The 72,089-nt window shown below is 39.7% G+C and overlaps 2 long non-coding RNA genes across 2 annotated transcripts; both read right to left on the bottom strand.

Annotated features, from left to right (window-relative positions):
• Positions 1 to 20,056: 20,056 nt before the first annotated feature.
• Positions 20,057 to 40,194, bottom strand: LOC308590080. Its single transcript, XR_014009685.1, has 3 exons — positions 40,091 to 40,194; positions 29,023 to 29,052; positions 20,057 to 20,185 (listed from the first exon to the last, which is right to left on the bottom strand). It is a non-coding gene; the product is annotated as an uncharacterized lncRNA (long non-coding RNA).
• Positions 40,195 to 44,734: 4,540 nt separating this feature from the next.
• Positions 44,735 to 46,719, bottom strand: LOC308589751. Its single transcript, XR_014009469.1, has 2 exons — positions 46,632 to 46,719; positions 44,735 to 45,003 (listed from the first exon to the last, which is right to left on the bottom strand). It is a non-coding gene; the product is annotated as an uncharacterized lncRNA (long non-coding RNA).
• Between the last annotated feature and the right edge of the window lie 25,370 nt (positions 46,720 to 72,089).

The raw sequence follows: 72,089 nt of genomic DNA, 5'->3' as shown, positions 1-72,089 counted from the left end.
TCTTCACAAATCACACAGGATTCAGTCCCTGTGCCAAAAAGGCTAGAAATGAAAACCTTGGTTTGGGTTTTGTTTTGTTCCCTACTTCTTTTGAACTTAATCTAAGGTTCCTGCTGTTCTTTTGGAAACTTCATCATACTGCCATTGATATGGGCCTTGACCTAAATGTACATAGCTGCTTGTCACTTTTTGATGATATAAAGCACAGCTGTCACAATCTTTTATCCCCTGTTGCTGTAGACCTGTTGGTGTTTACAAAAGACCATACTAAAAAAATGTATTAACTCTCTTTACTTTCCAGTTTTTCTTATCAGTGTTGTCCCGCACTAGACTCCCATTTTCCAGCCTTCCCCCCCCCTCTTTAAACAAACTTTCTTTTCAAAGAAAGCAGGACAGATGCAAGGAACTTTCATCTGTACAGTCAACGTGTGCCAAATTAGGGTGAAGTCCTTTGCATACTTACCTGAGAGCAAGTTTATTTGGTTCAGGTGTTCATATTTCCCAGGATTAGGATTTGATTTGCAGTTGAATTAAAACCAGTCTTTGCCAGGACATAACTTATTTGAGTCCTTTTTCTAAATGGTCACATGACTATTGAAACTGCATAGTTGTGACATATGTGAAGCAATTGAAACCAAATATTCTCCAGGATGAAATGAGTCTTGAACAGGTTCGCCCTTGGGTGCAGCCAGAGCTACGCCAATTGAAGTCTCTCAAACCAGCAGCCAGCTCACAATTTATGGTGGTATAGTTACTGTTTTCCCAGATTTGGGGGCATGCTGCCACACAACATCATCATCATTCAGCTAGTATTCCAGAATAATGTATTAAGAAAAGGAAAAAAAACCTGCCTTTTCTTCTACCCCAAAATTCTGACCTTTGTGAAAAATCTGGACTGGATCTTCAGTATATTCATTTGTGCATTATGTGTGCAAGCATTGCCTCCCCTTCTGTGTGCTTGGTGTGGATATTGGTGGATGAGAAATTGTTTCACACCTCTTTCCACTCACCAGCATGAGCTGCCAGTTTGCAAACTCAGTTCAGAGATGTGGCAGATAGAGGCAGTGGGACTGAGACAAAGTACTGCCCCTGAGAGCAAGCATTAGCGGCAGACAAACTTCCATCACAATAACTAGGCAGACATGTTGCTTCCACGAGTATAAAATTCTGGGATGCTACAATATTCTCCTCCCCCACCCTTCCCACAGTGTCACATGTGCAGCTGACTCAGAAGTAAGACTTGCTGTCTTCATATCATTAAAAACATTAGGCAGTGAGTGATGAGACTGCCTTGAACACCAGTTTTTGAGACCCATAGAAGGGTAGCAAGTTGTTAATTATTTATTATTGTGTATGTGTGTGTGTGTGTGTGTGTGTGTGTGTGTGTATATATATATATATATATATATATATATATATATATATTTTGAAGGCACAGGTGGGCTTGTCTGATTGTCTGCCTCAAGTGCTGAAATTACCTGAGTGGCCTTGGGTACTATACTGATCTAAGATAGCTTCAACTTTTAACACAACTTTGGGGACAGGAAACATGGCTACATTATAGCCAAGCAAAGCAAAATTAACGAGTAAAAAGAATCATAGGTTTATTTTCTATCCACTCCTATATGTCAGATCTTTATTGTAAGCACATTTTATGCCCCTAATCTGCTAATATAAGCAGTGTGATAGACAGGGGTACAATATTACCTGTTTTCATTTAGCAAATATAATTTATTTAGTGAAGGCACACAACTGGAATAGGAAGGAGACACATATCACCTATATCCATACCAATCACTCAATTCATTTCACATCCAGGGTATCACAGCCCATGCATTCAAATTTCAAACATGCATACTATACTCGTGTGACACTTCAGTTGCAATGATGCCTTCTCAGGTTAACTTGCCAACTGTGTCCAATTTGCAAGTAAAATATGCCTTGCTCCTTAATAATATTTGGTAGCAAGTCGTCATTTCCCATTCATTTAATAATGTATGCCCAGAACCTTCCAAATGTCTTCGTCCGTATACTTTCCTATCACCTTTATGTATTAGTAGTACCACTTGTTTGTTAAAGTGATTTGTGACTGCAGGAGCCTCACTGTCTTGACAGAAGATACATTTTCAGGATGCAAGTCAAAGCCGTCCAAAATCCTATTGGTACACAAGCCAGAATACAGATGAAGCAGCATTTGGGGAATCTTGATATACCAAAGAGGATTTTAAACAATATCTATAATTTATGAATGGGATAATAAGGAATGTGTTACCATAGAGATGGCAGTTAAGTAGGCTCAGTTACTGTAATACTAATTAAGACTGATAGTTTAAACTCCAAACCCTTTTTTGTTTAAAAAACAACAACAGGAAAGCTGTAGTCTTTCTTTTTTTTATCCACTGTTCCATCACCCACCCAACCCCTGAAACAATTATTGTGGATAAACTTGAGAGATAATTCAGGCCAATGGAGTAAAGCAGCGTTAGTTTGGAGACTCTACAATTTCAACAGACCAAGGGACAGCCACCTATGTGATGGGTGCATGATCTAAAACCAATAGCAGGGCTTATGTGGATGTAAGAAGCAAACAGCAGAGAATGTCAGAGCCCTCACACCTCCTTCCCATAGCCTAGCACCTCACCTATCCAGCTTTGGGAAAGCAGCGCAAAGGCAGGCATCAAATGTTGTTGAGGCTTGCCAAAAGGCCTCAAGGACTGCATGTGGACCTTGTGCCACATGTCGGACCACTCTGTTTTAAACAATGCAACTGGCGGTTTTACTGGTGCACAAATGCAATTGAACTTCCCTGATGCACCTCCTGTACCAACCAAATCTGCTCCAAAAAATTCCACTTGCATGGCACTGGGTATTATCTGTAGAAGAGACAGGGAAATGGGAAGCTGCCTTATATGGAGTCATATGTGACTTGTGGTTTTAGCAGTACAGTGAAACCTCTGGTTGTGAACAGGATCCGTACCGGAGGCCCGTTCGCAACATGAAAAGAGTGCAATCTGAAGCACCATATCTGTGCAGGTGTGTGGCGCAATTTGGCCTTCTGCGCATGCACGAAGCGCGATTTAGTGCTTCCGCGCATGCGCAAGCAGCGAAACCCAGAAGTAACCCTTTCCAGTACTTCCGGGTCACCGCGGGACGTAACCTGAAAGAACGTAACATGAAGCAAACGTAACATGAGGTATGACTGTAGTAGTAACAAATATAAGGAATCATCATCAACAACAGCAATATTTACTAGCAGCAGCTCTCTGTGGTTTCAGATATTCCCAGTCAAACCTGGAGAAACCAAAATGAACCTGGGGCATTGTGCATGCAAAGCAGATGCTCTACCACTGAACTATGGCTCTTTCCCAAAAGAACAGTATTTCTTTAGAAGAAAGTCCCTTTATACCATTATCAACTTTTGAAGAAAAAACATATGCACACCCACATGCACCTTTTTTCTATCCCTTCTCAGAATGGATAATAAACTTTACAAAAGATGCTAAAACTTGTCATTTGAATAATAGCTGAAGAGGCAATTCAGGTGTTCTGTGGAACAGTGTTTTGTAAGAAAAGAAAAATAATGAATGAATACAGCTCAAAAGATTTTGTCCTTAAAAATGTAATTCAGAAGTATAAGATGGCATTCTTTGTGTATGTATGAGTGTATCTATGATACTCATATAAATTGGTTCTGTCTTGAGTCTTGCAAAGGTTACATTCGTCAAACAAGATACACACTTTCCCAGCTTTTGTATATTTGAAAGGCTGAAAGCTACCAACCCAAAGAGCACGAGATACTGGTATCATTAAACTCAAGCTTTGTATTTAATAAATAAATGATAGTCTCATCCTTTTTTGTTTGGTTGATGTTCAGTTGCTGCAGTGTGAGGATACAGACAAGGTGCTTGGAGAAGTTTGGCTTGCCACCTGTTTAATTGCCTACTTTGCACACTGATAATTGTTTCTAACCGTTGGCTGGGCAGAAACATCTCCTCAAGTGGATGATAGCAGTTGAACTCTAGGTCCATATCCATTTCTTGTACATTTGTTCTCAGTACATTCCAGTTCATAAACTTTTCTCCATTTCTTTCTTTCTGTGGCTGCCTGTAGCTGTTACAGCAACAGGAAAGCTGCTATCAGCATCTGCCTATTGAAAATCACCATTTCCTTATCTCATATGCTGTGTTATTCTTGGACTTCCTGCAACCAACACACACACACACCTGTTTCCACCTTCCTGGGGTGGGGGGCTGCCAAAATAAGCAGCTGCCTAAAGAGAAAGGTAAAATTCCATCCTTTCCCCAAATAAGCAATGAGTGGATAAGAACAGGATAGTGAAAACAGCCCACTAGCTTAAAAGATGTTTTCTTCTTCTTCTCTGTACTAGGTGACCACGCTGCTTTCTTTAAATCCCAGAACAGGAATACCTTTTTCTCACTCCTTACTTTTGGACTTCCATCTGAGCACCTAGGTGGTTCATATAAAAGTGGTACTTTTATTTATTTATTTATTTATTTGCATTCTGCACATTTTTCACAACATGTGCCAACTTCCCTGTGCCATGTGTGAAGCAGCAGCCATTCATTGTATCAGACACCTTGCGAAGACTTTTATCTTTTGGCACAGGCTTTCCTGAACCCATCAGGTTGGGCTCTATTTTAGGTGTTTGAATCTTCTGCTGCCGGGTAGGAATCTTCTTTTCTTTTCTTTTTTAAACTGCTGTCTTAATGGTCTTAGATTGCATTTTTTAAAGTGTTTTAGGAATGCATTGTTCATTTTTTAGACAGCATGCTACTTAGGGATTTTTGAAATATTAAGTAATATATAAATGCATTCAAATAAATAAATAAAAACACTACACAGTGAAGTCGTATTATGTGTGCATTTAATTTAATGCCAATTCAGCTATATGTATGTGGAAACAAAAAAAAAAACTCTCCACAGCAGGACGTCTGCCACTTTTGCTTTCCTTGTTTCTCCTTCCCACTCCTAGCAGCCTATCCACCAGTTTGAGGATCTGCTTCAGGCTTTTCCTTCTGCCTGTCTTTGTCTCATTCATTCATTCATTCATTCATTCATTCATTCATTCATTCATAAATAAATAAATATGCCAGCACTGCCGATGGTGGTTGCACTCTTGAGGGGGGAGGGGCACACTCCCGAGGGGGGAACGGTGTGGAGGGTGTCCTCCCATGCGCCACAGTTCAGGGTAGGAGAGGGGCGGGGAAGCTGCTACTCACTCACTCATTCTTCTCCTGCTCCCCGCAGCCGGGTCAGACATGACTCAGCAACAGAGCTACTGCTGCTGGGTGCGCCTCACCACGGCTGAGGGCTGTTCTCTGCTGCCGCCAGGAGCGAGGTGCTCCACCCACTCACCTGCCATTTTGTCACCCCCCCCCAGTCATGACACCCAGGGCAGTCTGCACCCACCACACACCCCTTCCTGTGCCTCTGTCTCAGTGTCAGTGTCTGGGCTGAACGGTGGGGGTGGAGATGCTCCTTCAAGTATACTGGGCCGAGGCCGTTTAGGGCTTTAAAGTTCAGCACCAACACCTTGACTTGTGCTCGGAAACGTCTCCCTCCCAGTTTCTTGTTTTTTATCCCCCTCCCACTTACCAACCAGAAGTCAGTGCCTACCATGGCCCTATCAACCAGAAGAGAAGGCTCACAAACAAGCAATGCCTCATAGATAGAAGAGGAAGAATGAGTTTGAAGATTTTGACTATATATTATGTTCACCTTACATGAAGACTTAAGAATCTAACCCCGCATAAGATGTGATTCCACTGTATTTTTTAAAAAATGATATGGATTGCAAAAAAAGTAAAGATTCTTAAAGGAAAAGTTGCACTCAAGGCTTGCAAGAATTCGTAGTCTCACCCATAAACAAATTTTCCTTTTCCAACCATGCAGGGTGGGTGGGAGGAAGGAGTGGCAATATTCCTGAAAGTACATACTGTGAGCTTCAAAGTGCTCCACACAGATTCTCTGTTTATGACACAGAAGCATCTAACTTTCAAGAAATAGGTTTAATTGCAGAGATCTTCAAACAAATTGAAGAATAACCAGAAGCTAAGTGAAAGATTCATTTAATAATCTCAATGAGAACAATCAGAAAGCACTGAAGGGCTTTAACAAGGACTAATGAGGGCACCTGAGGGAAATGTCTGGCTCTGGTTAGCAATGTTATTAATTTTTGTGGGGAAGAGAGAGAGTTCAAAGTCCATGCTCATTACAGTGTTAAGGTAGAACTTAGTCAATATACTATGGCAAAATTAGCCTCTAATGCAGACTTTGGGTTCTTTCCAATGGCAGCTTTGTCTGAGAGAAAAGTGCTTTCACCAGTCAAAGCTTGAGATTTGTGCCAATTCTCCTGCTTACTGTAGACTTCTGCTTCCTCTCCCCTTCTGTTTGATAGGGTTCCCCAGCCCCCAGGACCAGCTTTGAGTTGGGGATAGGTAATTTCAGTTAAAAATAGTAGACTCCAACTTGTGCAAGCAGAAGAGCTTTCATATTATACTGTGGACATATTGCTTATGATCAACAAAAACATTATTGGATGTCTTTGATTGTTACTATACTGTACCTTGCACTGATTGACAGTCTGTTTAAGATTACTTTTCACATACATACTAGTTTGCATTTCCCCAAGATGAATCTCAATTTGATATTTTCTGCCTACCATTCCAATTTCACTGGGTCCCATTTATATAATTTTTTCACCCTTTTTGTGTTCTCCTTGCCTTCTAATTTATCATCTGCAAATTTCATTAACATGCTTTTCACTCCCACTTGCGGATTGTTAATAAAGATGTTACATAAAATGAATCTCTTCAGGATCCTCGTAGACATTTCCCACCACTTCAAAATCAGTAGTTTATCACCCTTTTATTTTAGACTTCCCCTAGTGAACATATCCAAATGACCGCAAATAGCATTGAACAGACAATATATAATAGGATTTTTTAAAAAGTAAACATAATCTAACACCTCAATGCTTTTTTTGTACAGGCCAAGTAAATTCCAGTCTATATATCAAATTTGCTTGTTCATGTATTCATCAGTAAGGAGTTGGAAACAAGTAAATTTTTAACCTACATACTGTGAAGTTGACAGCATGCTCCACAAGATCATTTTCATTACAGGCATCGTATCCTAGATCTCCTTTTGCTCCATGTAGTGTCCCACATCCTGTTCCCAGGGCAGGATGGCAGGTCAAGAGAGACTTCCAAGAATGTCCCACCCTCTGAGCTGCAACAAAGCTTACCAGCAGGCTTTGCTGTAAACACCAAGGAAAGGTGCGCTCTGCAATATTTCCTACAAACAACCAAGTCAATGGTTATTTTTCCCCCTTTCCTATTTGGAAAGCTGCTGTGACATTTTCCTTTGGGAGAACAGTCCTCATTCAGCCTTCTGAACCAGAGATGGCAGAATGGCACCCCCCACTGCTAAAGCACCGTTTTGTTTTGCACTCCTTGGATTCTTCTTTTGACACTGTTTTCTTTCCGGAGGTGCGGGGTGTTGAATTTTTCACTGGGTTAAAGCACTTCCTTCCCTAGCAATTTTCTTGCAGCTACTTAGGGCACTTTCAGATGACACTTTATTGCTATACTCTGTGATAAATACAAGACAATAAACACGGTTATCTGTAAACGATTGCTTCTTGATAACTACTTGACTGATGCTGGTCAGATGCTCTAAGAAAATATGTAGCAAATGCCCAGGGACATTCAATTCTCTATCAAGCAACAATTGGGTAAATGAAGTCATACCCCCTGGAATTATCATTGTATGTGTATCTTCTGCTTCTATTCTGTGATCACTCTATAGAGTATTACGCATTTTCTTTTAGGTTTTCAGTATTAGGAACTTTATGTCCAGATTTACATACAGCAACTCATCTCCCCCCCCCCCCAATACAGTATCCGAGGAAGTGATTAATTAGCTATTCATCCAGTGGGAGAAAAAAGGACTCCCAAAATATTGCAATTTTCCCTCTGTGTCTCACCTCTTCAATGTCCACTCTAGCCACAAATGGAGCCTAATGGATTTCATTCAGCTCAGTTTTCTGCTTTTCCAATATGAATGCACCCCCACCCCAACTTTTAAAAAATTCTGTTGTTTATATCCTAATACTTTAAACCAGGGTCATAACCTTTCAAACCTGAAGCCTACGCCAATGATTAGATCTGGAATGACTGCCGATGCACACTTAAAAGAAGAAAAGAAAAAAGCTCACTGCCTCTCATGCCTGCAAATATATGGCAAAAGAGTCTGGATGTGTTTAATTCTTGGTGGAGTTCCCTATTAATACTTGAATTATTAAAATATACAATTCCTCTGCAGAACAAGATTTGAGCTTTAATATCAGGAAAGGTTAACGCTGTTGATGGAACTGTAGGGAAAAGCTGGTGAGTCAAACTCACTGTATCAGCACAGATAAGATCAAATTACCTGTGGGTATCTGGTACCTTGATGTTGCAATTGTTAAGAAAGCTAGAAAGTTTTATTAGGTAGCATTTTTAATTGGACTGGTGCAGGATTGCGAAAAGGTTGACAAGTCATATTTAAGAGTAAAAAAACCCCTCAGCCACTGAGTTTACTGTAAACAAGGGATGGTGTCAGAATTCACTAGAAGCATCATATTGGCCCGTAGTCCATTTGTCTGCTTTCTGCAGATTTCCCCAATACCAGGTGTGTGTGTGTGTGTGTGTGTGTGTGTGTGTGTGTGTGATGTTTCTTGGGTGTATATGGAGATAGCTCATTTTAGAAACTGAAAAATAAAGTTAAGAAGAATTTTTAAAAAGATCTTTAATGTTTATTAGCTGGGTACTGCTAAAATGTGCATTCACTTTAACTTCTGTTTCATTGATTCACTGTTGAGAATGATCCAGATGGGATTTGTCAACCAGAGCATACCACTGAAAATCCACGCAGTTGCCCTTCTTGTCTGAGTGATCTGCAACCAGACTGATCATGACTTCTTCCTTTGGCATTTTGAGCTTCAGTTTGCCTGCACCAGAACCATCACCAGACGTGGTTGGAAGGTAATGTGGCTAGTTCAGCTGCACTGGGTGCTGGCGCCACAAGGAAGCATCACAGCAAATATAGCAAATAGAGGACAAAAGGCTAGTGGCACCATATTTTAGCATCACACAGGGAGCTGCTGAAATTTGAGCTGCTGGCCCCAAGCAGCAGCCTGTATTTAACCCTGCTCAAGCCCTGAGGGAGATTCACCTTGATCACTTCACTACAGAGAACCCATAATTATCAAGCATATCCAAGGACATTCCTTAGGAGAAGTTTGTGAGTATGACTTCCAAACCTGTTTATGGATCTTCAGGGTGAACACAGAAGTTAATCACAGCATAAAGGCAATGAATAAGATACAGAAGTTCACAAGAAATGATTTGAAAGAGTTTTAGATACTTTCTCTCCCTGCTCATCAGAGTTAAAAGGCAAAATGATGTTCTACACCTGGCAAGCACAGAAGCCCTTGTGAAGTGTTTCTTTCCAAAGTTATCATCAAAATTAGGCTCATTTGCTCTCACTTCAAAGCAGCACCTGCCCCCCCCTCAAAAAAACAGTGTAACATAAGGTTTGGCTTAATATATTTTTTTGTATCAGCACTGGAAATATGCAATCACATGATCTTAGCAGAGCACATCTGAGTTGGAAATTGAAAGTGTTTCTCATGGTTGTGGGACTAAAACAATTCATCTACTGTGAGCCACCCACACCTTTCTTTGCTTTCTAAACATGATTGGTCATGTCCAATAAATTTGTGTCAGTCCATCTACATTAGACACATTCCATTGTCCCTCACTTACACTTGCTATGAAGGTTGCAGAACTTCGATCACTTGCTGTTTATGAGATAAAATAAAAAAAATCCTTCCTGTAGCACCTTAAAGACCAACTAAGTTAGTTCTTGGTATAAGCTTTCGTGTGCATGCATACTTCTTCAGATACACATATCTGAAGAAGTGTGCATGCACACGAAAGCTTATACCAAGAACTAACTTAGTTGGTCTTTAAGGTGCTACAGGAAGGAATTTTTTTATTTTGACTATGGCAGACCAACACGGCTACCCATCTGTAACTGTTTATGAGATAGCATGGCATGAGCTGGACTGTTTGTTCCTGTTTAGGGTGCAATAAGACACAGGCAGCAGAACCCACTGAAATAAATAGTGACAGATTGATGTATTGATTGTTTCAATGTTGTGAGAAATAAAAAATAGATTAGTGTCTTGTCTTGAGCTTTTCATGTATGATTCTTGCATTTTTCTCTAGTCAGAAATTTCAAATAACATCAATGTTTCCTTTAACATGATGCCCATTATATTTAATTATCTGTTTCATAGATTTAAGATCTTGTACAATGACACATTTAAGCCTGATTTCTTGCATATACCAAACACTTAAATGTATTGCGTGTTTTGGGCATGCTGCACTATGGGTGCCATTGTTCTGTTATACCTGCTGCACAAACATCTGGACGATGGAGCATAGACTTATATGAAAAAGAAAATAAAAACTGTCAGAAAGGATTGGGGTTTTTTGTTTAAAAGAATGTATCACATTTATTAATCATTTTGAAACAGTGCTTCCAATTTTAACAAATAATCAGAACAGAATCTGCATCTGTGCTTGCACTAAATCCCACTGACATTAGGGAGCCAGGTAAATAAGTACAATAGTAGCACTTTTTGTTCTACCTCCGATATTATTATGATAATGATGCAATTATTCTAGTTATCTTGTTTGTAGTGCTTAATTTACGTGATAATCAATTTCAGTGGGACACCCTTCCGCTGACTATCTGCATTGATTACAGGGTCTTCATACATTGGTAACAGAAAACTTCTACAGTGGTACCTCGGGTTAAGTATTTAATTCGTTCCGGAGGTCTGTTCTTAACCTGAAACTGTTCCTAACCTGAAGCACCACTTTAGCTAATGGGGCCTCCCGCTGCCGCTGCGCCACCAGAGCACGATTTCTGTTCTCATCCTGAAGCAAAGTTCTTAATCCGAGGTACTATTTCTGGGTTAGCAGAGTCTGTAACCTGAAGCGTATGTAACCTGAAGCATATGTAACCCAAGGTACCACATGCCACTGTATTTCGATGGCATGTATTGTTTCATTTCAGTATGGGCTTATGGACCATACTCTTTAATCTGCAGTGCAGACTGATTTTTCATCTGCCTTGCTATGCTCCTCAGTGACATTCAGAATACTGTAGCTAGTTCTTCTTTCTGCATATGGTAAATGATGAATAAATGCAGTACATTTTCACTAGGGTTGCTCCCTATCCCGTATGTGTGTTGCGCCCCTTACACTCATTCCCGTTGTCTGTCCCAAAGTGTACTAGACCTTGTACTTACATGAGATTTAAGATCCCTGCCCAAGATACTTCATTTAATTAATTGCAGCAATGATTATTATTATTATCTCTCAGAGTCTACAATTAGAATTTCTATCTTATCAAGCTACTTGAGCAGCCTTATATTCAAGTATGCTGGGCTGGAATCCTCATTTCCCCTGTGCTTGCTGAAAAAAGTATAGACTCGATTCATGGGAACTGAATAGAAGTTTCCATTGCATCCAAAGGACTTTGGATGAATGGACAGGTGTTTTGTATACTTTAGCTAGTGCTCTCTCTCTCTCTCTCTCTCTCTCTCTCTCTCTCTCTCTCTCATGCTTTGCAACCTTTATCTAATTCATGTTTCCAAAAATCCCACAAGACTGATACTATTCATTTTACAGAAAGGGAACTGAGCACATAAAACTTAAAAGTTATTGTGAGCAGATGCTGGCTGAGGCATTTGGCAAGGGAGGACACAGCATGCAATTTATAAGGGGAGGGCAGCTGTGGAAGGGGGAGACTGAGGCTCAATGTAACTCAGAGCAACTGACTTTGAATGCAAAAGGTAAGAAGACATTGTAACATAACATATCCTGATATTAACCTTGAAGAGGGGACTGATTGCATGATAAGTGGGAAATCTACTGATAAGAGAAGTGAACTGAATAACAGAATTGTGAGGGGTTCCGTAACAAGGACCATGTAAACGACTTTAAACAGCCATGGCTTCCCCCACTGAATCCTGGGAAATGTAGTTTGTGAAGAGTGCTTAGAGTTGTTAGGAGACCCCTAGTTCCCTCACAGAACTACAACTTCCAGAGTGGTTTAAGAATCATTCCATCTTCCCAGGGATCTATGAAGATTGTAGATTTGTGAGGGAAATAGGGGTCTCCCAAGAACCTGAAGCTCCCTTAACAAACCACAGTTCCCAGGACTCTCTGGGGGAAGCACTGACTGTGAAAGTAGTATGAGAATGGTTTAAATGTCTGGTGTGGAAGTGGCCTAGAAAGGAGGAGACAAACACAAAAGATTGATACATGGGTTAGTGGCCTGTGGTAAGAAGTCTTGAATTTTCTCCTGGAGGAATAAAGGATTCAGCAGAGCGTATTTGTGAATGATAGAGAATTATGGGACTCTAAGGGTACGTTGAGCCTAAATAATACGTTTATACTGAGGGAAGGCAGTGAGTAAGCTCACTAGTCTTTTTCTTCTTTAATCAATGACAATCTTTCTTTCTCCACTACTTTTAATAAACAGACATTCATTTTGACCCAGTAGACCTGTTTTTAGGGCTAGAGATTGAATCTGAAAGATTTTATGTAATAAAAGGGAGTGCCCCATGTCATTTGCAGAATGTATTTGCCTCACTACCTGGCAGCCATAATCACTGCCATAATGTGCTTCTACATCAAGAGCATGACTTCTACATCAAGAGCATGGCTTTTAAAAGTTAATTCATGTCTCCTGAGAAATTATTTCTACAAGACCATTCAATATCATATGTTGACTGTAAGCTTATCTAATTACAGATTTCTGAATGTCAATATTCAGAACATTTTATAATATATTTGAACAATGTAAGCTTAAAGGTTAAAACGCCCCAGCATAAATCCTGTGGATGTGTGTGTGTGTGTCCAAATATTATATTTAATTTTTTGTTTAAAAATAAGAAACAGTGGGTGGCTTTCAGTGCAATCAAAGTACTTTGTCAGTTATTCATCTGTACCAGAGGATGGAAATTATGCTACATGTTGGATACTTTTGTGCTTTTTAATGATGTGCCTTTCTTTCTATCAGTCATAAGAAAGTCAGAAAATGATACTCAGCAGCTTTTAAAGTGGTCCATAAGGATCAGAACTTGTAGACATTTGGCACAGGGATATAATAAGCAATAAAACAGAGTATTTTTTTTAAAGATATATTGTCATTGCTGGTCTCTGTGCTTGCAGCTTGGTACAACATAATGCATTTTACATTCATATCTGCATTAAGAATTATTTCTGTTCAGTTTCCCAGAATACTATGTTAATGGTATTAATATTATTCCTTACTTCCTTTCCCACCTTAGAGATCCTTAGCCTAAAAGGCTCTTGTTCTGGAATTTGAAATCAGTTTCATTGAAATTAACAGGCCACACTGCCAAATAGTTAAACTTCTTAGGACAAACACACACACATACACCCTACATCCTCTGCTTTTTGGCATCGGATTCAGCTTGGTGCAATTTGGGGAGCTATGTCTTCTGCATCACTTCAGCTCAGCTATAATGCTCAGGAAATATTGTCAGAACCAAACAATGATCTATAGTCAACATTGCAAGTGGTGTTGTTAATACCAGCTAAGGAATTAGTCAAGAAAAAAAATGTTGCCATGAGCCAAATATTGCTGTTACCCAAAGTCAGAGGTATCACTGGTACTTTTTGTGCACCTAAGTCTCCTGTGAAACACCAGGCAGATGTGACCTAATGATTTGGTGTGACTTTTCCAACTGCCAAACAAGGTAAACATTGCCTGGCTACTCACAACTAATCATGTCCAATTTCATCTCAAATGAGACCTTTACAGATTTGATTCTCAAAATGTGATGTGTTCTCTAGACGGTATTAAGATAATTGACACTACTATTTAATTAATAACTGGCAGTTTTGCTGCACAAATGTGCTTGTTTCTAAATAGCTCTCCAAATGTTTTCATGAAACCCATTTTGAGAGAAAACTACATGAAATTTCTTCTATTCCAGTTCTGGATGAGCCTATTATTCATAGTTACGGCAAGAGTAAAATCTAACACACCCCCCCCCCTTAAAAAGGATAGTGCTTATTTCAATACTTCTAACTAATTTTAGAAAGGGGTAGGCTTAGCGTGCTATATTTTCGATGCTATCAGCAATTTTAAACATTGCACATCATCAAACCTGTGTTTGTCACAAAATTGGATAGGGTGTTGTCAGGGCTGCCTCAGGTCTCAGCTCACAAAAGACCAACGCCAGGTTCTTCTTATATACAAGGATGTTTATTGCAGTTCATTATTGCTTTCACAACCGAGGTGCGCAGCCCCGCGTCTCTTAGCCTAGACGTTTTAAGTCCCCTCTGAATCGGTCCCGCCCCTACACCAGCTTAAGAGGCTTGTGCTAGTCCACCTCTTCCTGTCTTTCCTTTTCCGCAGGGTCTTTCTGCCCCCCTGGGTCCCTTCTCTCCTGCTCTCTCCTGAAGCGGATTCCTCAGATGCCTGTTCCCCCCACCTTCGTGCTTTGGGGCCAGGCTCCTCCTCCGGGCTCTCTCCATTTCCGCGCGCCTCCACATTTGAACTTGGCGCGCGTTCGCTACCCCTGACCTTCCTCTTGACACTTACACTACTCCCTGTACTACTCTCCGCCTCTTCCGGCAGGACGTTCTGCCCCGATCTCCTTCCCCTGTCTCCTTCCTGCTCTGCTCCGTGTGTCACACTGGGAACTCCACTCTCTTCACTTCGTTCCTGCTGGGAAGCCGGCCCCGATCTCCCACTCCCACTCGGGGTTTCCCTGCTGCTTCCCTGTCCCTGGCATGTCCCCCCTGTGAACCCCCTTGGCCTGACTAGGGGCGCCCCCTTCTGGGAATCCTCCGATTCACTTGAGAGACTCATGGAAGACCTCAAGTCATTGTCCTCCTCTTCCTCACAGTCCTGGGATTCTTCCCCATCGCTCTCCGTCTCCCCCCTCACCTGTGCCTCTGTCCCTGAACCCCTGACAGGTGTCTTAGCCAATCCCAACTCCCTGTTGAGTGTACCTGTATGATGTATGTATTTGAAACCATATGAATTTTATATTCACAATTTACATTTTTTTAGGTGCACTTGATAACATCTTAGGCATATACCCCCCAAAAAAAACACACCTTGCATTCTAGTAGAACACACATTTCACATGCAGAATTTTCCAGATTTAATTCCTGCCATCTCTAATTTGCAATGTCTGTTTCCAGGTGATGGAAAAGAACTCTCCCTGACCCCCCTGGAGTGTTACTGCCAGCCAAAATATAGCTAGAATCTAGCCATCAGGTGGACAAAGTTTGACTTTCCTATGTTCCCTTAGAGGGTTTTTTCTGCAGTAGCTATTGCTGAATAGCTACATTGATCACATGAAAGGCATGGACATACAAATTGACTCTGGACCCTTTGAGCCTAACTGAAGGCAAGTGTTAGACGTTACATAAAAGTATTTTGCAAGATTGAAACTGTTCTTTCCAAAGCATTTAAGGAAGCAATACGACTTGTACGTTGATGAGACAAAAGATGCTGTCCTTGGACAGTTCCTAGTGTTTAGCTATAGCATAAGGCAGCCCAAAACTGCCTTTATGTTTTGTCATTCCATTGTTGTGACAGCTATGCCGCTTCTTGTTAAAGGCAGCAATTTAAAAGAAGAGTGTTAGAGTAGGAAAGATTGCCATGTGTGGCCCAAACACACTTGGCAATTGAGGATATTGGTCACTGTCTCCTGCTAATTTCATTTCACTACATCACAACAAGCTGTGTACCTCCACTATTCCATCTCATCATATATAACCAAACAAATGCTATTCCTGCACTTCTGTCAGAATTACATAGACATCCCCCCCCCCATAATTTCATATGGTTTTGATTTGTTACATTTCCACATGCAAGTTTTCTTCCACGGAAATGGAATAATATGCTGCACAAGCATTTTTTCTTTAAAATATTGCTGTCTTTAATTAATCTTTAATTGCATGCAACAAATGTGCCAAATCCAGATGATAGCATTCAACTTTGCAACTCAATATAAAGAAGGGAAACATTCATTGTAGAGCCTAAATTTAGAACCAGTCACAGGTAACAGCTTGTTCTGCTGTGCTAGAATCAAGATCAGAGCACAGCGGTCATCCCTTCTTACTCTATGACTTGGGAACTGTGAAGGGCCATTAATAATCCCATATTCACAATGGTCAGGTTTTGGCCCTATCATTTGTTAATGTTGCATACAAAGAAGATGTGGCAATGGACACTTTGATAGACTCAAGACCTTAGGACAGTGAAAAGAAAGTAGTTCTTCATTCAGCACATACTGAAACTATGGAACTTGTTCCAACAGGATGAAGTGATGGCTCCAACAGGATGCACTTGGGTGGCTTTAGAAGAGGCTTAGAAAAATTCATGGAAGACAACAGTTACCAGCGATGATGGCTATGTTCCACCTCCACTGTCAGAGGCAGTATGCCTCTGGATACCAATTACTGAGAATCTCTGTAGTGCTCATGTCCTGCTTGTCAACTTCCCACATGGTGAGATCAGGATGCTAGACTAGCTGGGTCTTTGGCCCAGTTCAGCAGACTCCTCTTACATTCTTATCAGACTAAGGCTGAGTTTGCACAGCCACTCTGGCTGATTCAGTAAGATACTGTATCTGTGCACCTTCTAACTGCGACATGTGAAAAATTGGGATGCGTGTCTTCTGGGGTCACATCTCGCGTAAGTCGCATGACCCGTGCCCAAAGATTGTGGTGCCCAAAGATGGGCTTTCCTTTGGGCAATGCTCTCTTGCAGTCATGGCACCACATCACTGCCCGCCCTTGCTTCATGAAGTGACACTGCTATTGGGAAGGTGGCTCTGCGACTATCTCCCACAGCACTGCTGCAAATAAGGGAGTCCAGGTAAACCTAATGGAGATATTATTAATTATGGTGCAAAATGAATGCTTATTAGCGAATACCTTCACTTTGCTGTGCAATATTTAGTGGGTAGGATTACATCATAAACCGTCCATGTTCAGTCACATTTAATAAATAATTCCCAACCATGAAGCCGTTGGCTGAACCTGGGCAAATTGTTGTCGTTCTCTAGCTCTTTGTGCAAACATGAAATAAAGACATGGCATCATCACTCAGATTCTTTGGGGAAGAACATGAACTGAAACATAAATTTTGTTATTATAAATAGATTCCCTCCTCGTTTCTCTTTAAATGTCAAGTGTAATTGTGTTTCTAGGATGCAGAAGATTTTATATATCTTATGCTGGAGATGAAAGCATTCTTGGAAGTCACACTACAAGGCACAGTACTTGCCTGATTTACAGTTATGACAATTCTCTGAGCACCTGTTTATAGGTATTCTCAGCACGGGATGTGGGGGCGGGAAACAAAACAAAAGACCAAAATTTGCCACCCACATAAAGAATTAATATTCTCCTAAAAGTCATAATCAGGTTAAAGACAAAAATACCTCACCTGAATTCACAGACCTGTAGTTCTGTATGTCACATTAATACATAGTTATTTTGGCTGACTATATTTTAATACATTTTACCCTAGCTTTTCACAGGAGGCCAAAAGAGTAATGTGTTTATGTCTTTCCTTCTAAATCATTAATTTTGTTGCACTGTATGGTGACATTTTATTGGGAAATTCGTTTTTTGCCCCTCCGGTAAGGATATATTGTTTGAGAATTCAGATAACTTGAATGCTTTTCCTGGTAGTAACACATGTTTGCCTCCCTAAAGGCATAGTTTATATTTCTTAGATTTGTTTTCCCTAAACCATACATCTACTACATTACTTTCAGTGTCATTTATAAATGGCTTTAAATGCTCACGTTCAGTTCTATTTAATGTGTCATTTTGGGTTTGATTAGCTATAGATTACTAAACAGCTGTCTCACTTTCATTACCTAGGGGTGGGGTGGTCTGTCTCTTGCTGGAGGTCTTTAAGCCATCTGTTGGAGATGTTCTAGTTCTGAATTGCCTACATAGAGCAGAGATGTGGATGGGATAGCTTTCAAGTAAGGTCCACTCCAACTCTAGGACCATCTACACTATACAGTGGTACCTCAGGTTAAGTACTTAATTCGTTCTGGAGGTCTGTTCTTAACCTGAAACTATTCTTAACCTGAAGCACCACTTTAGCTAATGGGGCCTCCTGCTGCTGCCACACTGCCAGTGCATGATTTCTGTTCTCATCCTGAAGCAAAGTTCTTAACCTGGAGCACTATTTCTAGGTTAGCAGAGTCTGTAACCTGAAGCATATGTAACCTGAAGCGTATGTAACCTGAGGTACCACTGTACATGGAAATCAGTATTATGCTACTTTAACAGTCACAGCTTCCCCAATGAACCCTGGGAGCTGTAGTTTGCTAAGCGTGCTGAGATACCAATCACTTCCTCTTTATAGGGAATTCTAGGAATTGTGGCTCTGTGAAGGGAACAGGAGTCTCCTTTCAGCACATTGAAGTCCCAAACATTTTGTCGGGGAAACAAAACACCTAACTTAAGATTGCATTTTGTACCTACTGACTCCATGGGACATGTTTTTTGATCTGATAACTACAAGATTTCCTGTAGCGTGTGGTGTCATGGGGATGGAGGGCAGAGCTGATGAGTTGCCCTCTCATCACCAGCATCACTGCAGATTATTAAGATGGCGCATGGCAGCAAGGCTGGGGCTGTGTGGGCACACTAGCAGTAGCACCAGGTTGGCGCTGCTGATTGTCCACACAGCCCTGCCCTCGCTGCTTCCTGGCCTCATCCCGGTAACCTGCAGCAAAGCAAGAGACAAGAGGTTGGCTCTGCCCCAGCACACCAGCCTCTACTGAGAATTGTGTTGTAAAGCTCTCGCATTGAAAACCATGGAACCTAACCTTGGCCTGGATGATGACTGAAAGTGAGACTATTAAACTGGTGACAGACAGACAATTATTTCTATGTATTCTTCATTCTGTGGCATGATTGCTGACAGCAGCAAGACCCTGTCAGCACATGTTGACTGTGCTCAGAGAAATGCAGTGTTTGCCAATTTGCTGCAGGGTGTAGCAAGTTCAAGGTGAAAAACTTGGAACCATTTTACCTACGAGATCACCTTAACCCATATGTACCCACTTGACCACTTCAATCTGCAGAACAATATTCATTTCACATTTGTAAGAAATTGGTGGTTTTGGTGTGACAGCACCCACACTTTGGAACTCCATGCCTATTGACATCAGGCAGATATGTAAAATGATGACATATGTTTTACCCAGGACTTAAGCTTGTTTAATTAAAATTACTTTTGAATATTTTAGAAGTTTCCAACTTTTTTTTTACTGATAATTTCATCAGTTTATTCTTTTTGTAAACTCCTTTGAGGTTGGTACTCCCTCCCGTGCCCCACCACAACCAATACAGATATACATTTTGTGAAATAAATAAATACAATTATTTAATGTTGCCTTCTCATCCAGTCATATCATACTCGTAAGGCAGAAATCTTTGCCCATTGGAGCTTTGATCATGAATCTGCCACTCTTAATCTGGCATCTGCCTTGGGGTTTGAGAAAGGCATGATGGAGGATTTGCCTCCCATCTATTCTTGTTTAACTGAGCTTCACTGCCAAGCAACAAACAATCTGAGAATTGCATACAATTAAGTTTCTACAAATAAGGAAAGGGCAGTTTGTTTCCCCCCCTAGGGGATGCATTTGCCTTACTTGTGGAATGTGGAATGTGCCTGATATAGTAGGTGATTAAAAAGCATTTATTTACATAGCAGCAAAAGTATCAATAACATCCAGAAAGAAGAGGCCTATAATGAGAGAAATCTTATTGTATTGACATCCTTTGACTTTATGCAAATGTGTGTGTGTGGGAATGAGCAAATCTTTTGCATTATTATTTACTAGACACCAAATCCCTCCATGCTCCAATTTCTCATGAAGTTAAATGAAACTAATGAAGCTTACAATGACAAAGTACAGTGAGATTCAGGCAGTGAACTTGTAGCCATAGCTTTACGGGCAATCTGAAAGTCATATCCCCTAAATATATCTGTAGGCTGCAGCATGTTCCGGACAGAGTTCCTGGTAAAAGAGATAGAGAAAAAAGAACAGATCACAAGCTGTGATGAGGGTTGTTTTCATCCGTCTACAGTTACAGTTATTTCCTTTCATAAATACATCCTGTTTAAGCTACACTTTGGCTCCATAATGCATGAGAGTGAAAGGCACAGAATAAACTTGGTATGGAAATAGCCCAGATGTCCCCATTTCATTTCCATGACAATATGCAGCAGCATTTGAATTTATTTATTCACCCTGCCTCTGCATGCAAGCCCTCGCAATGCAGCTTTTCTGAGCACAATAAAAACCTTAAAAGCAAAACAGTTGAACGTACACAATGAAGTTTTCAGTCACGTATAAGGGGATGGCAATTGACAATAAAGTTTGGTTTGCTAAGTGTTCAGGGACTGCTTAAAGGGCACAAAACAGGTGAGCAAGGAGACTTCTCAGGAGAGAATGACAGGTGTAGGGCCACCAGTGAAAAGACTCTGTCCCTGATCTCTAGAATGATTAATCTGAGTGACGGGTCAGACAGTGTGTTTATATGGGGGGGGGGTGAACATCATCATTTCAGAAGTCATAAAACTTTCATACAAAGGCATTTTTAACAATATTTTCATACCTGTATCTTAATCAAAATAATTTTAACAATTATTTTCTCTCTCTTTTTTTTTTGCCAAACCAGGACAATAAGTGCAAGGGTCTGCTAGGCTGTTCTAAGGGTCAATGGGGGAGCTATTTGCCAGTAATTTCTTTGTAAAGCAAGAAAATGAATAGCCAAGCAGTCACGTATTCAAACCAATGGTGCTTAGGGAATACAGTGGTACCTCAGGTTAAGAACTTAATTCATTCTGGAGGTCCGTTCTTAACTGAAACTGTTCTTAACCTGAGGTTAACTTTAGCTAATGAGGGCTCCCGCTGCCGCAGCACCGCCGCCATGCAATTTCTGTTCTCGTCCTGAAGCAAAGTTCTTAACCCAAGGTACTATTTCTGGGTTAACGGAATCTGTAACCTGAAGCGTCTGTAACCTGAAGCGTATGTAACCCAAGGTACCACTGTAATGCAACCAAACTGGATAAAAGCGACTGCTGTTGAGGACAACAGAGGGAAGTACAAACATCCTCTGTCTTGCCCTTCGTTGGAATCTATCTTAAGCTGAGTCAGACTGTTGTTCCAACTAGTAGACACTTACTAGCAATGGCATTCATAAAAGAACATGCCCCAGCTATGTCTGGAGATGTCAGAAACCTTTTGCACCCAACTTTACACAGCACATGCAATAAAGTAGTACAAAATAGCATCCCTTATTTGACAGTCCCCATGTTGCCTTGCACTCATTGGCCAAAATATTTTAACTCTGGAGTATTGCAGTTCAGTATTGTGTTTTTTATGTTGCACACCACCTTTTATATTTTCGGCAAAAGTACATTTTCTAAATATTTAAATAAATGAATAAAAACTATATTTTTACATACTCCCACTAGTCAATGGTGTTAGGCTGTGACCCTAAGGAAATCCACTTTGAAGTTAGCTCCACTGAAACCAATAGACTCCCAAGTTAATGTGTGGTGTACATACAGTATTAAAAGAATTCTTACTGAGACCTCAGCATCTGAATATGACACAAAGTTTTGTAGATCCCATTACAGATCAAATACACCATGCATACTTATACAAAATGCTTTTTTAAGCTGTTGTATAAGGGTATGATTATTCTGTAACAATTCAAGTGAAGTCTGTTGTAATGGAACCAGTTATACTTAATTACCACTTACATCCCCATCCAATATATATTACCAAATGCTTAACAAAAACGGGATATTTTTGGATAGCTTTAGAGAATGAGAGAATTTAAAGAGCTAGGATAATACCATCAAATTGTAATGGAAATATAATCTATCATGTCGAGAATGCAATATAGGATTTGCTTATATTTTGTACAGATGCATTGAAACTCAGATAAAAGATAAGAAAATCAGGAATAAAACTGACATTTGTCAAGCTGAAATGCTGATTTTTACATCTGATTTAGATGGTCGTCTTTGATACAGACCCAAATACACATCTGATGAAATTGAAAGAATAATGTGTGGTAAGTGTTCAAAACACTATCATTAAAATGCTATTTTTTAAACAAGTGTCACATAATGTTCATGTGCATATGTATGGATGTGCTATTTCCATGTGGCAATCCCTGCATACTGCAACATCCCTGCTCACTCACATTAGGTAACTGCCTTTCCTGTATTATTTTGGTGCCTACTTTTGCTGTTGTTGAGGTAAATGTACCCAAACGTGTAAAGTTGATGGGTGGCTTAATCTGTAATTTTAGTTGAGCATGTAATTTTAGCTTAGAATGTATCCTTTTAGCTGTTGATTTCAATCATACTGCAGTTTTATAAACGTGTTTTCAACACCAATTTTTTATTGAGAATATTAATGTATGTTTGATCATCTTTGTAAGCCACTTAGTGGTTTTATTTACACTTAAGCATTATACTAATTTTGTTTTGTCTTCTTGTTGTTGTTATTTTTAAAAAGGCCAATAAGATTTTCTTAAACATAGATCTCCAAAAAGAGTTGCGAACTTGTTCATAAACCGTACAGCACTAAGTGAAACACACCATTACTGAATGTAAAGTGATCATTTCTAGTAGGGTTTTCTTTTTCATGCAGCTTCTTTGAAACTGGCTATTTGCCAGTCATATGCAAGTGCAATGTGGCTAGTTGAACTTCATGAACTTCAGCACCTCATTGATCGGCAGAGCACTATTATAAGATTGGAGCTTCCTTATTAAATCCTGTTTTGACTGAGCACTGCCCCCCCCCACTCTGCCAAAGCCCATTACATTACTATTCTGCTTTTACTTGAGGCAATGTAACGTAACTTAACAGTTAAACTGCAGAAATGTGTTATGATTTTATTATGGTATATTTGATTTTGTTAAAAAGATACATGCCTCGCCTGAAGAAATGAAAGAATGTCTATTAAAAAAAGCTAATTATGAATATTTTTCAAATGTGTCTATGCAGTTCATAGAACTGCCCAGAGGCAGAGCTAATCTCTACTTTGTGCATTGTGATATGATGCTTCTCAACTATTCTCGCTTGGGTTCCCACTCCCCTCCCCAAATAACACAGATTGTTTCTACAGGTGTGATAGGTGCATATGCTGGACTTTCACATGTCATATAGCTCTTATTTCATGGAAGTGCACTTTTCAACAAATGTGATTTCATAGTGCTGTTTGTTACTGATAATAGTTGGAGGCAGGCTTTTGTACTGTAGCATGACATTGGGACATGTTCAGTGCTACAGTTAGTTAGCCATGCTCTCCACAGTTCCCCTTTCCACCCAGGGGTCTGTCCTCTCAGCAAAACAAGCTGCAAATGTGCTCTGCCAGACAGTACTGAGGTACCTGGTTGCAGAATGGGCCTAAAATAGAACAACCCCACAGGAGCTGTTAAACTTCATAAAAGTTTGCAAGGTTAAAGAATACAAAATAGCAATTGTTGTACTGCTTTCAGGGCTGGCTAAAAAGTGTGTGTGTGTGTGTGTGTGTGTGTGTGTGTGTGTGTGTGTGTTTCAGCATGTAGTGGAATGATGGGAGCTGCAGTCCAGCAACCCCTGGAGGGCTGCAGGTTCATCACCCCTTAAATAAGTGAATTTAATATGCTGAAGGGCAATATATAAATGCTTTAAAAACACAAGCCAATTTTAGCGTCTATATGTACAATCTGCAAATGGTGCTTACACCATTCCTTCCTTATCTAGCACTGCACAGAAATGGATACCAGGCACCCACAAGTGCAAACTTAATTGCCATTGTCAAAATAAATTGAAAAATTGTCCAGTAGCACCTTAGAGAACAACTAATTTTGTTCTGGGTATAAGCTTTTGTGTGCATGCACACTTCTTCAGAAAGCTTATATCCAGAACAAGCTTAGTTGGTCTCTAAGGTGCTACTGGACAATTTTTAATTTTTTTTTATTTATTTTGACTGTGTCAAACCAACGCGGCTACCTACCTGTATCTTGCCATTGTCAGTTAACGCTGAACCTAAAGTTGAAAAAATGGCGACATTCTGCTTGGAGAATGACTTCTCTCTAGCAGTGTAAATGCAAAATTTTATCCCGAACAACAGGAAAATATATATGCAGCTGTACGTAAAGGAAAATAAAAGTAACCACAGGCTTTGTTCCAACCAGTAATACTGGAAACAATGTTTAACTCTTATCATCATTAGCCATTGCTGCACTATAGTCCTGTCCTTAACTTGACAAGGAGACTGTGGACCACATTGAGGCAAGACAGCCACACAAGCTACAAGTTATTGACATTCTGTGGTGTAAGAAACAGCAGCTTGTAGCTACAGTTACTGCAGCATTCTGGATCTGGCAAGGAAGGAGTGTCTGGCTCTGCGTGTATTTGAGGCAAATGTTTTCACACTCCCTTTCTCTTACTGCAGACAACATAATGTTGCATCAGATAGAACAGCCTCAAGACTCCTAGGATTTTAAACAGGAGCGGGAGAGTAGAACCTGCTAGATTCACCAGCGGCATGCAGTTTTCTTGCCTCTCATGCTAGCTAGTCCATGTTACACTGCTGTCTATTTACAATGTGGCTGAAATATGAAGACTATGGAAATACATCTGAATTATGTAATAGTCGCTGTTCAAATTGCCATTCATAATGTGACATTAAAATTGATTTTGTCTAAAATGGCTATGGGTTGTTTAAAGCAAAACAACAGAAAGCCTTTTTAAAATGCCATATGAATGATCACAAATTCAAATTAAAAAAGCTTAGGATTCACAATGAAAAAGCAAATGTATTTATTTTAATGTGGGAATGTGTTTATTTCAATGTCTGCACCATTGCACTTTCAAATAAACTAAATTCAATTTGTCTGGATGTAAGATCTCAGATTGAAATAAATGCTACATTGAATGTATTTAATGGAAATTCTCTGAGATTCCATGTACATACAGTGTGTAGCATTCCTATTGATGCTTACCATTCACAGCAAGCATATTTAATGCAGAAAATCTGATATTCCAATTTTAACAATCAAAAGTCTCACAAATATAATATCAATTGCAACAAATATTGCTGTTTAGTCAGGGTTGTAAGTATGCTATGATATGGTGGGAGCACTCAGAAATGCTTACAACTGGCAGCAGTTTAACTGTGTTGTTGTTTTCTAAGGTGTGTTTCTAGCTCTCATTGTCATGATGATATATGACTGAAAGTGTGCGGGCGTAGCTTAGCAAAGTCGCAAAATCCAAAAAAACTGTTGTACAATATTTCAGTAGTCAGATAGTTAGCTTCCAGCTCCTAGACCCTCTCAGGACTAGCATTAATAATAATAACAGGCCTTTTCTGTGATGGCTCCCTGTTTGTGGGCTACTTTCCCCAAGGAAGCTTGCCTGGTGCCTTAATTACATATCTCTGTTGGGGGGGTATTGTTTCGTTTGTTACTATGTTTTGCATCTCCCTGTAATTCTCAGATGAAGGGAAATATATATTTTTTAAAATAACAAGAACAATCTTTAAAAATTGTAAACAATAGCAAGCAAGTTCCATGAAATAAGAGAAATTGTGTAGATTTGCTTAGCTTTTGTAATGTATTCATGTCAAAAAAATGTAAATTTTTGTAGGATCTGGCTTGCCTTGGAACAGCATTGTTGTTATTTTAAGTGTAGAGATCTCCAGATGACCAAGTCTATTTGTATGGTAGGTAATTTTGAATGGCTGTGGTGACAATCATATACAAGTGCTTTTTTTTTCATTAGGGAAAGTATATAAAGTTTCAAGCTGGCTCTTATTAACCATTGGCAATGAAGTATATCGTCACTGAGGGGGGAAATGTTATGCTTCTTTTGAAAAATACCAGGGCTTCCAGTCAGGTGTAAACAATCATAATTTTTTACATACAAAAGTCATTGGACTTTATCCAATGCTAGTCCTACTCAAAGTAGACCCACTAAAATTAATGAAGCTAAGTTAGTCATGTTACTTCATTTTGATGGGTCTGCTCTGAGTTGGACTGGCATTGGATACAGTGCATCAAATCTTTCTTTTGGGTATGCGTCTTTCCTTTGGAATAATAAAACAATTCTGCAATAGAAAGGCAGCCTAAAGTGGTTCTACTCAGAAAGCTATGATAGGTTTGTCAGCAAATGCATGATCCCCTCTGAACCATATAAACAGGATATGTTTGTAACGAAGCTAGATTTTATCCAAATACTGACATGGGAATTGCAAAATGCAACCTTTTAGAAAGAAATGATGAACAAAATCTTAATTCAAAGAGCTGAGAGGGCTTTAACTGCCTGTGGAATTCATTCTTTCTTTAGAACATCAAGTTTAAAGGTTTGTTCACACTTACCTCTTAATTCCATTGTTTTCAAAGTAAAATCAACTGCACTATTCAGAGATAAGGGGAAAGTTCTTTTCCCATGGCAAGACCATGATATCTTAATTTCATTCCCTCACCTTGTCCCCAAAGCTCAGTTCTTGAATAAAATGTCATTCAACAATTGATTGAAACAGGCCTCATTTTCCCTGTTAGTTGTTTCCTGCCTGCTACATCTCCTTCTCTTCTTACACATTCCCCTTCATTTTTAAATCTAAGTCAGGGCTTCCCTCAATGTTGTGGATGCTGATGACTGTCAGTATATATAACTCATTCTTCTATCACATAAGGTATGTGGCATGTGATGGAAACCAATTAGGATCAATGTCAACAAACAGTTTTCCTACGACTGACATGGAAAAACCATGACAGAATAATAACATACATTAGACAGCAATCTCTGAAGAGAAACACATCTCCAGGCAGCCATTTTTGTATGCTACAGTGTCTTAATATGGTGGCTGGCCTTCTCTCAACTGAGCACACATTAAAGCTTCCAGGAGACACGTCTGTCTGTCTATCTAATTACACCTGATATTGAGAGCAGCTCAGCTTAACATGTGTTGTGATCTGAATGTGAAAGAGTGACAGGAAAACAAAACAAAACTGAAATGGGCTCATGTCTTGTGTGAAATCTGTACAGTAAAGGTTCGCTTTTCACTTACACTGCCTGGGTATTTTACAGCTTTGCCAGTGCTTATAATGTTCAGATCCTCCAAGTATCCCTATTTTCCAGGGACAATCTCAAATTCACAGTCCTGATTTGATCCTGGAATGTCCTGCTTTTCCTTAGGACGTCCCTATTTTCATTGGAGAAAAGTTGGAGGGCATGGAGATATGCAACTCCTGAGCCAAGGAGATAAGTAACTATACAACCTTTAGAAGACATCTGAAGACATCTGTATAGGGAAGGTATTTATTGTTTAATGTTTTATTATGTTTTTCTGTATGTTGGAATCCACCCAGAGTGGCTGGGGCAACCCAGTCAGATGAATGGAGCATCATCATCATCATAATAATAATAATAATAATAATAATAATAATGGAAATCCCTATTTTGATCGGAGAAATGTTGGAGGGTATGAATGTTCAGAGACACCTTCAACAAATAAATATATAACATTCCAATCTTTGGGTTTCATTCAAGATGCTCCTCACAATGTTCTTCATGCTAGTATCACTGTGGACAATTCGTATTTTGTAAAGATGATCTAAACTTGGAATTCTAAAGAACAGCTTTAGCTGTGTCAAAGGCCATATTGTAGGTTATCCTAGCAGCACTTTTGACATCTTTTTTTACAAAAACCATTGTGTAAACTCTTCTCAGTTTTAAAACTGCCTGTGCCAGGAAACACTGCTGTTCCAGAACATACAGAACTAGCTGCATGGTTCTTTGAATCACAAGCCATATGCTTTTGCCCTTAAGTCCATTCAGGGAAAATAAATTCTACAGTATCTAACCTGATGTCATTTTAGTTGTATTGGTGCTCTCTGATTCACATATTTCCAGTCTTCCTAATTTCATTTTATAGCAACAATGTGTGCCATCCTCGTCTTTCTTTCTTTCTTTCTTTCTTTCTTTCTTTCTTTCTTTCTTTCTTTCTTTCTTTCTTTCTTCTCTATCTCCTCTCCCCCTTTCCTTAATTTGTTCTAAAATCCATTCTTATCCATCTCTTCTACTCATGACTATGACTGTATTAATTTAAAACTAAACCGTTTAGGGCAATTTCTGTTGTTTACTTTCTTTCTACTCTAAATTAATTCTGTCTCTAAATCTGCAGCTGTCCAGAAAGAGAAGCTCCTGGATGATACATGTAAAAATGCTGCTTAGATTCCTCAAAAAGATAATTTTGATGACAACCTGATTAAGCCAGTATAAATCACTTTGTCTACTGAACGCTGCCAGCTTAAGCTATACTAGTGCATACCTTTCCCCGCTGCTTCGCCATTATTTTCAATTAACTTAGAGAATGGACTTTTATCTCTAGGTGTATGCCTGCCTGTTTGCAGCATCTCAACCCCAATTGCCTTCTCTGTGCCAATTATTCTTTCCCATTAGCTATTAGCATTATCATAATTACTGAAAAACCCACCTGTTCTGTGAAGGTGAATCACTGCAGCTATAAATACCTCATCCCACTCTTTGCTCATATGGCACTTTCTCCTCAGTATGCTATTGCTTCTGGCCTTTGGACTGCAATTTCTTTATATAATTGTTGTTCAGCACCATCTTGCTCTTAGGTTAATGTCATGATACACCTATGAACACAGCATACATTTTCAAAAACATATACTTGATTGAAACGTTCTTGCCCTAACTTTTAGGCAGCTAGGAAGGTGTGCCACTTTCCAGTAAAAGACTCTTGATCAAGCCACCCCCCCCCCCGCCAAGTATTCTGTCTGGAACATGATTATGTGATGGTGGTGATTATTTCTTACCTTCATCTCAGCCAAAAGTGCCAGGGTGGGCTACAAGAAAGGATGGGGAAGAAATTTGATTCAAATTGTGCATAAAGGTGAACCTACACTTTCTGAAAGAGTATGCAAAAAAGTCACCTTTTGAAATTCACCCTTGTCCTATTTTGCACTACCATGCTCCAGCCAAGTAATGTGTACATAATGCATATGCTAGGGTAAAGTGTGCACATAAGTGCATATACTAGTGAAAATACCATACAATAAGTAATGCATTATATTAGGGGAAATTGTTTCGCAAAAATGTGTGTATTTGACAAAATTGCGTACAAACATACGTATATTAGGAGAAATTTGCACACACAAAATCTGCTGAATTTTCATGCATATTTTTTTTAAAAAAATGCAAACTGATGTGGAAATGTGGAGCTTGAAAAAACGAGAAAGGGAGAGAAATAAAAATTGGCAGAATTTAGCATCTTGAGTTACAATGATGGGGGGAAATCAATATTCAACATCAATATTCAGAAAAAATTAACAATCAGAACTACAGGAGGGTTCATTAAAATAAAGGTGTCATACTTACAGGCCAGCGTAAAGTGCTTTGTCTTTGGTATATAATGGAAACTATACAATGAAAGTGTCAGATACACCTCTGTGGGAGGCTGAAGGGGTTGTTGCAGATGAAACACCAGAGACTACATGTGAATCATCTCACATTCCCTCAAACGCAATGCTTTACAAGGGATTCATTTCACACTTTTAGCTGCCAATCATGAAGGGTACAGTAAGCAAGCAAAGAGAAATGAAGCGTAGGAAGCAGGCCCAGGGCTGCTCATCTGATCAGCATTAATAAGATGCTTGAAGCCACTTGGCATACAAACATACCAGCATTCTTTATTTTAACCAAAGGTTGCCCATTGATCTCAGAAAGTTGCATCCATGATTTCCCCAATGTTCTTTTTAAAAAAGCAGCTGTGTGGACCAGCAGCAGCTGAGGAAATAGCAGCCATAAGGTCTGGCATATGGACAGACTACTTGGTTGCAAGAGTAATACAGACCTCACTGTTCAGCAGAGGTCCTGTTGAAGCCCCAAGTGAATTGAAGACGCTAATCAAGCTTTGTTGGGTTTTTGGATTTGTTTGACATGAGTAAGGGAACATTAAGAAGACTATCATGCAGAGTACAAAAATTCCTTCCTGTAGCACCTTAAAGACCAACTAAGTTAGTTCTTGGTATAAGCTTTCGTGTGCATGCACACTTCTTCAGATACACTGAAACAGAAGTTGCCAGATCCTTCTATATAGTGAGAAGGTGGGGAGGGGTATTACTCAGAAGGGTGGTGGGAATTGGAGATTGGCAGATAGCTGAGATGAGCCTGTTGACGACTCTTAACGACTGTAATAGGTCTTACAGGAAAAGGCAAGGGGTGAGAAGGTGAGAAATGGCTTAGTCATATATAATGAGATAAGAATCCAATGTCTCTGTTCAGACCAGGTCTCTCCATTGTTTTAAGTTTGGTAGTGAGTTGCAATTCAGCAGCTTCTCTTTCCAGTCTATTTCTGAAATTCCTTTGTAGTAAAACAGCTACTTTGAGATCTTGTATAGAATGTCCTGGGAGATTGAAGTGTTCTCCTACTGGTTTCTCTGTTTTGTGATTCTTGATGTCAGACCTTTCATTGCCTACAGACAGCCACCCAATCTTAAACAACTCCTAACCCACAATAATACTACAACCAGACTTAACACGGACACTGGCACCAGAGCCTGCAATAAACCCAGATGCCAACTTTGCTGCCACATACACCCGGACAACACCATTACTGGCCCCAACAACATCACACATACCATCTCGGGACTATTTAATTGCTCATCGTCTAACATTGTGTATGCCATCAAATGCCAACAGTGTCCTTCAGCTATCTATATTGGACAAACAGGCCAAACCTTACGCCAAAGAATAAACGGACATAAATCTGACATCAAGAATCACAAAACAGAGAAACCAGTAGGAGAACACTTCAATCTCCCAGGACATTCTATTCAAGATCTCAAAGTAGCTGTTTTACTACAAAGGAATTTCAGAAATAGACTGGAAAGAGAAGCTGCTGAATTGCAACTCATTACCAAACTTAAAACAATGGAGAGACCTGGTCTGAACAGAGACATTGGATTCTTATCTCATTATACATGACTAAGCCATTTCTCACCTTCTCACCCCTTGCCTTTTCCTGTAAGACCTATTACAGTCGTTAAGAGTCGTCAACAGGCTCATCTCAGCTATCTGCCAATCTCCAATTCCCACCACCCTTCTGAGTAATACCCCTCCCCACCTTCTCACTATATAGAAGGATCTGCAACTTCTGTTTCAGTGTATCTGAAGAAGTGTGCATGCACACGAAAGCTTATACCAAGAACTAACTTAGTTGGTCTTTAAGGTGCTACAGGAAGGAATTTTTTTATTTTGACTATGGCAGACCAACACGGCTACCTATCTGTATGCAGAATACAATTAGAGGAGAGCCTACGGGTTGTTACTGAAGGCACCTGAATGTCAATCTCAGACCAACATTTTGAGGACCCTAAACTAGACTCTGTTTTTTAAAACATGCAATTGATTGAGACAGTTAGCCTTGTGCTGTATGGAATTTATTCTTTTATACATTTTTTCACATATATTTGTTAAAGTATGGAACTGGAAGACAAATCTTTATGATGCACTGTATGAACTTGTGTAATTATATCCCAAGCTAGAAAGAACTTTCAAAAAGATAGGGTTGCTTAAAGCATGATTATAGCACACCCTATAAGTGTTAGCAAGGTGTAGAAAAATGCAATTGTGACCATGCTTTGGTAATAAAAATTCTAGCAGTGTGCTATTGCCTAAAAGAGATTTTTCATTACCTGCAATATTGACCCCTTTGATATTGATGAAAATATAGCTGCTGTCTACCGTACAAGCAGTACTTCATCCTTAGTAATAAATAACAAGAACATTCAAGTATAAAATATAGTAATGTACATGCAGATCAGCTTAAAGAACTAGATACACTTGGAAAGCTATTGGTAGTCACAGATTTTAATAAACGTTGAGTTAAGGTGATATTAGTGGAAAATTTATAGTTACGTTCCACCATATTCATCCGTCCACATCAGATGTAAGAAGACCAAGAAGTAAATCACCTGAGTTAAATAAGATTATTGCTAAAATATAATGGGCAGGCACTAAGGTCAGCCAACTGTATAACCAAGAAGCAAAGCTTACAAACTAGTCCTAGCTGAAAAAATGCAACAGAAATGGTGATTTATAGTGCAAATAATTTTGAGGGGGGAAATAGCATGAAATCTCATTTTAGGCTACATATCTCAGAGTAGAATAGTACTGGAGAGCTATGCTCAAGCAAGAAACATAAAGTACCTACAAAGCTCTCAAAGATGTCTTCTGCAAAGAATGAAAACAACAATTACACCCAGCACTCAATGTTTAGATGTCTGTAAACCATTTGCTAAGGTAGTGCACATTGGTGATAAGAGTAGACATTTTGTTGTACTGAATACCAGCTCTATCAAGTAAGAGAATGAATTGTCCTGTAAGATTACATACCATGTAGAATTGCTTTAATATAATGTAACATTCCAGTTAAAAGCAATGTTATCAGGTCCCCTGGAATAAATACCTCTGAGAATAGTGTATATAGTTGAGTAGAACACACAGTGGATTTCAGCTGAGGAATAATTTGCTCACATCCCAATGCCAGCGCAAATTGCAGATCACTTATAATTTGTATGGCTCAAAGACCACATTGGGACGATGAAAGAGTGATAGCCTACGTCAGCTGCAACAAAGAGCTAGGGATCGAATATAGCAGTAGATGGATGCTTCCTTTCTTGGACAAACTGCATAAAACCTTCCATCCTTGATGCAGGCAAATTCCTATCCTGAAGACATCTTTTTCTTAATGTTTGGCAGTGCCACAGTCTGCTGCCTTCCAAACCAATGGGTAAGGGAAGAATTAGGAGAGTGTGGGACAAATTCTTGCACATCTGCTGTAATAATGTGAACATAGGGGGATTTGAAAGATGAGTAGGTGGCCTCGTGGCCACTGATTATCCCTTTCAATTGCTCCCCAGGGCTAGTCCTGAAAGTGCTTTAATTTCACCAGATTTGGATCTATATTTGTAAGACCTTTTAAAAGAGAGATTATAGAGCCCTTTGAACAATTTTCTGTGGAAATCTGGCTCATGCCTGGCATAATATTTGAACCCTATATGGGTGGCGTCTTTCCCACAGAATCAGCATTGATGTATTGATCTGGTGTGAGAAACTCACACAATCAAAACAGCCTTTTGACTGGATCATTAAAACTGGATCACTCAGCTATGCCAGAAATGCTCGCAGTGGGGCAGGGGGAGATAAAATATCTCACTGAAGGTAGGTGATGTGTAAAGGGTCCTGGTGTCATACCCAGATGACCCAGAGTAGTCAGATCCAGTAGATATGATAGATGCAAACGCCATAATAACTCTTCAGTTCAGCCGCCTCTAATCTATATCTGAAGTAGTGATGAGAACAGAACCTGATTTCTCTGAAGAGCATGGGCACAAGGTGAAATAGCACCAAAGATTTCAACATTGTCATTATTTCAAGCAAAATGGCTCAAAGTGACTGGAGTGATTATAGAAATATCTCTTAACTGTCAGCTACAGGCAAACTATTGGCAGGCACTCTTCACTGCTGAATGCTAAACTTAAGAGTCACTCTGCATCTATTGACACTGGAGCTTTAATTATGACACAGAGCTATTGGCATCTTCTCTGCCGCTTGACAACTACAGAAAATGTCCAGGCAAGAAAATCAAAAACAAAATAGACACAGCTTCATAGTCTTCATCAGCCTGACAGAAGCATTTAGAATCATAGATGTGAAAGAGTCTTCGGGTTTCTCTAATCCATCTGAGGCAGGATTGCTGCATCTAAACTTGGAATGAGACAGAATGACTTTCGTAGCTTTGCATTTATCTTCCCAATGGCCCCAAAACATAACCTTATTCTGACACTTGTTGTAAACATTTAAACATTGTTCTCTTGTACTATTCAGTTTTGTATTGCACTGTTCTCTTGTATTGCTTACATTGCACTATTGGGAGACATCTGTACCTATTAATACTTGCTACTGCAAATGACTATCTTGGGTCCTGTCGAAATAGGGAGGGACCTTGTCACATAATCCTATGGGATATGCCCAGAGAAGGAGCATAATGTTCTCCCTGGTTATTGACTCCACTGTAGACGCACATGTACTTACTAGAACAGGGGTGGATCTACACACAGACGGGGAAACCACTATACAGTGGTACCTCAGGTTAAGTACTTAATGCATTCCGGAGGTCCGTACTTAACCTGAAACTGTTCTTAACCTGAAGCACCACTTTAGCTAATGGGGCCTCCTGCTGCTGCTGCGCCTCTGGAGCACAATTTCTGTTCTCACCCTGAAGCAAAGTTCTTAACCTGAAGCACTATTTCTGGGTTAGCGGAGTCTGTAACCTGAAGCGTATGTAACCTGAACCGTATGTAACCCAAGGTACAACTATAAATAAGTCAAAAATTAAATCATTATAACAAAAGGGGGGAGCTATGGAAAATCACTTAGAATTTTTATTTTGCACCAGCAGCATCTGGTGTTGCATGTTTATAACGCATTCAAAACACAGTTTTTTGACTCATGTAGCTGAGTCCCAGGAGTCACCATCCTTTTTAGGCCTATGGGCACATTTGACCATGCGGGTGGAGAGGGAGAACTCAGTGGATTCAGGGTCATCAAGTTACTCCTCCAGCCCAGAGCCATGTTGATGACTCCTGAGATGTTCAAGTATTGATCTAGGGCAGGTTTGCTACTCTTCAATAACCAGTCCCGCTTTCTTGGCACTCCTCACTCCTCTTTCATTGCCACACTCATTTGACTTCTCTCTCATTTTATATTTGCACCTGTACTACTTTCACCCCCAAAAAGAGACAAGACACATAATCTTGCTGCTTTAATGAGCAAGAATGTTATTTTAATATAAGTAATAGACAATGGGCTTACTTAATAGCTTACTTAATAAGTACAGAACTCCTTATCTCCAGAGCAAGTGCCATATCAGACTGACATAAAGGAGATTTCCTTCTCCTGTGTCAATCCTTTTTGGGCAAGCTGCCTTGAGACAATGGCTAGTATTTCAGCTATTCATAGTCCCTGGTGGCAGTAGCAGTGAGGTTTCCCGCAGGCTTCACTGCTTTTTGTGGGTTAGCCTGGCAAACCCTAAGTAGATGTCCTGTCCCTTTATCTTCAGTTACAATACTTGGGACTTTTTAGTTGTGTAGGGGTGGGGGAATAAGGGTGCATATGATAGAGAACTATGCATGGTGTGAAGGAGGGTGATAGAGATAAGTCCCCCCCTTTCTCATAATAAAAGAATTTGGGCCCATGCAATGAATCAGAAAGTTGGATTATTCAGGACAGGGTAAAGGAGGTACTTTTATACAGAGAGCATTGTTAAACTGTGAAATTCACTTCCACAAACTGTAGTGATGAAAACTAATCCTTAAAAGAGTATTCAGCAAATTCCCCACTCCTGGTTTACATGGGAGATTGATAGATATATCTCCCCCTAACCTAGCTATATAGATTTCTCTTGTTTTGAGGATTTTTAACAACAAATATATGCCTATATCTATAGATACAGACAGGTAAGTAGACAGAGATAAAGACTTTGAACCACACCCTTTCAAATCATCTTTTGCCTGTCCTATTGGGCAGAGTGTTGTACCTGAGCAGCCATGGTGCCCCTCCTAACCCCGTGATCTCATAACAATAGAATCCTGCTAATTTGAATCTACTTAACTGCTTCTTCATGCACTACACAGAGCAATCAATGTCTGGCAACTAAGACTGCTTATATACTGTACATGCAGGAGTTTCTTCTGTGTCACATGGCATGATGTAAAAGGGTTAATTGATCAATTTCTGTAATGCCACACCATCTGATATGCAATAATAAGGGCTTAGTGTGAACTAGGTCATAAGTAGCATAAGTCTGATGGTTTTGGTCTATCATCCACAGGACACAGAAATGAACATATCACAAAAGCACCATATAATTTAGAATAATCAGCAGTCTCTGCCCAGTAGACGTCCTAGAATTTCTGCAATTTTCCCCTGGAGGAAAGCATCAGGGGAGGGGGAGGAGCAGTATAAATTTTAGAAAAGCTGTTCATGGTGTCAGGACTATTTTACAAACTTGCATTCTGGGAAATTGTGTATTAGCCCTTTCATGAATGTGCATAGCTTACCTAACAGCTAGAAACATTGACAGCTCAACATCTCTTTCATCATTCACAGCTCAGGGAAATAGAGTTGAAATTAAGTGCTGTTAAGTATTATGCTGTGAGAGTTTGAGGTTTGGTGGATCCAGATATTGGTACACCAGTCACTTTCCTCATATACAGTGAATTGCAGTCCAAAAAAGTGCCTAAGAAGTGATTAGGTGATTTGTGAACTGGGCTCTTGACATATTCAAAATTACTAAGGTGAATTACTTCTTGAATTGGGATATAATTATATCACCAGTCTACTCTGCAGAAACAATGTAGACCTCAAACAGGAACAATTGCAATGGAGTATTGCATTTTTCTCTGTGCCCCATACTCTAATTAGCACATTCTAATTTAAAGCTTAACAAGAAAGCCACACAAAGTATATAGTTTATAGCTTTATATTGTTAAGCTGGGTGGTTCACAGTGAGACAGAACCCCGTATTTTATTTGATTCAGTTTGTTGCTTCCTTCCCCCCCGCATCAGATAATTAAATAATCCAAACAAGATGAAATGAGTTGCTTAATTTCTTTAGGAATTAGAAGTCATTTAGGTTTGAGAAATTGCTTTTCAAAGCATCTGGATGTTTCTCTGTAAAAGACCAGATGAGCTGGTTTGTCCTCTAATTTCTTTCATCTTCAAAACTTTAAATCAAATCAATATTTTATTGCATTATTTCTCAATGGGAGAAGCATTTTTTCCCCTTTCAAAAGACTGCATCTAAGCCTACAATCCAAACCCTTTCTGGTTGAGGGGTGGGCAATGTAGAGGGGCCACCACCACAGATGTAGCCCTACTTCTCACACCAGCTGAGCAACAGTTTGGGGATAGGCAACTTACTGTGACAGCTTGGAGCTGACACATGATGGGACTCAGATTGGGCCTGATGTTGTCACCTGAGAGCAGTGATCTGCTGTGGATCTGGTGGATTCTGTGGTAGCCCTCCCCACTCTCAAAACTGGTTCCTCCAGTCCACATGTTTGGAGGCTGAGTGTTCTGGGTGTAGAGACACTTCTACCCAGTCCAACCCTCCCAGCCTGGTATAAAGGAGATTTGGATTTCAGCCTTCAATGTTTCATATTCTCTTCTCAACTTGTATTCCTTGGGCTACAATTAGCTGGATATATTAGCAAGGTGTGGTGGTGCTGTGGGTTAAACCACAGAGCCTAGGACTTGCTGATCAGAAGGTCGGCGGTTCAAATCCCCACGACAGGGTGACCTCCCGTTGCTCCATCCCTGCTCCTGCCAACCTAGCAGTTCAAAAGCATGTTAAAGTGCAAGTAGATAAATAGGTACCACTCTGACGGGAAGGTAAACGGCATTTCCGTGCACTGCTCTGGTTCGCCAGAAGGGGCTTAGTCATGCTGGCCACATGACCCGGAAGCTGTACGCCGGCTCCCTTGGCAAATAAAGTGAGATGAGCGCCTCAACCCCAGAGTCGGCCACAACTGGACCTAATGGTCAGGGGTCCCTTTACCTTTTATTATGAAGATAGGACTATGGTTTCTGAACTTCACTTGCTTCAAGAAAAAGAGGAGAGGGAGCCTGTGGCCATTCCAATGTTGTTGGACTTCAACTCCCAAAGGCCCAGTGGCCAGATTTTGTAAGACTTGTAGCCCAGCATCAAGGTTGATAGAGGTTGCCCACAACTGCAATAAACCATAGTTTAAACTAGCTGCTTTTTCTGATCTTGAAATGTTTGCTTCCTGTCTCCTGTTTGGATGCATGCTGGACAGAGAGGGGGAAGCGATGGGCACTTGCGCCAGAGTCTTCAGCAGGCTATGGTCTTACAGACTCAATCCCCACACTTTTCTAAAGTACCCAGGTTATCACACTGAATTGTCTAACAATCATCACACACTCGACTATAGTGGAGCATAGCAATGGGAAAACACACATTGTTGTACTTACACTTGGGCTGTAAATATAATGGGGAAGGGACATGCTAGAAAATGCAAGCCAGATAACTAGTGTACTGACAGACCACATAGAAGGTTGGCACTGCGATCCCATTCAAAATCAGGAATGATAATTATAATAGTAATAATGCATATTCTTTATCTAGTTGCAGTCCTTACAACAGCCCTGTGTGGTGAGTCAGTATTATTGTACCCTATACTGCAGATGGGGGTACTTAGGTAGAGAGATACTTTCTAACACTCCCTGGAAAGTTCATAGCTGCGACAGCAATTTAAGTTGGGACTTTCTGGTTAGTAGAATCGTGACAATGATCTCATCTGAAATGGGTGAAAACTGAATGAACTAATGCTGGCAGTTCCAGAGAAAATGGCTTGTGTAGAAGCAATCTACATGTCAAATTGTATATTGATTTGTTTTTATTTGTTGCAAATAGTTGAGATGTTCGGTCCAGAGTCATGATAAAGGAAATGATAATTTTAGTGTGCCAGGGGAGTGGGGGCAGGTAACATGCCATTTTTGTCTTTTCTCCCCTCTCTTGGGAAAAAGCAAATTCATCAGAACTGAATGCAGTAAAGATGCTGTCCAATGACTCTTTGATGAGACAGGTCTAAAATCATCAAAGGCTGCCCTCTTATTTTTATCAAAAAAGTACAAGCCAGGCCTATAGAGACCACTGAGTAGGGTAGACGATAAGAGTAATTAGCCTCTATGATAGATACATCTTCCTCCTCTGATGATCAAAGACTGCTGAAATTGCTAAATCATATGCAATGCTTCAGTGATATGAGTAAAATAAAGTAGAATTATAATCTCCACAATCGCATTACTTAGGATGTTAACTCTATTTTAAATACATTTGAATTTTATTTTGGTTGCTTCTTCTTTCTTTTTTGAAGATATTAGGCCTCTAGTGATATAATTATTAATATTTTCCAAATGATATTCTTCAGGTAGGTTAATAATTAATTGACAAATGACTGGGGAAGGAGGCTGCATAAAGGAGGAGATGAGTCTTCTAGTTTCTTTGTTTCTTCACTCAGAGATACCTATATAATTTTTCAGCTATTATGGTCATATGGCTATGGGTTATTGTCAATACTGGAGTACATCCTGGAAGGGTTAAGAATGGTGCTGCCCAGTAATGATGTCACTGCTTCTCTATCAGGTACATTTCATAGTGACCAATAATAGTGGGGGTTCTTGTTCTCAGGTCTACCTTAGCTCTGGCATGTCGGCTATCTGGCGCCAATTAGTTTTCAAATTAGCTTGCAGTGCAATATGGTGGGGGGAGGCGATCTGTTTTCAGACCAAGGGCCAGGGCTAGTGACATAATTAGGCCAACTAGGCAGCCATCTAGAGTGCAGTGAAGACCTCAGAGAGGCACAGTACTGACCTTTGAGGTGCACAGCATTATACGATTACTCTTTGCTTTATCTTAAAATCTGCTGAGAATATTGAACTTTTATTTTATATGCTAGACAACGGGCTACACCAATAACATTCATACAAAATAAAAATGGGGAATGGGAAATGAATGGTATTAGTAAAGAAGGAAAAATACCAAAGTCACAGCTCAGGAGCTTTTCGACTGAAGCTCTCATTTGCACTAATATTAGGTTTAATTTTTAAAAAAACATATCCACTCAGGTATTGTCTCACTAGACTGACCAGCATGAAATGATTTGAAATGATAATAGAAGCATAATTTTAATTACTTATTACAATGTTGCTTTCCCCAAAAAATCAATTCAAAGTGACTTACAAAAACAAAGGTTAAAATAGATATAGACCAAGAATAAAACAACTTAAAATACTCACAATAATGTGCAGCAAATCCAACCCAACTAGTATCATTATCAGCTTAAAATTTCCCATTCCTGATATAATTTGAAAATATCCAACCCAGGAGCGACTTCACTTCACTTTCAGCTACCTTATAATAATAGCAACGCATTATTATTTTAACAACAACTTTGGAGGGCGGTAGAAATACAATATGCTCTATAAGGGAATAATCCTTGTTGCCAAGGAAACTAAGTGGAATACATGATTAATATATAAGCACTTTAAAGACTGGCATGGCAGATGGAGAAATAAAGTTGAAGATTTTCCCCCCATTGTTATGCACCATATAAAAAACATAATTGTTAATTGTTGACCTATTAAATGCTACAAGTGTGTGATACATTTCCTGCCAATTATCAAGTCACTTCTTATAATGTATATCTAATATTACAATTATAATACTTTCGTTTAAGGGTAAGGACAGTTGAGATTTCTGTTATAGGGTGTGGTACCTGGCCTCAAAACTGTTCACATCTGCTATACTAAACATAGGGGTCAGATTGAACAAATAAGTCCTGTTAGTGGAAATCCATACAATAATTTCTGCTAGTGCAACAACACTTTCCTCTTGTCCTTCCCCCATGCACCTCTGTGCCACCACAATTGGTTTGGAATAGGTCAGAAGAATCTCCAGAACAGCATGCCAAAAAAAGGAAAGGAGGGATTTTCCATCTGCCAAGCAGTAATGGAACGATTACCATAGTACTACACCAAATACCTTCCATAGGAATTCAACTTAATCATGTTCATTAATTTAATAGGCTTGCTCTTAGTGCAAAGTAGTTAAATGCCATGCATATGATCCATTATCCCCATTCATGCCTTCAGAGGCTGCCTGAATTCAAGTGGAAAGAATAGATTACCCTTGGAGATGGAGGTTAAGAAAGGATGTTAACATTCTAGATCCTAGTTAGTCACTCCACAGAGGTTAAGCTCTAACATCATTATGGACCAAAGAAAAGAGTTGTCACTTTCAGAGGGGAAACTCACTGCATTCCAGTTGTGAAGAAGACTATGTAAACCCATGCCACCTTTCTCTAGCTGCCAATAGTAACTGAGTTTTTCCTCAGAGAAAGCGATATTCATAACATTTCCTGCAGCTCCTAGAGTATTTTGCCTTCCTCAGGTGCAGTGGAGGGCACTGTCCCATAGCCAGTCTTGATGTAAGATTCAACTACAAGTCCACTTGGCTTCTGTTTATGGATTTGGAGAGATCAGCCTCTCATTGCTTGTTTATGGAGGAAGCCTGATGTCTTGGGCTGGCCCTGCTGGTGTGCAAAGGATATCATGAAAAAGACATCTTTGAATTCTTAACAGGACCAGGAGGCTGGCTGTCTCTCAGATAAGAAGGGCCTAGCCATCCAAGACTTTTAAACAGTATAAGCAGTATCTTCATTTGTTCTCAGAACAAAATAGGGAACTAGCACAGTGTAACTTTACGTTCTACTGACAACATGTGCAAACCTGAATGGACAATTCACTGCTGATTGCCTGGTCACTACTGTGAAACTCAGTATTCAGCCAAATCCAGTTGAATGTATTCATTGTCCTCTTCCCACTGTACACTCAAAACTGGTCTCCGTCATCCACTAAGACCATCAAGGTAGATATATTGTCTTGATAAAACATGTCCAGCCCTTTCAAATGGACATGGCCAATCATTTTACAGTTCGCCAATAACACAGCAATGAGCACAGCTTTACTAATAGGGCAGTGAAGTTAGGCAAAGCTACTGCCTTTCCAGGATCTGTAGATCACTTGGTGATGCTACTTTCAGTGATCAATTTTAGCACTTACCTCTTCCACATCTCTAATATTGAATATAGTAGTTAGACAGCAATCTTTATCTTCTAACTCTCATTTATTTCTACAGTCTCTGTAATATCATTTCGTTTTCTTTTAAATTTATCTAAAAATATTACCAGCAAAGAATCCTGAGATCATCAGATTAAAATTAAAAAAAGATTTCTTTGGGGTAATTATACATGCAAGAGGTATATGAATAGATGCATGCCCTTTCCACACACTTGTATTATGTGCAAAAGAATTTCCCCCCAAGATATTTCAGGTTATTACCTTAATCCTTAGCTGGTAGACTGGGATTGCTGAGTCCTAGATAAGAGGGTTTTTAAAAAAACATCCCTCCCTCCCCTCTCTCTCTCATATGAGAAAAAATTCTCATAAATTTTAACCTTGCTACTGCTTCTACATTGCACATCTGGCTCTCAGGTACAACTGCTTCTTGAAACTGATATACTCTTTGAAGTTTGGTGGGTCATGACCCCAGGTGAGGTAACCAGGGGGAAGAAGATGTAGAACACTCCTGTTTGTCACACATTTACTCCACTTATCTTATCTTGCTAATTGGCACAGTTGCTTGTCAGTCACACTTATACTGCTCACCTTGTACTAAAAATATAAGTCAATGTGTCAGATGTTACCACTTTACATATGACGTGTGTCATGTTTTTCTTGCTTTTCTTGCTACGTTTTAAATTGTTTGAGTTTAAATCCATCTAAAGCATGAAGTGGTAACCAAAATCACCTTTAGCAAACACTATCAGTTCAATTCAAGGACTATACTGCACACAACTGGTTTCCCTGATAAAACACACACTTGTGTAGCAAAAAGGAAAACCTGTATACATTGTCAAATATAAAAGTCATGCTGATGACCTTTGCACTCCCTTCCATGTCTTCAAGTCTATGATTCTATCATTCTGCCTTCTCATGAGACACCCTTGACTAAATGTGACCTCTGATGCAGATTTTGAAATTCCTGGGGTATCAGAGTCCGCTTTCAGATTACATGGTTTATTCTCCCCTTCTTTGGAAGAAATACACAGGGGCACAATTGAGTTGCACCTTAAGCATTTCAGACCACATTTGGTAATGGCACAGGTGAGGAGGGGTCTAAAAGGTTGGGCAACTTTTCTATACCGTTTGACTTCTGTTAGCAATAGTTCTACATACTGAGTTATGGATTGCCATATTCCAGTCCCCACAACTAGGATGGCTTCTTTTTCATATTATACTAACTGTTTGGTGCAATACAGTAATGCATACATTACTCTTTGGTGGAAATATGTGGCTTGGGTGGTTTTGTTGTTGTTAATTGACTCTTTGTTGTTGTTGTCTTAATATAATATTGCAATGTGCAAGGTGTCTTCATATAACTCAAAGAAGCAATCTCAGTAGATCAGCCTTTGCTGCATTGTGGAGGAAGCTCTGTAGGGGAAAAAATTAGCTGGAAATCCAAAGCAGTCAAAGCTCAATTCTAACCTTCAATATTAACAGTGTTGCAATTTTGTCATAACCCACTCTCAGCCTTAACAGCGCCCTCTAGAAAAATGAAGATAAAGGGCTGGGTTTGCACTGGCAGTGTGCGGGGTGTGTATGTGTTAAAATACATTTTATATATAGCGCATGTTAGCAGTATATTAAATACTTGCTTTTCTGCTAACCTTTGCTGATGTGTGTGGGGGGGGGGGAGCAGTGTTGTTTAGCTACACTAAATCCAGGGAATCTCTACTGTTTTCTGTGGGCAGCTTTTACTTTTGCCCAGAAAGGGAAAATGATAGCTTCAAAACATGGGACTCCATCTCCAGATAATTGCACTGTGATTGTAGTATTTTGCCTGTCTTTATGGATATCACTGCTTTCTTTGCATTACATTTTTACCTGTGACTTCCCTCACTGCCCAGAAGAACAGATGGCAGAAGCAAGCTTGTTTTTCGCAAAATGACTAGAAAGAATATTGTCTGCACATTTTGCCTTGTAGTGTTGATTCTACAAGAATTAGACATGTGAAAGAAGAAAGAAAGAAAGAAAGAAAGAAAGAAAGAAAGAAAGAAAGAAAGAAAGAAAGAAAGGCAGACAGACAACTGGGATCTGGGTCAGCTAAAGTTACTGAACACATAGTAGCATGTCCAGAATCTTGGGAACCCAAACAACAAGGAAAATCTATCCCTTGTGTGGATAGCCACATAAAAAACAACAGCTCCGTTTTTTTAATTCACAAAGGGGAAAGTGGGTGAAGAGGAGGAGGATTCTTATTTGCCCTGTCCTGGTAATATTATTTCTACAGCTAACAATCATGACAAGTAACAGCTCCTGGGTCAGTAGGCAGAGGCTTCACTGGATTACCTGGTAAGGCAGGGGATCCTAGTTCTGCTAGATCAGTGTTCCCCAACCTTGGGCCTCCAGCTGTTTTTGGACTACAACTCCCATCATCCCTCGCTAGCAAGACCAGTGGTCAAGGATGATGGGAATTGTAGTCCAAAAACAGCTGGAGGCCCAAGGTTGGGGAACACTGTGCTAGATTATCCGGGGCAGCAAAAAGACACCTGGGACACCTTGGCTGGTAAAGGAAAATATGGCAGGGGAGTCTCACCATTCTGCCTGCCTAGTGTCTGAGGTTGCATAAAATAATGAGATTACTCCTATCATATTATTTTTTATTATTTGTACTTCAGTGACACTGTTGTGAAGAGTCTGTTTCAATAAGATCCAGGGCACAATGCTCCCTTGAAGATTGCTGTGGATATTAAGTATATGAGATGCAGAAAAGAATGCATTGTGTATTAAAATGGTTATGAAAAATAGATACGTCGAGGCTTTTTCGGAGTTTAATAACATGGCTATTTTATTGTGTCAGCAGATAACATTGTTTTGGTAAATATACAAAGTATTATGTATCCTCTCTAAAGATCTTGTAAGATATGGCTTCAACAGCAGTAGAGAATGAATACTAGCCGTCTCAAATTCAAACAGCTAACAATGGATGGGATAAAAAGCAGCCGCCTATTGCTTCACACGGCAGAGGAGTTATCTTCAGAGCCACGAGAAGCACATGACAGTTCCAGTTTGGGAAAGATGATAATCTGCTATAGGAATGACAGAAATCAGTCAGATGTGATGAAAAAGACATTTCTTACTAAGGGTGTCTCATCCTCCAGACTCTGCTTCATGCACCAGTTTGCAAGGGGAATGTGACAGTGGCAGCAAACTGTACTCGGTTCTTTCTTAAGACAGAAAGCTGCCTAATACCTTCTCTGACTATTTCTCCATCTAAACCCTGGCTGGGAATGGCTCATCAGCCTCTCAGGAAGAGGTCTTTACTCTTAGCCAATCATTTATAAAAGAAACCCACAAAAACCTGGAGTTCAGAAAGATTGAGCTTGGGACCTTCTGCTTATGAGGCCGTGGGGACTTGCAGAAGGGAACAGCAAATGTGTTAACATCTCTGTCTTGTCATATGCCCTATTAATGAAACTTAAGTTCTGAGAAATTTTCAGCTCCCTCCTGATTGCTAATCAAATCACAGGGGGTGAATATTGTGTACATCTATTCCTTTCGGTGCTTGAAGAAGACACTGAAGTCTGACAACATATTCAGGTTCAGGACAACTCACTAAGCCCTGGAATCAATTGTCTTTATTTATTGTCTTTATTCAGTGCTATCTACTAATGACCCTTAGAGTTATTCCCACCCGCATGGCTGAAATCATGATTCTTTTGTAAGTCAGCCCTTATAGCTATCATTTGCAACTGTTGATATTCCAAAATACCAGTTCTGTTTTCACTCTCTGTGTGCAATATATATGTAGAAGTAATAAAGAGACTCTCTGGACAAAAATATAGTAACGTTATTGTGGTCAATACATTTTAATGGCATGATAAAAATGCACAACCTCTAGGAGGCTTCATCAGACTTATGGCTGAACTAGGCCAGGGTGGTTTACATTGACTGGCAGCAGCCTGCAGGCACCCCTATGAGACAAAACAACAACAAAACACCAGCTTTGTTGAACTTATTCCACATGTTGCCAGACTAAAACTCCCCTCATCCCAGACCATTGGCCACACTGGTTGGGGCTGATGGGAGTTGCATTCAAACATCAGGAGGGTGACAGTTCCCCCATCCCTATTTTAAGTGGAAATGCCTTACATGTGCCAGTGAGCCATGGTAAAAGGTTTTAATATGTGGAAGCCATCTAGGAGCAGTTACATGGATGTGTAAAGTGCATACCAAATTAATAAGAGAATTAAGGACAATACTGTGCTCCTTTTTTCTAATAACATATTATGGTTATTGTGTGTTTATCTGAGGCAATGGTGCAGGAAGTGAGAGGTAATTTCATGAAAAATTACCTATTTAGTATTTTATAGGCCAAAACCAATAGTTTAAAGTTAAACCAATGGCATGAAAGCCACAGGCAATTCGGGATTAATACAAGGAAGCTATACCATATAGAACGCTTTCATTGTCCAACTGGATTTGGACTCAGATCAGGCGATGATATAGGGCATCATTATATGCTGATGCACAGCTCAGGCGGGATGCAACAAAAACAGAATGTCCAAAGAAAGAGAAAAAAGGCCAACAACAGCAACAACAAAAACCTCTTTCCATAATTAAATAACATATAGTGTTGTCCTCAACCAGCAAGAGAGTTTCACAGTCATAAGCAACATTCCACATGCATTTCCAAAGGAGATCCAGATCTGCTCACCTGACTCATATTGATTGGTTTGGTGGAATGTTTGATGTTGCTGGGGATTATATCAGGAGACACAGTTGCTTCATGGGACTTAGTCTGGATCAGTGGCTGAATTGCAATAAGACTTGCACCAGAAGTTGATGCTTCCAGAAGGCTTGGGAAGTGACTCGCCATCATTGTTCTGCCTAACATTTACCTTTTGCTGCTGCCAGCCTCTTCTGGAGGAAGGATATGAGGACCAGCTGTATGTCATCTAATCTAGTGAGAGGACCCTGTATCTAAGCCAGGCTCTTGGGAGTGCAGGAAGACCAAAGCCAGAAACTTTATTGTTAGTTAACTTCGTTTTGCTTTGTGTTTATCTATGTAATCCTAGTTTCCTAAAAATTTTGAGGGTAAGGCTGAATTTATTCTGCATTTGTTACATTGTTGATTTCTGTCATTTTTGAATTTACTGATATACTATGTATTTAATATACTTGTATTTTGATGTTTTGAATGTTTGCTATAAGATACTATTGGCAATAACAGCTCATTGTGGGACAGTGGCATAGAATCATGGAACTGTAGGATTGTAGATTTGGAAGGGACCACAAGGATCATCTAGTCCAACCTCCTGACATGCCAGAATATTGCCCCAATGTGGGGCTCAAACTCATGACCCTGAGATTAAGAGTCACTTACCGACGAAAGAAGAATGGCAGATGAAATTGATGGACTATGCAGAACTGGATAAATTAACAGGAAGGATTTGAAACCTGCGGGACCAGAGATTCTTAGAAGACTGGAGCAAATATACAACGTAATTGTAATGAACAGATTGCGCTAGTAGGACTGCAAGAAGTTTTGTAAGGATGAATATTTGAAATATTGCAAGAAAGACTATGAGGAGAACTATTAGTTAATGATAATTAAGAGCAATAGAGAAATTAAGAGATGCATAAGTAAGAACGGAAAATCATCCGAGGGGTTGACGGAAGTCTAAAATATTGTATAAAATAAGAAGTTATGTTATATGATTGTTAGACATGATATGTTAAAAAAACTAATAAAATGTGTGTGTGTGTATACGATTAAGAGTCTCATGATCTACTGACTGCGCTATCCTCAGTCATTGAAATGTGAGTATTTTGCAGGAAGAAACTCCAATGAAAAGCCTCATTATTACATAATTTTACATAGCTGTTTATTTGTATATATTTCAAATTTTTATATATGGATGTTTTATGATTTCCTAGATTTGTAATGCCTAATAAAGGTTTGGCGAAATGGAGTATCCTAGCAAGGTTGACAAGGGTTTTCTATTTCTTTCTAGTGGAGAAGTAAAATATAAAATGGTTTTGCGTTCTCCTTCCTCGCTTTTCAGTGAAGTTTTTCAGTTGCCTGCACACACTATATGAAGATACAAGACACCACCAATGAGTCTAAATATGGGCCTGAGCTTTATTTACATGTTTCATTTGCAATGCATTTTTATGGATAACTGTTGCTTCTACCCTATTTCAAGTTTCATTTTATTTTTGCCCTTGAAAATACATGTGTTTAACAAGAGTTTTATTCTTTTTCCTACTCATAATATTTTTCTTACCAGAACAAATTTGGGGCTGTAAGGCCAAGTTTTGAAAATTATCAAGCAGTGCATTTATTTATTTTTATGGTAAAAATGAACCATAATACCGTGAGTTTAGTTTTTGCCTTCTGCGTGATGGAAACTGAATGGGAAAGTGATTGGGAAGAGTGTGGCAGCCTATAACAGATGTGCTCCCCATATATTCTTAACTTTCCCCCTTTCAATGCTTTAGCTTCCTCTGGCTGGAAGCTATGAAAATTGTCATCTATCCAAGGAGTGAGATTAAACAGTAGACAAAAAAATAAAATCTTCTTGTAGGCTTAAAAATGTTTGTTATATCCTTATCCGTTCTAGTATGATAAAATATTTCAGTGTGATATTGGCCCTAACCTTTTGGCTTGCATCTCAGGCAAAGGCATGTCATTTTGCATAAGCTGACATTGTTTTTGCAGGTAGACATTTATTATTTTTGATGCACATATGCCAGATTCATCCAGCATTATAACACTTTCTGTCACTTCATCCAAACAACATCTGGCAGCTGTTGCCAGAATGACCTTTCAGACACAGTGGAAGGATGCATGCAAAGAAAGGAAGAAAAAAGATGTGGTGTCTGCTATTAAAGGAGCAAGGGACACCACACTTCCACAAATTATGAAATGATCCCTGTGAATTTCTCTAACATTTTAATGCATGGGTTACCTATGTGGGTGCCCTCTAGGTATTGTTGAACCACACTGTCCATCTTCATTGGTCATACTGGCTGGGCCTGATGAGCTTTGTAGTGGAAACGCATCTGGAGGGAACAGTGTTGGCTACTCTTGCTTGAATACATTCCTCTTCTTGGGGATATGCTGTGTTTTAAGTCAAATAAAACAAGCACTGATACTGGAAAGGTGATAAGAGGATTCCTGTGGGCCAGTCTGCAATAATGGCATTGACTTCACCTTCATCAATATCTAATCTCACCTATCCACTTGATATAATGTATCTCAGGAGGGTGCACAGGGTGAAAAGAGGTCACTTGTTCCACCTCCAGTCCACCATGCTCCAATTAGGAATTTATGGTATAAATTCTCATAAACCCAACATCAGAATGATTCTGTCTGTCACTTGCTCTCCATAGTTCAAAAGTACTATTCGTTTTTCTCTTGTGTGCGAAAAGGGGCTTTGTACTGTTTTTACTAGGGACGTGGGTGGCGCTGTGGGTTAAACCACAGAGCCTAGGACTTGCCAATCAGAAGGTCAGCGTTCAAATCCCCGCGACGGGGTGAGTTCCCGTTGCTTGGTCCCTGCTCCTGCCAACCTGGCAGTTTGAAAGCACGTCAAAGTGCAAGTAGATAAATAGGCACCACTCTGGTGGGAAGGTAAACAGCGTTTCCGTGTGCTGCTCTGGTGCGCCAGAAGCGGCTTAGTCATACTGGCCACATGACCCGGAAGCTGGACCCCGGCTTCCTCGGCCAGTAAAGCGAGATGAGCGCCACAACCCCAGAGTCAACCACGACTGGACCTAATGGTCAGGGGTCCCTTTACCTTTACTGTTCTTACTGGTGTTCCACTACATATTTTAACATTACTTCCAAAGGACATGGACATAAATTGGAGGAAGAGGGTGGGAAACATAGAATTGTAGAGTTGGAAGCAACTCTAAGGTACAAACCCCTGCAATGGAGGAATCTCAGCTAAAGCAACCATGACAGATGACCATCATTTGCCACCACTTTGCAGATGACCCCCCACAGCGAATAATGGCTGACCCACTGTGCAGTTGTTGCATGAAGATGAATTACATACCACGGGCCACATATTCCTATTTACATAATTCCTCCTTTTCATGTATATTTATATCTGGTCATGGTATTTTTGGACTGTTTGTAGGATTTATTTACTTTATTTGGGGGGTGGGAAAGGAACTATTATTATGAATTTTAAAAAAGGAATGTACTCTGGGAGAGGAATTCTATCTCACTAATCTGGGAAATAAACCCAGAACACTGCCTTATATCAAGTCAGACCATTGATCCATCTAGCTCAGTATTTTTTACACTTAATGGAGGCAGCTCTTTGTGTTCTTATATAGATGTTTTTACAGACCTTCCTAGCGATGTCAGGGATTGATCCTGATACCTTTTTGATTCCGAACATGTGCTGTGCCACTGAGCCATTGTCCGTTACTAAAATAAGAACTAATATGGGACACTGAATAATGTATTTTAAGAGTATACCGTACTTGTCCAAGACTTTATATGTATGGTTCTTAATAATTAAGGCCTGTTACTTATTATCCTAGGTCATTATTTTAAGAAGAAAAGTTTTTCAGTTGGTGTTTTGTGCTTCTTCTTTTTTAAAAAAATGTCAAAAATCGTCAATAAGACAACAATGTATGACAAAATAAATAAGCCTTCAAATTACAGGTGTGTTTTATCAGCATGGCAGCAAGCTTAAATAAACCTGAATCTTTAATTTATCCTTCAGCAAAACATTTTTTCACCTTATCTTTATAAAGAATTTGACATGGAATCACAGTCTAAAGAAAAAGTTATATTTGGTGCCTCTCTCAAATGAACCAATTCTAAGATGTGCTGTTCATTATGATGGAGCATGCCAATAGAAGTACTGTCAAAAAGCATGTTGTTATGGTAGTGATACTATCCAATGAATGAATAATGAAGATTGAATCCAGTATATAAGAAGCACTAGGTATATATCTGTACCCACTTGCATGGGAGTATGTTCCAATGAACACTATGGGATTTACTTCTTTGTAGACATCTACAGGGTTGAGATGTGAATGACTCTTTTTAACTACAAAAAAGGAACACAGTTGTTGGCTCAGTTGCAGAGCAACAATCCCCCGCCTCCCAAGAAGCAACTAGATAACCTGTGGCAGAAGAGACTCAGGCAGACAACCAATTAGATTGGAAAATGGCCACTGTAGGTGTAGGTGGATCTTTGGCTCAGGCATTGAGTGTATATCCATTTCAGCCTCCTGAAACCACTATAGGGTCAAGTCAGGATTATGGCCTTCCCAAGACATCAATCTACTGAGGTGGCCTTCCTAAGGCTGCTTCTGGAAGCTCTAAGGCTCATGTGCCCCATGTGTGGCTTCTAGACAGAGACTTCCACTGAGACCTCTTTAATGGGGCACCCTGAATACACCATTGGATCAGTACTGGGTGATGCACCACTTCACCCAAGTTTGAAGACTACGGCTGGATCTACACTGACCATGGAATATTATTAGAACAATATTATATATATTGTTCTAAAATATCACAGGTCATACTTAGAAATTTAATAGTTTTTCTTACCTGATTGTTAGATTTTTCTGCCAAAGCGCTGCTGGTTTCTCTGTAGCCTCCTCTGGTGTCACATTTTAATAATGCATTATGAATGCTAAAGGCAAAATGTAATGTGTTGAAATGTGTTTTGAAAACTAGTATCCAGCCCTTCCTTTACGTTATAAACCACAAGTGTAGATCCGGCCTAGGATTCCATCCACTGCCTAACCTCCAAAAGTTATGACATTTTCCTATGGGGAAAGCAAAACTTTTGGACCGGCAAAAGGAAAGGAATTCCCCCAGACTCACCCATTTCTGTCTATCCACTTTGAAGTGGATCTTATGAAATTACTGGAATTCCACAAATTTCTCCCCACAGGGCATTGTGAGACAGTCATATTTCAGGTAGTACAACTGCAGCACATTTCTCTTATCTCAAAATGATGGAAATTCGTGGTTTCCCCTCCTGTTATTTTATTTCAAAAGCATTGACTTTGTTTCTTCATTCCCCCCTGAGTATGCTATACAACTGAGAACAAGCAGCAAAGGATGGTTGTTGCCTTATTCACCTTACACTAGAAAGTCTCAGACTTCTTAATCCTGAAGTAATGTCACTTTATCCTCTTGAATTGTGAAGCTTTTAAGTTCCTTTTTAAAGGCAGACTTCACATGTGTCCTTTTGAGCCTCTCTTCTGCTGTTGGCATGCATGTGTGGAAAACTCAAATACAGTTTGAAATCGACTTCTAAATTGATGGATGGCCATTCATGAAGGTGAATTTACTATCACATTTCAACCTTCAAGTGTTTTTGTGTCACTCGTGAACAGATGTATTCTATCTGAAGTGCTTTTTAGTCTGCTCCCCGCCATTTTTTTTCATGCAGTTGCACACATTTGGGAATTGCATTTCACATTTTAAGGTCACCTCCCTGTACAAAATGGTCTTTTCGATCAGCAGTAGCAGGTGCCCTATAACATCTCTTAAATGATGCCTCCTCCTTTTCCATAAGCATACTGTATGGACATTTTTTTGCCCACTGAGCCAACCTCTCGGGTCTTCAGTGAAATTATTAACATGGAGGGAAAGCCTTCTCAATTTCATTGCCATGATATGATTTTTATGTGTACCTGTAATATTTTACAGTAATACTTTATTTTTAAAAATTGGAAAAGAACTGATGTGGCATAGGTGAAATTGATAAAGCTAGACAAATGTTGTCAGTACTGTTTCTGAAAAGCAGTTGCTAGAAATCACAGGAGCAGAGACTGCTCTTGGGCTGAAATCCTGCTTTCAGTTTTTCTGCAAGCAACTGGTTGGCCACCTTGAGAAAAGGACGTTGGACCTGATGAGCTATTCGTTTGAACTGGAGGGTTCTTCTTATGTTCTTATCTAGATCCAAGTACAAAACATCGTATGGCAATGTTCCTACAGGCAACACTTAAGAACACAAATGTACTTGTAAACAAGTGTAAATAAATATTATGGGTGATATCTCATGCTAGTGATACCCATAAAAGATCTACATGGAGTAATGCAATTTAAGTCTATTTATTTCAGTGAGTCTGCTCTGAAGATGCCTTAGTTGGATATGAGTCTTTATAGCCACACTTTTAGAACTGAAATTTATCAAAAGTTCTCTACAATGTGCATTGCACATAGCTCCTCCCATATATTTTAATCATCAAGTGAATGTTCTTTAAGCAGAAGGCAGACATATCTCCATGCTGTCCCTTGCTCACAGGAATACACTTAGTGACATGCCTGAATTGGTTTTAAAAAGAAGGCCATACCAGACATGATAGGAAAAAGGACTTTTATTATACAAGGACTTCATGCTGTGATCTGGACTATGTAAAACTTTGAAGGATGCTGCTCTCCTTAAAAATAAAAGAGCATCTGGCAACTTTCCATTGCCAACATTCATGAAACTGGTGATCACCTTTATAAACATTAAATTCCTGACTTCATTTTTCTCCAGGTATATCATTTTAAATGGATGCTCAGACCACTTTAGCAGATTGCTTTGTCAGCTGTAACTGTTTCCTCATTTGCATCAATTTTGAAAGGGCTGCAGTATTTAATCAAGAAGGAATGTCACCTTTTGTTTCTTCCTCTGCAAGAATTAATTTTTCCTTGATTTTATAAGTCAACCAAATACAAATAAGGACAACCAAAGTCAATGGGAGCTTTGACAATGGTCAAGACTTCTAACCTTTTGAGGCCTGGGTACATGGAGTTAAATGGTCAACCTACTGATGCCACAAGAGCATCTGATTCCACATGTTAGTATATCTATTTCACCTCTATGTTCATGTTAACCTGCCTCCTGATACCACCTGATTATGTTTCCTTAGAGGAGCTGATCCATTGACCTCATTGGTGTTTATCTCAATACAGTGACATTTTAAATTAGAGTGGCTTAGCCTATCATATTCCAAAGTGCCTAACCTGCAGATTACACCAAGGCCTATGCCTACATGAATATATCAGCACAACTCAAAAAGTCACACCATTCCTATGAATTTTACAGACACATATGATTTTGCCAATATTGTTGGGATATAGAATATTAATAATGTATACATGCATACCCTCCAACATTTTCTAACCAAAATGTGGGATGCCACCACTGTCATGGTGCCACTGCCAGCCAGCCTGCAACCCACCCAGGCCATCTCGGCCTGCCACCACCACCACCGCCACACCTCACCCACCACATCCTCTCTCACCCCTTGCCCTCCCCATATGCTTTTGTCACTTGCCCACTCTCTCTGCTTTCGTCTGGTGTTCTAGTGATCACCAATTGCCAGTGTGAGCATCTTTTGGTCTGGCACTTGTATGGGACATTCCTGGATTGAAACAGATGCTGGGATGTAAATTCAGGATGTCCAGCCTAAAATGGGACAGTTGCCAAGTCTGTGCATGTTCCAGTGAGTTTCATTTGATTCAGAAAATGTTTAGGGGTATGCGTACCCCTCCGTCCCCCCCAGAAAAAAGCACTGGGGTTTCCAATGTGAGTTGGTACAGGTTTGAACCCCATACTGGACAGATTGATACATGTGTACTTAAGCACCTCTGTTGTTTTTTTTTATATAAATATTTTTTATTGCTTTTTTCCAGGATCAATAACATAAACAATATCTCAACAAAAGCGGTTTTACAGAAAGAAGAAAGAAAAAAATAAAAAAGAAGAAGAACATATTCATATTTTCCATACAATTTTTCATGATCCCCTGGACTTCCCCACATCCTCCGCCCCCTGCATTCTTTACAATAAAAATGACAGCAAATTGTTACCTTGTTTCATGCATTTTTTCTTTTTTCGTCTAATTATCTTTAGATTTAGAATACTTGTTATTAATTCACTTTTCCCCATCGTCGGTCCTAATATAGAGACATTACTCTAAACTTTAGTTCTTTCATAATTATAACCTAATTTCCACCATTCTCAAATTTAATTACTGAAGCTGATTTCACCAAAACTTAGCAAATTTTCAACATTCGTATAACTTATAATATTTTTGTAAATAGTCCTTGAATTTTTTCCAGTCCTCTTCTATTGCTTCTTCTCCCAGGTCTCGGATTCTGCCAGTCATTTCAGCTAATTCCATGTAGTCAATCAGTTGCGTCTGCCACTCTTCCAGCGTGGGTAGCTCTTGTGTCTTCCAATGTTTAGCTATAAGGATTCTTGCTGCTGTTGTTGCATATAAAAAAAAAGTTCTGTCCTTCTTTGACACTCTCTGGCCCACAATGCCCAAGAGGAAGGCCTCTGGTTTCTTGTGAAAGGTATACCTAAATACCTTTTTCAACTCGTTATATATCATTTCCCAGAAGGCCTTCACCCTCGGGCATGTCCACCAGAGGTGGAAGAACGTTCCTTCAGCCTCTTTACATTTCCAACTTTTATTATCAGACAGATGATACATCTTTGCTAACTTGACTGGGGTCATGTACCACCTATATACCATTTTCATAATGTTTTCTTTCAAGGCATTACATGCCGTGAATTTCATACCAGTGGTCCATAACCTTTCCCAGTCTTCAAACATAATGTTGTACCCAATGTCTTGTGCCCATTTTATCATGGCTGATTTAACTACCTCGTGTACTTAAGCACCTCTGGCTGCTCCGACCCCTCTTTCCCCGCCCTGGCTATTGCCTCATGGGTGGCACCTAACCCCATAAATTTGCTGGCCCCTTCCCCTGGTCAGTCTCTGGCTCCCTTATCTCTGCCACAAACTCATCAGAGGCCTGCCACTCCCTGACACTGAATTTTCAAGTTGCAATGATTTCAGTGGAACTTGTTTCCAAATAAATATGCTTGGGATGAGAGCTTTAGTGTCAAACACATTCCCATCTGGAAGTTAGCTTCCCCACCCATGCTGGCTCCTTGGCACGATATTTCAAGGCAGGGTGAGAAGCTGCACAATGTAACATCTTATGTCTAAAATCCCAGCCATCCATGTTTCTCTCAGCTTTACATTGCATTGTTGAAATCCCAAGGGAGTGTCTACTAGGAGTGAATGCTGGAGGCAGAATCCATTATAGTGATGACACATGCTATTATTTGCACACAGAGCTATAAGTGAATAATCTTATTTTTCTAGCTTCTTATTCCCCTCCGCCCCCAGCATTAAAAATGTCTTTTGGACAGAATATTTTAAAATTTTTAACTATTGGTAATTTTTTGTAGTGGTGATGTAATGGCAGTGTGTTGGATGTAATGGGCAGTGTGCTGGGGAGATTTAGGTTCAAATGTCTGCTGAGTCAAGATGCTCATTGGGTGACCTTGAACTAGTCTGTTTCTGTCAGCTTCACCCATCTCACATAGCAGTGATGTAGCAAAAATGGGGGGAGGGGCAGGAAGGAGCCCTGAAGGCCCTTGCAGAAAGAGTGTGATATAAATATACATACTAAATAAATAAATGGGTTGTCTGTAGCTGACTTGCAACCACCTGTGTCCAATATGCAATAGGGTGAACAAAATGTGGCTATCATAGCAGGATCTTGAAAAGAACAGAAAACAATCTAAATGGATTTTGTATGAGATGCCTCTTTATGCCTCCAGAGTCTTGTGTGGACTCCATAGCTATATCTGAAGACAGATGTATTGCATTTATGTAGATGCATACTAAGACATCTAATGAGCCTTTTCCACTGAGTTGTGAAATAAATAATTTGTGCATTAATTTTCCTCCTTATTTGACTAGCACTGTAGGTGGTCAAACATTATTCAGCAGATAAATTATTCAAGATATTTTCCTGTCAATTTTCCAATGCATAATTCATGCACTTCTCCCCTTTATTATTCCACTATCCCTCACTGTTTTTCTGGTCCAGATTTTCCTGAGACTGCAATAAAGACCTTTCTACAAACATCTGAGGCTACTGTAACCATTCAGCTTCTAACCAGCCATGTGCAGTTGAACCTGCAGATTAAAGACAATCTGTTTTTCCACCAGTTTGAACAGCAGATATTGATTAAATAGGATGTGGAACGATATAAGCAATATTAGATCTGAAGTAAGTTTGTCACACTGAAAAATTGATAAGGGCTATATCTACATAAGAAACTCTCAGCTCTTATTATTATAATATATGAGAAGTAAGTAAAGACAAAAGTTTTAGTGCTAGAATGTTATAGATAACCTGTTAATAACTGCCAAACTGAAACCCTAAATTAGAGAATGTCATATGTGTAAGTCATATTTTAGCATTTTATCTGCTTATTTTCACAAGCCAGTCCATTTAAATTCATTTGACTTCACACAGAATATTATTTCTCCAATATAAGGGTTGTGCCTTTTTAGAATGGTGCATTATGTTTTTCTGCAATTGTCTTTTACAGGATTGTTGAAATCAAACAGGTTTTTACTTTTTGTAAAAGGGGAAATTTCACTGGCATGCTCTCTAAATCTAAGGCCCAACCTGCTGCCACTGCGGTCCACCTTGGTATTGGTCAGAGGGACACATTTGTGACTTGTCACCTGAGAGAGAAAACCCAGATGATGCTCTTGTGTCACATGCACACTTTGTTCATGGACTGTGGGGCTGGGCTGGGCTGCCCTTTATAAGGGTTGGGCAGCCACCTATCACAGCAGTAGCATCTGCCCTCCCGCCCTGTCTCTCAGGGTGATTTGTTGGTTGCTTTAGTACTGAGTTTTTGCACATACTCCATACAGAATAGCTGGCTGCTGGCTTCGTTGTTGTTAATTAGGTTCGTCTGGTTTGGTCACTTGTGACATAGGTGAGGGGCATTATGTTTAGCCACCTTTCAGGGTGTTGGGCTGGCCCTGAGGCTTACTCTGTGGGCTTTGGGGTGGGACAGAGGCCACTCTTGAGGTAAAACTACTCCATCAGCCTGGAGCTGGACATGACCCCTCTCTCAGCCTTGCTGATGTGATCCAAAGGAAAGCAGAGCAATATGTTTGGTGCCAACTTGGCTGTAGGAGTTGCTGGAAGGAAGCATACAAGGCATCATCCAACCAGCTTAGGGACTCCACTCTGGATTTGTGTAGGGTTTACTTCTTAGCCTTTTCTTCTTCTGAAAATATCTGACAAGGCAGCAAAGGTTTAGGATTAGAGTTTTCCTTCTCCTAGATGGGCTACCTTCTCAGGTTGATGAGCCTCATCTACCCTCCATAATGTAGCATCCTGATTTTGAAGGAGCCTCTCCTTTTTTAAGACAGCCATGGTCCACAAGCTGGAAGCTCAGCAGAGTGGTAATGCTCATTACTGTTGCTCCCTCATGTGTTAATTAAACAAGTTGCTGAACATCTGATGAGGACTATGGTGTGGGCAGTATGGGGAAAAACTGTGTTAGTTTGAGATACTCCCATGGCACACCATTCATTTTGAAACTGATCCATTCTCTGTTGTGGAATGGTTTATACTATAATAGTGTCAAGCCATTGATGAAGACACTGCTTATTGCCTACTCACTTCATCTTAAAATATAAATTAAAATATGGAGTTAGACTGTACACTGAGGACGGAAAAGAAGAGGGTGATATATTCATAACAACTACAGAAATGTTGTGGTAATATAGTTATCACATCTGGAAAAAATGGTGCTATTCTTTGTTATGAAAGTCAGAAGTGGGTGCTCATCTCAACAATTTCTGTGATAACAACCTCTTCTATAAAAGGCATGTAGGATATAGGATCAATACTAATACAGAAAATGGCTGTTGGGTTACAACAAACTTTAATTACTTTAACTCCTCTTTTAGAAATGTTGATCTTCAGTTCATTCCCAAACATAATAGATAATTATTTAGTTTTCCAGGTTCAGTTAGAAAGCCACTTAAAGAATCAATAAGGAATCCAGACTGAAGATAAAGCATGTTCACTTTTTATTCTAAATGTAGAAAGTGCAAAATGCTGCTGTATTCAACAACATTTTGCTGGCTTTGGGGAATCTAATGTTTGTAGTGCTGATTTCTGTAATGTCTGTAAAGTACATTTTAACTGAAAAATAAAATTATAATTATACAATTTCCCCCTCTTTTCATTCCTGAGGAATTAACACATTCTATTCAGTTGTATAAATACAAGCATTGTTTGACGTGCTATATAAACTGTTTTAAGCTGCATATTAAAATTCAAAACATGCTGAAGTGAATTATAGTAAGCTTTACATTAAACTCTCAGCAATTGTCAGTTGAAATATTATTTATAGATGACTGAAATAATATGTATCGGTGACTGAAAAGCTAAAACTAAGAACCTCAAATATGCTTACACCTCGAACCTAGGCAATGACACCAAAGGATGTGGCTGCAATACAGCATTCCCAGAATGACACTTTTTGAACGCAATGCTAAACCATAGTTTAGCATTATGTGCATGAACATCGGGCTCACATGCTCCCACTCCCCTTTCCTCCTATATCAGAGTAACAAGGAGGAAACCAGAAGCATCCACTACTTGTTTTACATAACCAAGCAACCTCATTACATCCAAATGTAAGTCTAAACCATGGTTTACTTAAATAAACCAAGATCAAGCCATGGTTATTCTAGCTTATTCTCAAACTATAGTTCAAACCAGGAGTGGGCAACCTCAAGCCCACAAATTGCAGCCCGCTAAGCTTCTCTGCCCAGCTCATCACCCTCCCCAGATTTTACTCCACAACCTCTGGGAGTACTTTTTCTGACTTTGAACTGTAGAAAGGCCTCTTATTTACCTAGATCAGGGGTTTGCAACCTTTAAGACAAAAAGAGCCACTTGGACCCATTTCCGAAGGACAAAAAACACCTGGGAGCTGCAAAACCATTGCGACATTTAAAGCATGCGTGCCACTGTCCTCTGATCTGACAGCGGGCGGGAAGGTGACGTTGGGACGGTGCGTGACTAACGCACACACCGCCCCCATGCAACATCACAGCCAGTACAGCGCCCGCCACAGTGGGGAGTGTCGGGGCGCACAATGCGCCTCCTCCCCTCGCTAGTATCCGCCCCGGAGCTGCGGCAAAGGTGTAAAAGAGCCGCATGCGGCTCCGGAACCACAGGTTGCAGACCCCTGACCTAGATGATGATGATGGAAACCTAGATATTGTATGGCTGGAATGTAGCCTCCTTTTGGCCTTGGGTCTACCAACCCCTGTCATGTGGCCCTCCAATGGTTGCCGATGATAGAATGTTGCCCTCAAGGTTAAAAAAAAAAATGTTCCCCACATCTAGTTAAAATTAACTAGAACTTTGGACATAATCATCACTATTACATTTCTATCCCACCTTTCCTCCATTAAGCTCAAGTTGGCATACATGGTTTCCCCCCCTCTAGATTTAAGCCCCACAACAGCCCGGTGATGTAGGTTAGTCTGACACCCTACAATGCCTTAATGTCACCTAGTGGGCTTTGTGGCCAAGTGGGTATTTGAACTCTGGTCTCCCATGTCCAACCACTACAGCACACTGGTTTTGTGGTTACTATAGAAGTGGGTGCTTGCAATCTCCTCCTTGCACCAGAAAAAGAGGAGGAAACCGCTGTGATTGAGCTGCAGGATTATTTCTGTTGAAGAAAGAGAACCCGATATTTATTACAGCTTATCCATTGCACACAGCACTGGTTACTCAGCAATGAAACCAATTATTGGGTAACCAGCTCTAAATGATCCCAGTGAGAATGTTCTAAGTTTTGCTTGACAATACCAAAGGTCATTTTTCTCTGATAAAAATGGTCTCCGGAGTAAAAGAAAAAAAGAAAAAGAAAAGATATATGTGTGGGAGCATCTGTTCTTTACGGTTTAGCACCCAAAACTATTAGCGAGCTTTTTCATTGTAAAACATAAGGAAAAACAACAGAGTGGTGGAAACTTAAAGAAAGCAGGCACAGAAAACTGACTCTTTCACCTTGATCATTTTATACAAAATATGATACTCATGCGGGAATTATACATCTCCAAGTTTTGTGAATATAAATTAAGAGATAATAGCAAAAACATAAATAATTGATCATAATCAATTTTCAAAATTCCTTATCTAAAATATTTTACACAATGAAAAGATCTGAGAACTCAAATATTTACAGATTATAAAGGAAATGTTAATTGATTAATTAATTAATATTTCAGGCAAATAAGCATAATGGCTCAGTTATTTTTACCCAGTGCATTTCAGGGGTCCTAATGCTTGCTTCTTCTTTGACGATACAAGTTCCTGTAGCTAATAAGACTACATGTAGTAAGTTTTGCCCGCATCCCTAAAAGTAATGAACAGACCAGTCATAGAAAATGCCTCTCTATCATATGGAAGATCCAGCCTATTTTTGTGTGTGTTTTTGTGACTGTAATATTTTTTAACCATTTTTAATTGTGGATTTTAAAGGGTTGTAACTCACTCTCAGACCTTCTGGTTAAGGGTGGATAATAAATGTAATAATTAGCACTATTACTAATGATTATAATAATGCTGGACTTATTGGTACTTCTATGCTGATCATTGCTATAAGAAATCTTTATTATGATACTTTACTAAGCCTTAGCATCTTTGCTCAATAAACTTACAACATTTCTGTGAACAAGCTGAAAGGCGATATGGGTACGTATCTCGAGGCAATTGTTGCCTATTCATGTTTCCCTCTAATGACTTTTGGTAATAAAAATGTACACCTGACCCCATTGTGGAATGAACATTGGTTGTCGGATGTGAAACAGGGACTCGTGGAATGGTTGGCAGGCATCTGAGGATAGGTTTCAGCAGTAGGTGGTAGTTTTAGGCCTTGGGCAGAATCCTTTAGTCCAATATTCAGTGAGGGGGTGATGTGGTTATTTACCCCTTCTGCGGCAGTGATCTCAGGGTTACCTGTTAAAGGGGTCTTGAGAGGAGTCTCTGTCCACAAGTGCACAGTGGTGGGTCAAAATACTCCCCTCAGCTATGTGGAAAAAGGGGGGCCAGCTGAGTAAACATATGTTTTTGCAGTGTCCCCAAATTCCTGACTGGCCCTGTCTAGTCTCAGACCCCCAGCAGGGGCTGAGAGGGATACACGCCTAGTGCCTAAGCCAAGGTTTCCTACATCTGAAATGTAATAAAGTTGTGGCCATTTTAATTCCATAGATGTTGTCATGAGTTTTTCTTAGCTGGGGTCTGGCTCCCAGAGGGTGGAGACTGCACCTAGGCATGGAAATGAATCCCCATCATGTACTCCCACAATGGTTGTGGTCTAGATAAATTTGCACACAAACAGGCCTTCTGAACAGCCAAAGGCAGCACTTATATGAAGGCTGATGGGTGGCTTAGTTGGCAAACCCACAAAACTCCAATAAGCACTGATGTGAGATTCAGAAAACATCGCTCATAATATGTTAATTCTGCTTATAATTGCCTTCTGAAAACATTGGCTCGGATTCTCAGATCCTGATGAGCTATATTTGATTCAGCACCACAGAATGGGGAGTTGGCATGAAGCCACTTCAGCCACTTTTGTATTCCTACAGCCCAGGGTTCAGGGAATGCATCCACCTTAATTTACTCCCAGTTGGCATTTAAGAGCCATTCCAGCATTTGGAGAATTGCAAAGGTTGTGAAGACATACCTGCCAGATCACATCCCTGGCTGTGCTGTCTCGTTCTCAGCACAATTCCTTTGGACCTAGGGCAGGCCAGCTTAGTGTCACTTATGATTTCTTTCACACTGCACAGGAAAACAAAGCATTTGGACTGAAACCCAAGATTAGCAATATGCCCCTCTTATTGCATATTACACACAAATGCTAGCATCACATCATGGAGATAAATACTTTTAGCAACTCAGGGCATATTGAATTCAGTTTCACTTAGGCAGTTTCAGTCTTTTGGGTGCAAATGATATCACTATATCCTGAAGTATTTTGCATACTTCATTTATTTACTTTTAATTTATTTTAAAATATTTTCCACCCATCCTACATTCTGATCCTAGGGTGTGATGCAATAAAAGACGAGCGGCAAAGGAACGAAATACCAACATCAAATGATAAAATGAACAAATAAAAACAACAACAGCAGCAATAGTGATAGCCATCACTATTTTCCCAACGAAATAACAAAACAAATAATTGATTCATAGGGTTTGGGGAACCTATTTAGACATGATGCAGATAAGGTAAAGGAAATGTGACAAAGGATGCAGACACAGTCAGTTTGCATGTAATGGGAAGCCAAACCATGGCTTAGCAGAAACACGCAGGCATGCAGAAAATGGCTGCTTTGCTTCTCCTCTTGTCCTCCTGCTGCTACACTGCTGCTGTGCTAAGCCATGGCTTCTATAGATGCATTGTGTTTTGTAAGTTTCAAGGAAAGCCTAGTTCCATGCTCAGTTAGCACAAGATGCCTTTGCCCAGTGGTGCTGTGGCCATAGATACTTTTTTCCTTCTGGCCAAGGCTTTGCCCAGTAACTTGTGTTTTGGGCTTATGGGGAGAAGCTGTCCCATGAGCCCTTGCAAAGGGGAGTAAAAAGCCAATATAAGGCTGCTTCTCCTGGAGCTCAGGGCCATTTTGCCTTGAGAGCTTCCCACCTGCCCACCCTTGGGTTGGAGCAATTTTGCAACACTGATTGACAGGGCCGGAAAGTAATATTTTACTCTCAGCCTGTTTGGCACTTGGTTAGATTTTTTCCACCTTTCCCTTAGTGAAATCATGACCTTCCTTTGTTAGGCGGAAAAAGGTCATTTGTTGAGGGTGGAAATGGCATTGGGCAGGATCAATATAGCATAAAGGGGCCCCATAAGGGGCCTGTGGGGAGGATTGACCACAGCACAAGCTTGGAGGAAATCTGCACCCTGGTCCCCCCAGTGAGACCTTGATTGCTTGACTTGCACCATGGCAAGGTTCAACAACAACCGGCTCCCATGGTACAGGTTTGGGGGGATCCAAACCCAGTGGATGCATTCTATTAATGTGGAGCTTGTGGAATCATACTGACCCCAATGCCATGCCAACCTTTACCCTGCTAGTTGCTATCAATAAAGATTTGGCCTGGTTTTATCCCACCAACATCATCTGCAGATAGGTAGCCGTGTTGGTCTGCCATAGTCAAAATAAAAAAATTCCTTCCAGTAGCACCTTAAAGACCAACTAAGTTAGTTCTTAACTACCTTAACTAAGTTAGTTCTTAACTTCTTAACTAGAACTAACTTAGTTGGTCTTTAAGGTGCTACTGGAAGGAATTTTTTTATTTCAACATCATCTGGTTATTTTGCTGCTCTTATGGATCACATATTGCGACTGCTTTGGAAACCTTTAACTTACAATTCTTGAAACCACCAGCTCATATTATTGGATGCACTTTTCATTAATTCTGCAGTATCGATTGCATTGTTGGTTCTTGAATTCCATAGTTATTTTCCATTTTCTGAGGTTCTAGAACAAAACTGCTTTACTGAGCTATTCATGCTGCTTCCTCTGATTAAGGAAACACATCCAATTACATAGGTATATTATTAATGTTCATCTGTAGTTTGGCAAAATTAAAATTGCAATGCCTTCCAATCACTCTCTACTCAGTGCTGTAATCAAGCATTAATTTAGCAAGTTCATTTTTCCATTATACTGTTTTCATCACAAAGTTACTCCATTAATACTTCTCAAATGCCAGTGCTTAGTTTTAGTGGATCTGGTGCAAAAATGTAAAGGCAACATGTAGTGAGTACAAATAGGGGTCACCTCTAAAACTGTACTTGGGACTATAGTTTTTAATTATTTTGAGCAAAGATGAAGGGTTGGAATGAAGAATCCCAAAACATTAACACTATTGAAATGTTGAGTAGAAACAGCATACTTAAGAAGTATGCTATAATATCTCTTTTTTTCAAGCCCTACTGATATTTTCCCATTAGGATAATTCAGAACTGAATGGAAATCCTGCTCCTAGATTCTTGAATTTGAAAGCAGCTAAAAAATGTTCACTACCCTGAATCGGGTCATTTCAACTTACACTTTTAACTTAAGTATGGCTAGTTTAAAGTGCCTGAGTGGTGAAAAGCAAGAGCTGTAACTTCTTTCTAGGGATGAGTGAATCTGTCACTTTGGGTTTCTCTCATTTATCCAGTCTTTAGTTCTGTTCTCCACATTTCCACATTAGTTTGAAAGTCTTTTTTTTAAGGGCTTCATGAACATTCACCACCATTAGAGTACTAATTTCTCCTAATACTGTATGCACATTTTTCTATATATATGTTTCCCTAAATGTGCACATTTTTACAAATCATTTTTTGCATAATATAATCCATTTTTATGTTATTTTATGTTATATACTGTACATGCACACTTCACCCTTGTATATGCACTTCTGTGCACATTGGTTTGCTGGAGAACTGCATTGTGCAATTCAGAGATGTGCAGATTTCAAAAACTGTGGCTGACTTTCAGTTCACATATTGTGTCCAGAAATGCTAATTTAGGCAGGTTCACTTTTAAATATAAACTGAATTTCTTCCCTATCCTTAATATATGCAGGCTTTGTTGGGTACCTTGCCCTGTGTGGAGTTTCCAATCATTCCCAGAAGAAAGCTTATGAACTTATACAGTAGTTGCACTCAGACAGCGTTCTATGCACATCTTTGGTTAATCACACAGGGGATTGGAACAGAACCTGCAGCTAAGATCATCCAGCATTCAGATGTGTGAATTCTAAGTAAAACTCAGTTGAATACCACCCAATACAACCCATTTTTCTGCATACAATCAGTTTATAATATATCAGAGTTAACTGGGACCCAATGTGACCACAATGAAATCAGGTGCTTGTGAAACTCTACTCTTTCCCTCCTGCCCTGATGACACCGCTGATTCATATCCCTGCTAGGTAGCATGACAGCTATCAATCTGGTAAAATATTGCAAATAATCCAAGTGAGAATGGGGAGAAATGTGCCTAAAGTTTACCTGACTATTAATTGCACCCCACTTTCTTCAAAAACAAAATGTTTACCATCATTGCAGTTAAAATATTCTGGTAGTAATCTACCAGATTTGAAAATTTGTCTTTCTGTTGTTGTTACTCCATAGCTATTCTTGCACAGCTCATTTTTCCTGTCACTTCTTAATACTGCTTTTTTAAAATTAAAAAAAGACTCCCTGCAAGCAGGTGCTAAATCTGCAGAAATAATAAGTGGAGACATGCCAAATTGCATAACTAATGATACTGTAGACTGCAAATAATGAGCAGGAAAATGTAAAGTCATGTTACTGGCCTTTGCAAAAGTATACTTTCTCACCTAGTAGAATCTAATGGCTCCCTGTGAATTTATATAGACAGTGATGTTCCTGTGCTCATACTTAGGCATATAATGACAAGCACCAAATTGTCTGTAATACAAAATATAAAAGAATTGTAGAAACTGTAGCATTCATTTGCACCACTGCAACTTTAGTGCTATCCTAAGCATGGCAGGTGGGTTACAGCCATTTCCCTTTGCCCACTGCTTTCTCAGAACTTACTCAAAATGCCTAATGATTTGGCAACCTAATTTATTCTCCTGTGCATATGGCTAGGGAAGATCAAGCCAACTGAATCTGAACAATGGGATGTGTATGTATATGGTAAATGGTGGTCAGATGGAGTCTTCTTGCCTGGCCAAGGTCCAGCAAGGCAGCAAAAGGAAATTATTTGTACTCATAATTTAAGGACAGAGTGGTGCATTAGTGTTGCGTCTTTGGAGAGGCTCTGAGGATTGTCAAGGTACCGTGTGAAGGGCTGACAGTTCTCATCCCCATCTATCTTGAGTAGAGCTCTAGTGTTTTACTGAATAGAGTTCAGAGGAGACCACAGGGACAAGATAATAATAATAATAATAATAATAATAATAATAATAATAATAATAATAATAATTTATTATTTATACCCTGCCCACCTGATAAGTGTGAATGGAACCACTTCAAAAATAGTAGTGGTAATTAATATCATTTATGAATAATTTCTTATGAGGCCTCTTGAAGAGGGATATAATCACTATGGGATGGGTTATTATTATTTTATTTATGACATTTATATACAGCTTAATTATTTTCATTTCTAAGTGATGTACATACGAACAAACCACAGAAAACAGTACCCACTTAATACACTGAAAACTAGATGAGAAAAGGACTTTGAGGAAATCCTAGATGAACAACAATGGAATGGAATTTGGAAAGATGCCTTCTTTAGAACTTGAGAAAACAATTTTAAAGTGGTAAATCAATGGAACATGCACGCTGCAAAATTATATAGAATCAGCCAAAGTAGCTCTCCATTATGCTGGTGAGATTGGAAACTTCCAAGATTGCTATGGTTCTTTCCTGGGTTCTTACAGTAGGGCAAAACTCTGTCCCATCTCTACCATTGCTGATAGCTGCTGTGCTAGGGCTATTGCTTGTCCACTCGCAGTGTTTCTTAGGAAATAAGTAATCAGGCTACATAAGATTCTGTTTCCTACACAGCATCTTAAGCCAAATTTGCTTTTTGACTCCGATGTGTTCAAGAAGTAATCTTCTGCTCCAACCATTTCTTTCCCCTTTAAAAATAAATAAATAAATTCAGTCTCTATGGCTTCCATGACACAGAGACAGGGGGGAAGAGAGATTCCATCATGGCTACTGTCTAGTTATATAATAGCTCAGAAAACTCATAAAATATAGCTTAGAATACCACGTAGAATACCAGCCAAAATACTTTACCATAACCTTCATTTCAATATAATTCAATTTTATTATATTAGCAGTTAGCCTTAAGACAGAAAACCAGCAACCATAGCAGTCATAAAAACAAAGAACCCAAAGCATAAAAACATTTGTCTTTGCAGTTCAAACATCAGCAACTATGTACTAAAGAGGCAATACTCAACCTGATTGATGTTTTGGGGTATTTTTTCTTTAAGAAAAAAACTACCAAGGGCAGGTGAATTTTGTGTAAAATGGAGACAGGTAAATACAGCAAGAAACAAGTCTCTGCAGCACTCTGAAACTTTCAAAAGAAAGATGTGCCATTATTTCTTGCCTCTTCATATACTTGAAACTCTAGGAACCCATTCAGGCAAAACAAAAATGCAGAAGTTGTCACGTGAAGAAGGGCAATGGGGACAAGTGTGCTAGTTCCCACCCCTTTTTGTTGCAATTTTTGGCAGAAGAGAGATTCATATATACTTGAAGTTTTCATCCAAAGAGGCTCTCAAAGGATGCTTGCTTCATACAGACACCTTCCAAGTCACAGAAGGTAACAAAAGGAGAAGCAGAAAGAGGAAGAATTCAAGATCGTGGTTTGTCTCATTCCAGATGAACCATGAATTCTAAGTGGGTTCTTTATTTGCCGCTTATGATTCTGACACCATGCTAAGCCAAACAGGGAGTATTGAAGCAGCAGAATTGGGGGAAGTGTGTAGCAACCATGATCTTGCCTCCAGGAATCGCCATGATTGCTTGTTCATGCTAAACCATGGTTTAACTTAGCATTCACATGTGACCTGCATTAAGGCATGCATTTGTTGATAACCCAATTCTGTGTTGAATTTAGACCACAGGACCGGAATGTTAGTTAACCAAGGTTTCTTGGGGGAGAAAGGTATCACAATTCATGTAAATACAGTTAGGCCACTACGTAAAAACCATTTGTCACATCTTGTGACTTATTTAGAAAAAGATCTTGGTAAAGGGAGAATTTCCACTATACAGAGTACAGTTAACATCTAGTGGTGCCTTGTAAAAAGAACAAAAGATTCCCCACAACAGACCCATTACCAAATGATCCCTATAGGGTCCCTATAGCTCTAATGTGAATTCTAATGAATTCAAGTGTGGAGTGTGTGAATGTTATCATGGTTAGTTGAGATGGACCCTTGGGAAAGCAAATTATTTTGCCACTGCATTTTTACAACTCATTTAAGAACACTTTTAGCTTAATCTGCAGTAAAGAGGGAAGGGGAATTAACACACCTTTTGGGGTGGGGGAGATTGTGGAATAGAGTTTCCTACAGTTGCCTGTCAGCAAAGCTTAAGTGGAAAGATGATCCCCAGTGTTCCAAAGGGTCAGTTCAAAACTTCATCCTAAATAGACTGCTCTGTGCAGCATCCTGCGACGTGCACTTGTATTCTGCTCACAGCTCAGGGGAGAAAGCAAAGAAAATCACTCTGGTTTTTTTGGTTGTTGTTACAGTCGGGGTTTCTTTCTATTCCCTTGCTTTCGAAAGTGAATTGTAACTGTTAAGTGAGTTTTTGACAGATTATTCCAAAACTGTCATGCCTGGTAGGAATCCAAATGACCTATTTTCTCAATATACACAAAGGTTTACCTCAAAGAATATAAAGAAGCTGAGGGGACCATTTTCTACAGGAACTTTAATAAAAGTAAGGAGTACAGATGGGCATGAAGCTAACCCACCTCCTGGTGTGTGCCTGCATACATACACAATATAGATGTCCTAAAATTCAGTACTTGTTATTTGATATAAAGGTAATACTAGGGGCAATCATTATATTGGCTAGTTGGTGGTTGTTGTTTTTTTGGGCAAAATCATTTATTTTTTCTAATATTTGCTAGCCTTTAGAAAATGGCCCTTTCTGTATCCAGTGATGGAAAAGATGCTTGGCAGAAAATACTGTTGAATTAACCACCATAACTATAATAGGCATTTGACTAGTGCCCTGAAGAAGACAATCAGAATTGCATACAGTGTCATAAAATTATTTCCCCTGCTCAACTTAAATGTCTGAAGGTGCAACAACACTCCTTTGCACTTAGCACATGTTCAGACTACCAAAGCCCGATTCAGTTCTTAGCTCTACATGCCCAGAGAGCTAAGGTGTGGAGAGGGAGCAAGACCACACCTCCTTGCCTACGTTGCTCCTTCAAGCGGCTAGAACCCCTGCAAAATGTGGGGTTCAAATCACATAGAGGAGCCTATGCAACTACAGCTAACACCCCCCCCCAACCTATGCTGAACATGCGGAGGAATAAAAAGTGAAAAGTTGTTGTTGTTGTTGTTGTTGTTGTTGTTGTTGTTGTTGTTGTTAATTTATTCAGGTCTTGCCTTTTTCACCGATGGCGCTCAAGGCAGCTTACAGATGAAACAAGAACCGCTAAAAACATAGAAAAATAAATCATTAAAATACAATTAAATACTGACAGAATTCAAATTATATACATATATAAAATGTGTTCTCAAGAAGTGTAAGAGAGAGTAAGGGAGAAGTCTGGATAAATCCAAATATGTGTTTCAAAATGTGGTGATAAGAAGCCTTTTTCTTTTCACATCCACCTAATGCCAGTTTCAGGGATTTGAGCTGTGACTTACCATTTCATGCAGGGTGAGTCCTTTAAAAGAGGCCCTGTGGATACAGAGTACACATGTTCCACGGGGCCTCTTTGAAAAGACATCTCTCAGTTTGCTTACTTTGTGGGGGGGGAGTAGCATCTCAAAGAGAAACACGTTTATGGTGAAACAAGTTTTTGCAGACCAGGGCCTATTTCATTGGATGCATGGAAGAAAGGGGTAGAAATTTGGTTCTATTTGCATTTTCAAGAGATACTACCCAATTCATACTTTTTAAGCCAATATACAGCCACTCTTCAATACAGCCACTCTTCAACATTTGTGTGCAGTTCTCCAGCCAAACAAAGTATGCATATATTACAGGAAAGTGTTTATTTCAAAACAATCATTTATTCATGAAAATAATGGACAAAAATCCATTATATATGGGGAAATTGTTTGCAGAAATTTGTATATTAGTCAAAACCACATACAAAAAAAAAATTGTTTGATGAATTTTCATGAGTATTTTATTATTATTTTACAAAGATCAAAAGGCCAAGCAATGGAAGAGAAGAAAATATGAATACAAAGGAGCAAAAGCGAAAAAAACAAAGAGGTAAGCCTCAGTAGACTGAGTCCTAGGTAGGGCTGGGAAAGATCCCTGCCTGATACCCTCCAGAACTACCAGTCACTGTAGACAGAACTGACCCAGATGTACCAACTGCCTGATTTGGTCTAAGGTAGATTCCTTCATGTGTTCATGTCATGTGATATTGACCCTGACGGTTCTCAAACTTTCCTCCCAGCTAGCACTCCAAAATATTTTTCAAAGCACAGAGGCACATTTAGGGCAGGGCAAGCGCCAGGCGTATAGCTGAGAAGGGTTCCTTCTCAAATCCAGTGCTTGCCTGGCTTTGGGAAAGAGGTGTGAGGGGTCTGACAGAGTCCTAAAATCCTCCTGCTTCCTTCTCAAAGCCGAGTAAGCACTTATTGGGCTTTGGGAAGGAGGTAGGAGGACTCTAGAAGCCAGAGTCTCGCGCCTCCTTCCCAAAGCCTGGTTTAAGCCGGGCAGCAAGTGCTAAGGGGAGGGCATCAAATGGCCTTACGCAGGGTGGCATATTACCAAGGTCCGCCCCTGCGAAGCACTATCTTCTTCTTTGGCGATCACTCGTAGCCGAGTAAGCTTGTCTTCCATAAACATGGTTTTAACAATGAGTCCGTAAGTGACTGTGGAGGCCAATTCTGGATCCACACGTCCTTCCACAGCACTATAAATTAGTTATGATATCATTAGTTGTTTCTCCATGTGGCGAATTTCCCCATGAAAGTTTTGTCTCTACCAGTCCTACTTTCATTCTTACCCACCTCCACCCGCATTTAATGGCATAATCTTCCACTTGCTGATCCATGTACAAGATGAAAAGTAGCATGCTTTCAATCTCAAAGAAAGTACATCGTCTGCCTAACAGATGACCTGCCGTTCATAATTAATGTCAAAATGCCATTAAACCAAAATGACTGCCTTTCCACTTGATAAATCTTATCTTCTGTCCCCCTCTCTTAAAAAAGAAATCATTTACAGTTTACTTTTATCTGCCCAGCTCTTTTATGTCCTTTCTAGTGCTCTGTTTTGATCTCTCCAGCCAGTTCATGCTATTTTATCACACAACAATTTGGTTTTAGTGGCATAACATCCCCTTAACTAAGGAATAATTGAACCAGGATTTTGCTTAAAAAGTGTCCGATCATACTTTTTTTTCCCTGATTCACAATCTGTTGGAACAGCTGCATGAACAATAAAATGCATCTTGTATTTAGAGCCTAAACTGTTTTTAACTGCAATGAAAGTTATCTTACATTGTGGATACTCATTCCCTCCCCGCCACCCTCTCTTTCAACTCCACGCTTTAAAAC

Source organism: Podarcis bocagei, assembly GCF_964188305.1.
Source record: "Podarcis bocagei genome assembly, chromosome: 6".
Lineage (NCBI taxonomy): Eukaryota > Metazoa > Chordata > Lepidosauria > Squamata > Lacertidae > Podarcis > Podarcis bocagei.
This window is presented reverse-complemented; position numbering and strand designations above follow the sequence as displayed.